Here is a 72,089-nt window from a genome sequence, read left to right on the forward strand (position 1 = left end):
TTGTGAATGGTGCCTCATTTCTCGAGTCCATTTGTGAATGGTCTTGTCTTATCCTTGAGCCCATTTGTGAATGGCGCCTCTTTTCTCGAATCCATTTGTGAATGGTATCGTCCTCCTTGAGCCCGTTTGTGAATGGTGCCTCATTTCTCGAGTCCATTTGTGAATGGTCTTGTCTTCTCCTTGAGCCCGTTTGTGAACGGTGCCTCTTTTCTTCGAGTCCATACAACTATGGTCTCTTATCCTCTTTGAACATCATACATCTATGATGTCTCATTTCCTTGGAATCCGTACAAATACGGTATTTCATTCTCTTCGAGTCCATACAACTATGGTCTCTTATCCCCTTTGAACATCATACAACTATGATGTCTCATTTCCTTGGAATCCTTACAAATACGGTATTTCATTCTCTTCGAGTCCATACAACTATGGTCTCTTATACCCTTTGAACATCATACAACTATGATGTCTCATTTCCTTGGAATCCGTACAAATACGGTATTTCATTCTCTTCGAGTCCATACAACTATGGTCTCTTATCCCCTTTGAACATCATACAACTATGATGTCTCATTTCCTTGGAATCCGTACAAATACGGTATTTCATTCTCTTCAAGTCCATACAACTATGGTCTCTTATCCTCTTTGAACATCATACAACTATGATGTCTCATTTCCTTGGAATCCGTACAAATACGGTATTTCATTCTCTTCGAGTCCATACAACTTTGATCTCTTATCCCCTTTGAACATCATACAACTATGATGTCTCATTTCCTTGGAATCCTTACAAATACGGTATTTCATTCTCTTCGAGTCCATACAACTATGGTCTCTTATACCCTTTGAACATCATACAACTATGATGTCTCATTTCCTTGGAATCCGTACAAATACGGTATTTCATTCTCTTCGAGTCCATACAACTATAGTCTCTTATACCCTTTGAACATCATACAACTATGATGTCTCATTTCCTTGGAATCCGTACAAATACGGTATTTCATTCTCTTCGAGTCCATACAACTATGGTCTCTTATCCCCTTTGAACATCATACAACTATGATGTCTCATTTCCTTGGAATCCGTACAAATACGGTATTTCATTCTCTTCAAGTCCATACAACAATGATCTCTTATACCCTTTGAACATCATACAACTATGATGTCTCATTTCCTTGGAATCCGTATAAATACGGTATTTTATCTTGCCCAAGCCCATTCAAAAATGATGCTGCATTTTCATTAAGAATCTTTCAAAAGTCATCCATTATTCTCTCTGAGACCATTTGAAAATGACGTCTCATTTCCTCTGAAGCTGTTCAAAAGCGATATTCCTTTCCCTCCGAAAATCCATTTGAAAATGGTATCCCATTTCTCTCGTTGCCAGCGGCACCGCAGCGGGTTTGTTTTATTGCATTCCAATTCTAGGATTTCATCTAAGGTCTTGCATTATATTAGGTTGCATTGTGTTTAGGGGGTTCCTTTGTCGATTAAAGTTACGCAAAATGGTTCTGTCATTTTAACTTTGGTATTCGATGACTACGTCGTCTCTACCAAAGAGGGGCATCTGTAGACACCCACATTTTGCTTTACTTTAACCAACAATAACCTAATATATGTTTTAGGTCATTAATATCTTGATCTGACTTTACGGATCATCAATCGGGACAAAATAAGATAGGGTCACTTCATAGCCCGAACCCTGATTCCATTCCGAGACCCGATTTCCGTAAATCGTTAGATCAATGGCAGATCTTGACCTGGGTCTAACCATCCAAAACCACCTAACCTCTCCTCTCATCCTAACCATCCAAACCTCACCTAACCTCACCTAACCTCTCCTCTCATCCTAACCATCCAAACCTCACCTAACCTCACCTAACCACCTAACCTCACCTAACCTTACCTAACCTCACCTAACCTCACCTAACCTCCTATCCCATTCTCCTATAAATACCCTCTCATCCCACCATCCAAGAAAAAGAAGAAAAAAGAACCCCTCTCTTAGAAAATTCATCCCTCTCCCTCATCTCTTCAAGGGTTCGGCCATCCTTGCCGGATCGGGTGATTTTATACGTTGGGTGATATATATCAAAAGCAGTCATTATCAAGCAAGGAATCATCTTCAAGGAATTAACATCAAAGAAAAATCAAACACAAAGTGGGTTTCCAAAGAGGTAGGCATTTATTTCAATTCTATGTAGGGTCTGTTTTCATGCATATCTTTTACTTTAAAAGAAAAACCATGTTAGGAAGCATGTAGGGTCCGTTTTCCCCCTGGTTAGCCTCTGGTTAGACCCTGGTTGCACCCAGGTTCGCTGCTGGTTGCACCCAGGTTCGATGCTGGTTGCACCCTGGTTCCCTACTGATTCGCACCCTGGTTCCCTGCTGGTTGCACCCTGGTTCCCTACTGGTTCGCACCCTGGTTCCCTACTGGTTCGCACCCTGGTTCCCTACTGGTTCGCACCCTGCTTCCCTGCTGGTTGCACCCTGGTTCCCTACTGGTTCGCACCCTGGTTCGATATTGGTTCGCACCCTGGTTCCCTGCTGGTTCGCACTCTGGTTAGACCCTGGTTGCACCCAGGTTCGCTGCTGGTTGCACCCAGGTTCCCTGCTGGTTGCACCCTGGTTCCCCTGCTGGTTCGCACCCTGGTTCCCTGCTGGTTCGCACCCTGGTTCCCTGCTGGTTCGCACCCTGGTGCACCCTGGTCCGCACCCTGGTTTGTACCCTGCTTCCTCCTGGTTAGACCATGGCTAGTCTCGGGTTTGCTCCTAACTTAGACCCAACTCACTAAACCCCCTACCCATAAGCCTTAAACCCTATAACCGAGTCACATCAGTCCAAGCCATACCTTTGTCCACTCACTGAGGCACACCATTTATCCATAAATCTGGTTACATTAAATCTAACCCAGCCAGGCCACCTGCAGCTTAAGTCAAATCGCCCCAATACAATCCAACCAAGTGGGATCCCAACCCAGCTCAACTGAGTCAACTCTAGCCAACCTCCCTAGTCGAGTTGACCCAACTCTCTAGTCGAGTATGCTCAACCTCTTTAACCGATTGGACTCTCCCCTTTGTTGACTCAATCCAATTCCTTAATCAACCCATCCCAATGCAACCGAGTCGCATTCGACCAAGTGGCGGCCTTCCATGTCACAACCGAGTCATTCCCCTATTCTACTAATGCCCGTTTACACCTAATAGAACTTCCTCCCTTTTGCCTAACCAAGTCATATCCCAACACAATCTGAGTCGCATGTCTGAATCCATTTGGCCGAATCTCATAAGCCCGCCCATTTTGAATTCCCAAAATTCAAACCCTTGATGATTCCTATATGCTCAATTCTTTGATGCAAATTCCCAATTCCAAAATCCCATTGATAAATCAATGTTTCTGAATCTCAAGTCCAATGCTCAAATACAAACCCGATTCCTGATCCAAATACCAATTCTGTTTTCCAAAATCCAAGTAACCTCCCCAGCGGAACTACGTGTGGCTTGATCCCCATCGCGGGGTACGTAGGCAATTTGGCACTCCCAAGTTCAGTCGCACCTTTCTCTATCTTTCTCATTCCCTCACACTATTTCATCATCTCTTCCATCCCTTTTTTCACTAACCTCAAGAACTGAAATCGATTCACCTCGTGTCTCTCGGAACCGTTGGATTACGGTTTCCGTCGTAAGGACCCTTAGAGCCCAATTTAGGAACACCGGTGTCGTGTCGTGTCCTAAGTTTTAGGGAGTCTTAGGTTTTAGGGAGTCCTAGAGTTAGGAGTCCAGCCTCATCACGGACGTTTGCTATGTATAGCAACCGTGCCATAGGTCTAGTTACACTAGTCACCCAATCTTTCCCTAGGACAAGCCTAGTAAACTAGGATGTAGGCAAACCTGCATTAGTCTAAGGGACCATTTGCATTTAGATGAGAATCATATAGCATCTTAGATGAAATCTTAAGATAATAAAATCCTCAACTTGAATTAAATAACTTCTCCTAAAACTGTTGAAACAGTCAATCCCGTCTAGGTCGGTGTCCTAGTTGAGTTAGGCATAAGTAGCTTAGCTTAGGTGCACCGAACTACGTCGACTCTGATCCCAGTGAGGCTTGGGTACGTAGGCAGCTTGGATGTCTGATGGCATACCACCCGCGAGTCGGCACCACAAACAAATTGTGGTGTTTTGTATATTAATTTTCTTGTAAATGCTTAATCAAATCACTTAGGATTTTCCATGAAATTAGAATTCTAGGAGAACTTTCACTTAGAATGAATCCAGACAAATTAATAAATCAAGATACACATCTAGGATTCACATTAAAATTAGATCATAGGATGCATGTCACTTAGTTCGCACATTAACATAGAGTTGAATGAGCCATTTAAAATAAATTTAAAAGAATTAGCTTTTGGAATCGAAGACCGATTATCGGGCAGGAATGGTGCATGTGGCGGATAACTCCCCATACCTTCCATTCTCGTAACCAGGTAGCGAGTCTAGATTTCTGGTTAATTACGGGTCCTAGATCCCACATCTAGGTGGCGACTCTGTCAGTCTCTTTCGTGTGGAATTCGGATTGCCTTAGTGATCCCAAGTTCACAGGAAAGATTAATTCAAATCAATAATTAAATGCACACGCCAATCGCGTGGATACGAGAGACCAAGAGAGAGAGCACGGCGGCTCGCGCCACGCCCCTCTCGCGGGATCGGGTACCACAGCAGGGCAGGACCCTGGAATCCGAGTAGTCTCGACAAGACTTACTTTGATATCCTTTTTAAACTAAGGGCATTAAGACTGAGCAATCCGAAGGGAGTAATAACCATGACGGAAATCCTGATGGAGGAAATTAGAGCTTCTTGACTTGGTTTTTGAGAATACTCTGAGAGTGGCTAGCCTTACCATAACAAAATAACACATTTTATCTAAGGGTGAATCAAAATTTAGTCAAGTCCCTTGAATATTGTCAGTCTTCTTCGAAAGAGTCCTCAGGAGTCTATTCCTTGTTTATCATTGTTTTCTTTTAGAATCAAAAGTGTTTGGCACTGGAGAGAATGGGTGTACACCTTCTGAAATATAAAGAAAAATCTAGAGTAGATCCTGGTTTAAGAATCAAAGAAGGGCAAGAGATTTTTTATTCAGACCTGCCTGAAACATCAAAGCCTCAAGCACTGAGCAAAATGAAGAACTCTTATGTTCAACCTTTGTGGAGATGGTTTTACCACTATACCAAAGAAAGAACCCATGTAAACTCAAATTTTTCCTACATACCTTGGTTCTGCTTTCTTAAGACCTTGTCATGGAAGCACATCATACTAGGGGCATCTTTTATGACTTGCGTCATAAAAGATATTGCACAATGATAACTGGGATATCTATTCTTAGCAAATAGAAACCAGAGAAGCTTGAGCATACTCTTTGAGTTGAATTCCTTGGTCAAGTTCTTTCTTTTGGAGTCAGTTTCAGAAACTTCAATTCCCAGCGGGGTATATAATCTACTCTTGCGTCCTTGAAACCTCATCAGAATGCTTCTCACCTGTTAAAGAGAGTCAGCACCTGAAAATCTCATCAATCTACTTGAGTTTTGCTTTCAGCAAAGATCATGCGCTCGTAGTTATTCTCGGTAAGAGATGACTGGCCCAATTATTGAAATCAATCAAAGATGGTAAATTCTTCATTCCTTTTGAAGGTTTTTAATAAGGATAGAAATTGATGGTTCCGTGTTCCACGGTTTGGTTTTTCTTCCATGGTTTTAGAAAGTTTTCAATAAAGGAAGAAATTACTATATTCTGTGTTATACGCTTTGATATTTTCTTCCATCATTAAAAAAAAAAAAGAACTCTTTGAGTGATTAGTGTGTACTTATATGATTTGGTACTCTTTGAGTGTTTGATTCTGTTTGCTTTGACAAAGTTTTAATTCAAAAAAAAAAAAAGAAAAAAAAAAGAAAAAAAAAACTCTTTGAGTGTTTTTAAGAGATGAGCATTACCGAACCTGTGTTACACGGTTTGGTCTTTTTGAAAGGTTTTAATAGGGGAAAATTTCTGATCCTGTGTTACACGGATTAGTCTTTTCTTCCTTTTCCCGGGTATTTAGTACCCAGATGATTAGTAATGTAATGTCAAGAAGTGACTTACCTAATCATCGTTCCGCAATGTGCAGCTTCCTAACGTGTTAGGAGTCATGCGTATCTGTGAAGAGGTTTGTATGGGACTGTTTAGCAAGACATACGAATTTGGGTTTACGTGGAACTGTTTAGCAGAACCGCGTGATCCGGAGTGATTCGCTACCTTGAAAGAGAGGAGTCAGAATTACTCGGATAGTTAAACAGATTTATTTTCAGCAATGATCTGTATAACTATCGCTAGGCTTGAGACTTAGTCTCGCCTTAGGTATTAGAAGTTTGAGTTTAGCTCGAATATTCGAGTACCCTAATAATTGGTCAAGTCTTAGACTGGTCGGCATGATACAAATTTTTACTCTTTGAGTGTTTGGAATTTGTACTTGTTTTAGACAAGTTTCAAAAGGTTTATAACAAAATGAAAAAAAAAAAAAAAAAAAACTCTTTGAGTGTTTAGTTTTGAACTTGTTTTGGACGAGTTTCAATACATTGGTCTTTGGCCTATTTTTGCAGGTTTCTAAAAAGGAAAAAAACACTTTGAGTGTTTAAGTTTGTGCTTGTCTTAGACAAATTGCAACGTGGTTTCTAAAAATAAAATAAAGTGAAAGCTCTTTGAGTAATTGAAGTGATTGGTTTGTTTGTTTGGTTTGTGCTCTTTGAGCAATTGTTATGTTTACTTTGGCTTAGCCTGATAAAAAAGGAAGAAGAAGTGTTTGTGTTTTTGTAATCGTTCGTTCGTTTTTTGTTAACTAGTTTAGATAGTTGAGTCATGAGTATTAGGGAGAGACTATTTCTTTGAGTTGTCTTAGTTGCCGAGTTAAGAGTCGGTGAGAGGCTATCTCCCTATTGTTGGTAGAGTTTTATCTTTGTGAATATCGTTTTAAAACTGAAATCCCAAAAATTTGCTTTGCTTTCGGGCCAGTCAAAATGTGTCGTCTGTTCAGCTTTGCCATTCGCGTGTTACACACGCTCTGCCAAAGAGGGGCATCTGTAGACACCCCATTTTGACCGGACCCATGTTCGCTGTGCTTGGGCGAAACCACATCCAATCACCAAGCTAGGATCCCAAAGTTGCATCACAAGTTAGGTTAGGGTCTCACCAGGGCCCCCGCCAAATTTCATCAAAATCCGACCTGATTTGTCAACTAAGATGAGGCAAGAGAATAAGAGCAATGCAGGCCTAAAGGGGGATATTTTATCCATATCAGGGGGTGACTCAGGGAGATTGAGTGATCAGAAGTGGGCTGTCCAGGTAGAAAAAGGGGGTTTCAATATATCGTTTCCCTTTAATATATAAAAAAAAAATCAAAAGGAAGAAGGGGATCTGTTTATTTTGGTGAAAAATCACAGAGAGAGAGCGAGAGCAGAGGAGACTTGGGCTTCTTTTTTTTTTTTTTCTCTCCTCCACCGATCGTCTTCTCCGACCATTTGCCGGAGATCCTATTTCCGATCGGAAGTTGTAGGGGAGAAAGAGAGAGGGAGGGAGACTAAGAAAGGAGAGAGGAAGAATGAATGTAAGAGAGAGAGAGAGAAGGGAGAGAAAGCTTCTTCATCTTCTCCGGCGGATTCTTGGAGTTCCGGCCACCAACTTCCGTAAGTTCATACACTCGCACATATTTTCTTCATTGCCGATCACAATACCCTTTTTTTCTCCCAATCTCTAAGCCCTAACTCCATATTTCTGCCTCAAATCCTAGATCTGAAGCTTTGTTTTTATAAAATCCTAGATCTGTGTGTTTATTTCGATCCTCTTCTCTATTTCCATTAATACTAGATCTGTGATTTCCCCCAGATTTACACCACAGATTCATCTAGATCATTTAAAATCCTTAAATTCCTTAAACCCCTTTTCTCCGATCGTTTCATGCCGGAGATCCGGTCAATTTCCGACAAGACTTTGTTCTCATTCCTTTAGTTTTTCTTCTCTCTGTTATTATCCCTAACTTTGAACCCTAACCCCTTCTCGAATCCTAGATCTCCTACCTTATTGCTTAAATCTGGTTTTTATAACTGAGATTTGCGGGAGATAGAGAGAGAGAGAGAACAAGCATTTGTCTCATCAATTAGAGTTGTGGAGATCTATGATAGAATTTTGAGATTTGAGGAGTTTTCATATCATCCGATCGGTAAGGAGCTATGTTGGTAATTTTAGTGATAGTCGCAATCAGTGTCGTTTGGGTGTCTGGAGTCACAGATCTTGATTGAATAATGAGGAGTCTGCACCACCACTCTTGTGGGTAACTGGGGGCTTTTATCTTTTAATCTGAAATAATATCCATTAGTCTTGTCATTTTCAGCTTATTGATAGGTTGCTATTCTGATGTAATTTTCCCTATGTATTCTTCATGCTTAAAGAAGCAGGGCAGTAGTAATACTCTATGAGCATGTAAAATGCTTGTTTAGGTCTCAATTTTTGCTTGTGATCTGTTATTCCTCAAACTGATTTCATTCATATAGAATTTTAAGAATATTGAGTTGAATTTGAGGCATAAAATTTCAGTTTCTTGTTGGTGATAGATGGTGTGCCATATTACAGCATGTATTGGAACCTGTTAAATTTTTGTAATGCTTATTCAGGTATTGAAATGTTAAGGGTTATTAGAGTTCTCCCTCATTACGTGGGCTATGATGGCGATAGTCGGAGCCTCCCCTTTAGAGAGACAATTTGTGTCTCTATAAAGCTAGCTTAGCCTCAGTGGACTTGCTTAGTCCAAGTAGTGTCCCCCTCTCTTTACTTAGTAGACTTACTTAGTCTTTTAGGCACCATTAGATGGTAATTCATCTCTTCCTCATTGCAAGGGCAATGATAAGGTTACTTGGAGCCCGTCTTTATGTTTTGTGGCTCACCGCTTCGCACTTGGATCTGCACAAGTTGATGTCCCATGTATGCACTGAAATTTTTAATAAATTGGAATTATCATAATCTTTTGATTTTTTTTTTTATATATTCTTCTCTTGTACTAATCTTTGAGTTAGGTTTTGAAGATGATAATAAATGGACTGCTCAGGTGAGACTCTCTTGAGGTTCATAAACTTGTCTCTTACTTAAATAAATTGTTTTAGGAAAGAAGGAGATCAGATGACTACTCTATTCGATATTATCGATATGAGTACTGTCTGATCTCAAGGCGGGCTTAGAAATATTATCCTGTGTATTTGTGATATCAGATGATTACTTTAGCATCATCTGATTTCACCCCCATATTGGGGCAGTGGTACTTGTGGTTGGGCATAGAAGTGTTTAATGTTGTTTCTTGCTTTGTTAGGCTATCCAGCGGCTGGTCTGGACTAATTAATATTGTTTATCATTGTATGATTGCTATTATTACAGATTGTGCACTCTTTAGTTGTAGATCATATTTTGCTGATATTTGATTTGTTTTTATAATAATTGATTGAAATTTGCGATTATCTGGTAGCATTTTCCTCTCTCTTTGATTAGACTAGCACAGTCTTTTAGATTTCTGTTAGATTTCTTTAGATACTATAACCTGTACTAGGAGACATACTCTGTCTCGTTAGGCAATCCTCCTTTGGAGGCAAGCCTCATTTGTAGAATCCTCTCTGAGATTACACCTCAGTTTGTTCATTTGTTAATTAGAGACCAATTTGGTCAATTAGTTGTTTTAGCCTTGCTTCCCCCTTTGCAAGGGCAATGATAAGGTTGCTTAGAGCCCATCTTTGTGTGTTTGGGAGACCCGTCCGGTCTCATTCTCTCGTTAATCCTCTTTGTGTGCTTTTTGATTTTGGAAGAACACCCTACTCGGCTTGGCTTCATACCCCTACCCTTATGGGTATTGGGTTGCACATTTGTTGCACCCTGAGGGCTAGGTAGCTGTCCGGCCCGGCTGGATGTTTTTACCTTTGCCAAATGTGCACAAGGTCTCTTTTTCCTTTTGCTTGTAAGTTTCTCCTTAGTCGATAGTCCATTCGCATAGGAGTCAGCCTTGATTAGAGAGTCTTTGACTCATTCATCCTTTAGATAGTGTTATTAGAGAGTCTTTGACTCATTCGCCTTTTAAGTGGCGTTATTAGAGAGTCTTTGATTCATTTGTCTTTTCAGTAGTGTTGTAGGAGAGTCTTGGATTCATTTGTCTTTCAAGTGTTGTTTTTAAAGAGTTCTGACTCAATCTTTCTCTTTTAGAGAGTCTTTGACTCATTTATCCTTTAGTCGGTGTTTTTGGAGTCTTTGACTCGTGATTCTATCTCTTAGAGAGTCTTTGACTCGTATATCCTTTAGTCGGTGTTTCTGGAGTCTTTGGCTCGTGTTTCCATCTTTTAGAGAGTCTTTGACTCGTATATCCTTTAGTTGTTGTCAGTGGAGTCTTTCCCTCGTGTTTTCTCTCTTAGAGCGTCTTTGAATCATGTTTCCGTTTCTTTCAGAGAGTCTTTGACTCATTCGTCCTTTGGTTGATTTTGCTGGAGAGTCTTTGACTCGCTCGTCCTTTAGATAGTGTTATTAGAGTCTTTGACCTAGTTGTCTTTATTGATCTTGTCGGGGAGTCTTTGACTCATTCGTCCTTTGGGTGATTTTTATTAGAGAGTCTTTGACTCATTTGTCCTTTTAGGAGTATTATTAGAAAATCTTTGATTCGTTTACCTTTGCTTTTGATAGTGTTATTTGTTTAGGGGTTTCCCCTATTTGCCCTAAGGTTTAGCCCTAGGGTTTTGCTTTGTGTATTTCCCTTAAATCTTTGACTAAAAGGTTGAAAACAATTAAAATCCAAAAACATATTAAAGCATTTAAAAATTCCAAAACATTAAATATTTTAAAACTCAAAAAACATTCGAAAAATCTTAAAAAAGCCTAAAGTGTTGAGTGTTTTAGAAGTATTAGTTAGGAGAGTTCATTTCGAACTACGTTGGCTTGATCCTCTTCCACGAGGTACGTAGTGCAGCTTGGGATTTACATCCCAAGTCCAGCCAAACTTTTGTAAATAAGGTTTTAAACCTTTTTGAATAAGCATTTGATTTCAAAAAGCTCTTCCTTTAGAGTTAGGACTTTGTCCTAGATAGAGAGTTTAGAGTTAGGATTTGACCTTTGTTGTGTTGTGTGTTTGTTTGTGTTTGTTTTAGAGTTAGGGGTTTGTCCTAGAGTTATAGGAGCGCCTCCGTCCGGTCAGTCGGCGATCCACATCGCCGAGTGATGACTAGAATAGGATACGCTAGTCCACCTTTGGTTTTCCTTAGGAAATACAGCCTAGTTACACATAGGTTGTAGGAACTACCTGCATTAGCCTAGGGCTAATCTGCATTTAGTTAGGGCATATAGGGTGTCTTAAAATCCGCAATTCACTGAAATTTAAATAATCGTACAATAAACTTTAATAATTGGTCCGGTCTTTTAGATCGAGTCTAGGATAGAGGTCTAGGTGTCTTAGGCATCCTAGCTTAGAATAGGCGCGAAGAACTACGTTGCCTTGATTCTCGTGGAGGCGGGGATACGTAGGCTTCTTTGGATGAATACCAGACCATCCGAGGACTCGGGCTAATAATTTAGAGTCTTAGGATTTATTATGTTGTTATTATATGTTTTGATGTGTTTTCTTACTTTCTCGTACTGATCCTATACCTTTTTGCTGTAGCTTGCATGTGTTTGCACATCAGAACTTAGACACCTATTAGGCTCGTCACTCATAACCTAGCTATGCTTAGGTGGCACTTCTTTCATCTCATTTTATGTGTGCTTATTATTTTATCCTCAAGAAATGCATGCTTAGGTAGACGATTCCTGAGGATTGTTCCCATTTCATATGATTTTTACCCAAACTTCTTTGGAGTTAATAATAAATGGCATAAGAGACCAAGTGCTTGCACTCGGACGAATCGGGGGTGCTCTCAGACCTTCCCCATTCGTAACCAGGCACGGACCTTTTGTATCTCTGGTTATCCATTGCAAACAGAGCATTTGTTTTGGTTCCATGGCGCATCCATGGATGGCGACTCTGAGTTATTTTTAGATATATCTTGGTTTCGAGCCCTGGCTCCTGATCAGGATGTATCTCTTTCTTTTATATATCGCCACTCATGCTATGCTGTGAGGGTGGCAACAGTTTCGAGAGTTCCTTGGTAGAGCTCTCCTTCACATCGTGGATGATCCAGAGATGGTGTTAGGGACCCGTTCCCTCACCGCCAATCTCGGATCGGGGTCCACAACACCCCATCCATGATGGGGCCTTCCAAATGAATGCTTAGGATCACCCCCTCACCCCCAAAATGTGGCCCACCCTTGTTTTAAAAATCCATGCTCATATAAGCTATTTGGGCAGCTGCTCACAAACCATTTCCTCATATATATATATATATATATATATATATATATATATATATATATATATATATATATGATTCATATTAAATCTGTTATATGAGGGCAACTTAGGATAAAATAAATATTTTCGAAATAAAAGATTTTTACAAAAAAAGGCTTTAATAATCATGGTCCCGAGACTTCTCAAGCTTGTTAGGTCCTATACCAAAGTTTTTCAATATGTCTTGCTCATAATGTGCACAGGGGTGCATAAGAAGCATGATAACATCTTGATTCTCACACAGGCTACACTGACATGTTACTAGCCACTAAGGGAGTTAACCCTATCACTCCCATAGGCCTGAGCTCATGTAGGATGATACCTAGTGTATCCACACTTTGCCCTAAGATCTCTATCCTAGTATGGTATGTGGTCCAAGTGTAAGCAGTACACACACCTGCTACCAACGGCTCTATTGTCATCAAGCATCTTCATGCTTGGTTAAAAGATGTTCTTTAAATGCCACAAAAAATAAATTGCCAAAAATAATATTTTATTAATAAGAGCATGTAAGGCCACCAATCTTACATAGGCTACGGCCATGTATACCCCAGTGACATGGGTCGGATAATAAATACCATAGGTATCATATATACAGTGTGGTACCAGATAACAAATATCGCTATTGAGTCAATGGCTTGGTGACAAAACTAATTTCTCATATTACAAGTTGACTAGGCCAACATCTAGTCCTCATTGGTAGGGGTCGGATCATAGTCGTACTGAGATATAACATAAAATCCAAACGGAGCAAGTTTTTCCCCAGTCATTGCCACAAAATATAATTTGGGTATTTATCATAAATAACATACTAAAGGTCTCAAAGCAAGTTTTCCCAAGTATTTGAAATTCTGATTTTACAAATAATTTGAATTAATCTTTCGAACAAAGCACGCTAGACCCCATCTCTACAAATATGAGGGAATATTGTAAATAGCTTGAAATGAATCTGAAAAAATTTATAAAATTTACATGGTAAATAGCTCAAAACAAATATCACAAATTCTATAAATTTACTAATGGGTAGTTTTAGGGCAAAAAATACTAAATAAATATTAAATTACTTACCTAACGTCAACCACAAACCCTTCATAACTCGAAAATCTAGTCACCTAATATTTAAAATTACTTAATAAAAAGAAATATACTTTAATATGCGTGCGCATGATGTCATGGATGCATGAAGCATGCCCTAGAGCCCCTACGGATCAAAATCTAGCCAATGGATCAAATCCCTGAACGGTGGACCAATTCTGACCACGGTCATGCTTAGGCAACAATCTATGGCCAGTCGGCTGATCCAATCCATGGTCAACCATGCTCAGGGGACGGTCGACAGTTCAAACTGACAGTCATCCATGTGGGCCTTTTCTTATTTTTCTCATATTCGCACGACTTACTATTTGAAAATCACGTATTAAACTTAGGGTTCCTAACTTTGAATGGTCACTTCTCCCAAACTGCTCGATTCAATTGAGAGAGAGAGGCTGGTCTCGTTGGAATCCTTGTAACGAAGAGGATTCCAAAAAGTCCAACTCGGTCATCGAAAACTCATCCGACGATGGAGACAAGTATGAAACTTCTAATTAGATCCATCCTAGCAGAGTTTGTGGAAGAGCATGGGGTCTGCTGCTCTGTTCGACGCATGCGCCCTATTCCCTGACTACACTCCACTATAAAGTAGTAGGCTGAAAAGCCGTAGTGTGCCAGTAGCAAACGTAGGCTTGAAAGCCTACGTGCGCAGGAGTGCACTTACGTTTTCGGAGCTGGTCAATTTCCATCCCCTTTATTTGAGTTTCCTCCTCATAAAAAATGACTGTTATTGGTGTCGGAAGGCGACGTGATCCCTGTGTCTCGTCACTTTGACCCCCCAAGAGAGAAGAAGAATCATATATGCATGTTGATGAAAACAAAGTAAATAATTGATGATTTACTTAGATTCTTACCCCAAATAGATTCTTTAACGTCGAAAAATCACCTGGGCCGTCATTCTCTCTTCTTCTAGGGTCTTACCTAAAGAAAATAAGGCTAAGGATGAGTATTTATAGCTTAGGTTAAATTTCTGGACTTAAATCTAAATTTACATATTTACCCCTCTTTAGAAATTAAATGATATATGGGAAAATTCTTCGTGCGCTTGAGTTCATATAGCTTATATGAGCTAGAGTGCCACAATCACATGAGTCCCACATTTTTTGGGGTTATCCAAAGCGTTCATTTGGAAGGCCTTTACATAGATAGGGTGTGTACCAAAAATCAGGTCCATAAGATCATCCTAACCCATCCAAAGGTGGAGGGGGAAATGGACAGACACTGTTTGTCGACAAATCTGCCCATTGTTGCCCTTCACTTTTGGGCGGGTAAGGATGATCCAATGGACCTGATTTTTGGTACACATCCTATCTATGATGGGGCCTTGCAAATAAATGGTTCAGATCACCACAAAAAGTGGGACCCATGTGTTTGGTACTCTAACTCATATAAGCTTATATGAGCTCATGCTCACAAACAGTTTCCCCATGATATATATATATATAAGGTTGGGGTATTTCATAAATATTTAATTACTCGTACTATGTTGCTGCATTGCTGTGTTCATTGAAATATTGGGTGGAACGGTTTGGGGGCTGCTTTTGTTATTATCCGGCAAGGCCGCATTTCTTGGGTCGGAATTTTGTAGCATTGCTTCTTTGTTGCCTTGTGCATCACACGGTGTTTCTTATTAATCTAACTACTATATATAAAGGCAAAATGATGGGTTAAGTTCTTCCACCCTTTGCCGTTATTTCCGCTTGTGTCCCACTGCCATAATTCCAATTGTATCCCACATGTAAGGGCATTTGTGTCATTTGCCATTATTTCCGCTTGTGTCCCACCTTTTGATCAACATGTCAGCATTACTCTTTTACCATTAACCGCTTTGCTGATATCTAACATCTGTCTTTATGAGAAATTATTTGAGGGTAAAATCGTAATCTACATACGAAAAGTACCGACACGGGTACCTGTCTATGACAATTACAACAAAAAACTACCAAGTAGAGGTAAAGACATGACAATGACGAAAGAACTACTTTATATTACTGTGGGACATGATCCCGCGAGAGGGGCGTGGGGCGCGAGCCGCCGCGCGCTCTCCTTTGGTCTCTCGTTCCCACGCGATTGGCGTGTGCATTTTAATATTGATTTGAATTCGTCTTTCCTGTGGACTTGGGATCACTAAGGCAATCCGAATTCCACACGAAAGAGACTGACAGAGTCGCCACCTAGATGTGGGATCTAGGACCCATAATTAACCAGAAATCTAGACTCGCTACCTGGTTACGAGAATGGAAGGTATGGGGAGTTATCCACCACATGCACCATTCTTGTCCGATAATCGGTCTTCGATTCCAAAAGCTAACTCTTTTAAATTTATTTTAAATGGCTCATTCAACTCTATGTTAATGTGCGAACTAAGTGACATGCATCCTAGAATCTAATTTCAATGTGAATCCTAGATGTGTATCTTGATTTATTAATTTGTCTGGATTCATTCTAAGTGAAAGTTCTCCTAGAATTCTAATTTCATGGAAAGCCCTAACTGATTTGATTAAGTATTTACAAGAAAATTAATATCCAAAACACCACAATTTGTTGTGGTGCCGACTCGCGGGTGGTATGCCGTCAGACATCCAAGCTGCCTACGTACCCAAGCCTCACTGGGATCAGAGTCGACGTAGTTCGGTGCACCTAAGCTAAGCTACATATGCCTAACTCAACTAGGACACCGACTTAGACGGATTTGACTGTTTCAACAGTTTTAAAAGAAGTTATTTAATTCAAGTTGAGGATTTTATTATCTTAGGATTTCATCTAAGATGCTATATGATTCTTATCTGAATGCAAGTTGTCCCTTAGACTAATGCAGGTTTGCTTACATCCTAGTTTACTAGGCTTGTCCTAGGGAAAGATCGGGTGACTAGTGTAACTAGACCTATGGCACGGTTGCTATACATAGCAAGCGTCCGTGATGAGGCTGGACTCCTAACTCTAGGACTCCCTAAAACCTAAGACTCCCTAAAACCTAGGACACGACATGACGTAAGTGTTCCTAAATTGGGATCTAAGGGTTCTTACGACGGAAACCGTGATCCAACGGTTCCGAAAGACACAAGACAAATCGATTTAAATTCTCGAGGTTAGTGAAAAAAAGGATGGAAGAGATGATGAAATAGTGTGAGGGAATGAGAAAGATAGAGAAAGGTGCGACTGAACTTGGGAGTGCCAAATTGCCTACGTACCCCGCGATGGGGATCAAGCCACACGTAGTTCCGAACAGATTTTCCTAACTACACTCTAATGACTCGAGATTTTTGAGATTTTTGATTTTTCAGATGTTTTTGATTTTTTTTCGACACAAGAGGACAAAATCCTATCATCACAAGTGGAGGACAGACTCCTGATATCCCGCAAAGGTTGGACAGCATCCTATGCTTTGCGGGGGGGGATGAACAGAATAACAACTCTGCGAGGGTTGGACAGCATCCTATACCTTGCAGGAGTGAATAAAATCACGTGATTGGATGAGAGGATGAACAGAATCCTAACCCCTATGATGATAGGACAGACCCCTGAAAGACTGAATGACTGACTCCTATGCTGAAGACTGACTCTGAAAGATGGAAGGACGGAATCCTAAACTCTCTATGACAGACTCTAGAAAAAAAGAAGAAATCCACAGAAACGGGCCTCACACAAACGGGTCCCACATCAGCGGGCCCCACATAAGCAGGTCCCACATCAGCGGGCCCCACACAACCGGGCCCCACACACACCGGGCCCCACACACAGCGGGCCCCACACACAGCGGGTCCCACACAACCGGGCCCCACACATCAGCGGGCCCCACACCAGCGGGCCCCACACCAGCGGGCCCCACACCAGCGGGCCCCACACCAGCGGGCCCCACGCCAGCGGGCCCCACGCCAGCGGGCCCCACGCCAGCGGGCCCCACGCCAGCGGGCCCCACACAAAAGCGGGCCCCACACAAAAGCGGGCCCCACACAAGCGGGTCCTACATAAACGGGCCCCACATCAGCGGGCCCCACACATCAGCGGGCCCCACACATCAGCGGGCCCCACACATCAGCGGGCCCCCCACATCAGCGGGCCCCACACCAGCGGGCCCCACACAAAAGCGGGTCCCACACAAACGGGTCCTACATAAACGGGCCCCACATCAGCGGGTCCTACACAAGCGTAAATGGGTCCCACACAAACGGGCCCCCATAACTAGAAATATCAAAATCTCAGAAAATCCAGCGAAGACTTCCTTTCACAGTAGTTTTTCTCTTATTATTATTATTATTTTTTATTTTTATTTTTTTTAACCAAATTGTTAGGAACATCCATTAAAACAACGAAACCAGATTCCTAATCAAATCTACTCAAATACAATCAACTGAAACATAAACTTTGTATATATAAAAAAAATCACACAGGAAAAGCTAACATCCAAAGAAAACATGATTTAAATTTCCAGTTCTAAGCATAAGCATGGAAAATAAAATGAGAAGAATTATGAAGGAAAATACCTTCTTTTAGTCAATTCTAGCTATGCTTTGGTCCAATCTACTCTGGTTCTTCCTCGATCAACAGTAAGAGAATAGGTTTGCAGTAAATTGAGGAGATCGCGACGGATTACAAAGATCGGAGAAGACGATCGGAGCTAAGGTTTGGATCGGAAATGAATCGGAGATGGATCGGAGAAGTATCAGAGAAGGATCTCAGATCGGAGCTTAGATCGGAAAAAATAAATCTCAGATTTGCAGAAAAGGCCGGAGGAAAATGGGGGAAGACGATCAGAGCACGGCCGGAGAAAATGGAAGCCGTAGGATTGGAGGTGTAGAGGTTGCCGGAGAAGGCGGTGGTGGCGGCCGGTGAGGGAAGAGGAGATGAAGGTTGGATCTCCGGCGGATTTGCCGGAGATGATGAGCTCTCTCCCTCTGCAATTCTCTCTTTCTCTCCCTCTTTCTTTTTTTCTTTTTTTCTCTTTTTTTTCCTTGGTCTTTCTCTCTTTGATTTTCCACTGTCGTTTTTTCTCTCCCCTCTGGTTCTCGTTCTCCTTCCCTTTTTCTTTTTCTTTTTTTTGTTTTTCTTCCTTGCAGAGAGAGAGCTTGAGTGGGGGCTTGAGTGGGGAGACCATCATGAGAGAAGAACTCATGATGAGTTTGTCCCCCTCATGTCCCCCTCCCATTTCCCATTTTTTTTGCAAAATAATAAATAAAAAAATAAAAAATAATTTTCAAATGGCATTGGATGCCATGCGAAAACCAAAACCACTCATTACGCTCACTTTAAAAACAAAGAAAATGATGACTGTCCATATTCTCTCTTTGACCACATAAGCGGGTCCCACAACAGCGGGTCCCACACCAGCGGGCCCCACACAAACGGGTCCCACATCAGCGGGTCCCACACAGGCGGGTCCCACACCAGCGGGCCCCATACCAGCGGGTCCCACACAGGCAGGTCCCACACCAGCGGGCCCCACAAAAACGGGTCCCACATCAGCGGGCCCCACAAAAGCGGGTCCCACACAGGCAGGTCCCATACCAGCGGGCCCCACACAAACGGGTCCCACACCAGCGGGCCCCACACAAACGGGTCCCACACAAACGGGTCCCACACCAGCGGGCCCCACACAAACGGGTCCCACACCAGCGGGCCCCACAAAAACGGGTCCCACATCAGCGGGCCCTACATTCTCTTTTGCTCGGATTTTTCTGAATAATCATTCTCAACATTTAGCGGGAAAATGCGAAACACGACGGAAACAACCAAAAATATTTAAAAATGTAACAAACGCGGGAAGGAAATACATTGGAAAACCGATGGAAAAACCCTAATTTATTTATCGATTAAGGCAGAGCAAAATGGGGGTGTCTACAATTACTCATGTAGGACACTCGTAAAATATTGATGGATTCCGGGCACCTGAAGAGGAACAACAATTATGGAAACCCCTATCGATTGGAGGGCTAGGATCAACCTATGGAAATGGTTTTACGGGCACAACCGATTGATGTTGTGTTCCATTACATGGACGGTTTAGATCAACCTATAACATTCTATAGATCGGACGGTTCGAATCAACCTATGAAAATTATTTTTGGGGCACAACCTATGTAGGAAGTGGCCCATCCAAAAGAAATTTCTTTTCTTTTTGTGTGGGATTTACACATCAACATTACTCTTTTACCATTAACCCCTTTGATGATATCTAACATCTATCTCTATGAGAAATTATTTCAAGGTAAATTCGTAATCTACATACGAAAAGTACCGACACAGGGTACGGGCTATATATGTTAGTGAGTAGTGCTATTATAAAATATGGTAGTGAGGACATTAGCACTATATATGATTTCAAACCGTCATTGTTACTTGGATGTTCCCACGCAAGTCGGTTCAACCCGAACCCGACGGGTTCAACCCGAATTTGGGTTGGGTCGGGTTAAATTTTTTCGTAAATCGGGTTGGGTTGGCAAAAATCAACCCCAATTGGAAATCGGGTTCGGCTGTCGGGCAACCCGACCCGACCCGAAACCCGAATTTGGGTTCCATCTGAAGAAGTTCTGTATATGTGTGTTTTTCTTTTTCAACATTGAAATAGTCTCCACAATCCACAATGGACTGTTTGGATAATCCTATGGTGCGGTGAAATTCCAAGGGTGGTCCCCAGTACGACAACTTATGAGGAGTGCGAAATTAGGTTGATAACAAGTTTTAATTCTTTTGAAAACTCAAAACCCAATTTTAGAAATTAAGAGATCAACAATTAAATTCAAGTACGCAAGTTAAATCTAAAGTGCAAAGGCAAAATAAAGAGCAAGAGTAAGAGAGATTGCACCCGAGATTTAAAGTGGTTCGGTCCTCCAAACGTGAGGCCTACTCCACTCCACCAACCAAACCCGTTGATGGCTTCACTATGTGATCTTCTTAACTTCGGCGAAGATCGGTGCCGATTACAAATTCCAACCGCCTTTAACCTTGGTGGCGATCTTCACCACGGAGAGTGGGCTACGCTTATCCGAACACTCGCCCAATACAAGTTCTTGAAAAGAAAGAAAGAACAAAAAAAACAATCCCTCACAAGGGTTTACAAGATGGTAGAAGATGTACAAATTTAGCCTATGATCCAAATCCTAATCTTTAGATGATGAGAGGCATAAACAAGTTTGATTCACTCTATGGATGTTCAAGAAGGTTTTTAGAGTGTTAGGATTGATGGTTTGTATGTTTAGAACACCCATATTTATAGGAAAACCAAAATATGACCGTTCAATGGCATTGTGGTAATTCCAGCAAAATTCACAACGGCTCAAAATATGACCGTTACAGTGTTCTCGGAGTTCCGAGAATTCTCGGAGTTCCGAGAAAAAATCTCGGAGTTCCGGGAATACAAACAGAAGATGAATAAAAGTCTACTGGACCATTTCTCGGAGTTCCGAGAATTTCTCTCGGAGTTCCGAGAAGCCTATGAAGAGCAGATTTTCACTTCATGTTTTTGGGCTTCCAACTTAACACCAAGTTGGGATTGTTATGAGGGTTCCAAAGTGTTGGAACACCACAAAGACAATCACATATAAATTTTGGGTGTGTGTTTATTTTCTTAGTTATGCCTCTTAAAATCTAAAACTAAGATTGGATTTTATACAATCTAAATTGACTTCGATCTTCAATGCGATTCTTCAAATCTTCATTTGTCTTGGATCTCCGATGTCTTTGGCCTTCATAAGCGGTCCAATGCGAGCTTCTTTGGCCTTAATCCAAGCAATGATGTCTTTAAGCAATTATGATCTACAACTTAGACAATCAAACACATTAGTGATCATAAATCACTTGTGTATTGGAATCATCAAAATAAGATGGGAATTGCCAAGGTGGGAACCATTGGGCTTACATGCGGGCCATACCGTACTTGAATAAAGTGAGGAGTGTGATCATCAAAATATAGTAATGCGGATAATATTTTCCTTTATTAATTGTTAGTCCCTGTTTGGTTTGAATTTTGAGAATCGATTGTGAGTTAAAAAACTGATTATTGGTGACTCACTATTGGTTCTCAAAATCCAAAACAACCCGGCTTGAGTTGAGGTGGTCAACAATTAGTACCATATCAAATCGGGCCAGCCCGACCCAACCCAACCCGAATTGGGTCAGATTGACACCCAAGTTGCACCCCTAACGATGATGAAAAAACTACTTTTCCTTATTCACTATGTGCAGGTCAAATTACAGAAATGTTGATATTACGAATGCAGGACACCTGTAAAAATATTGATTAATTCTAGGCACCTTAGGAGGAACAACAATCATGGAAACCTCTATAGATTGGAGTGCTAGGATCAGCCTATGGAAATGATTTTAGGGGCACAACCTATTGATGTTGTGTTCCATCACATGGACGGTTTAGATCAACCTATGATGTGGTCTGTACAATTTTAAATGGACATTTTTACTAGTATATTTAGAAATGCTAAACTTATGGTCACCCTTGCTAAAACCGGTCGAAGGGGTGCCCCGTTGGATCTACTTCACCTCATTTCATTTAGGGAAATAATAGATGCGCCCCTTTTTATCACACTAGACATTGTAGCCGGGTGTCCCAAGTGTTGAAAAGGGGCACATTTATCATTTCCCTTCATTTATTATTCTTCTAGTTATACGCATGATTTAAAATTTCAGATACCGGTGGGGACCGAAACCGAAAATTTCCGAAATTCAATTTTTCGCCATTTACGAAATTTTGGATTTCGGTAATTTCGGTCCGAAATTTCAGTTTAATTACATTATTTTATTAAAAAAATAAAGTGTTACAAATTTTTGGTCCGGAATTTGGAACCAAATTACCAAATTTTGGACCGAAATTTTGGTTTTTGGTGGGGTCCGAAACGGTTACTGAAACCGAAATTTTAAACCTTGGTTATACGTTTCTCGATGCCACAATGATGTGACATGATCCAATGGTGGGGCCCCTTAGTTTAGGCCACTTAGCCCCTCAGTTTTGCATAAAACAAGAACCACCTTAGATGAATTAAATTAATAAGACAAAATCTTTTGGAAAGTGAGCCTGTGTGACTGTAGTCTTATGCAAAAGTGAGCCGAGCCGCGAAATGCCTTTCAAATTGGCTAGCAAATTACTTAAGGGCCCGTTTGGATGCTGAGAAGATTTTGATTTGGAATTCTCACATTTGCAGCCCTTTTTGCATTGATATTTGGATTCCGATCAAATCCTTCAATTTCCAATTCAGTGACTGACAGTGAAAAAAATCAGATTTCCAAATAAGCTGTGGAAATAAGAAATTGGAAATCCACAGATCTGGCAGTTTCCTTCACCCTCTTGGCTCCTCAACCTCTCCCCTGCAGCAGGAATCACCCCCTTCCCTCTTTGTCTCCCTCAACACGAGCTGGCACATCTATTCATTTTGTACTGAAAACTCAATTCCAAATCCAAATACAAAATCTGAGGTATCCAAACGGGCCCTAAAAATAATTGGTGATTGATAATCCTCTTTAGGGAGAGAGAACAAACTACGGAAAAGATATGGGCACTCTTGTTTTGAAAATAACACTTGATCTTATTGAATTAATAATTGCACGGGAGTACAATGTCTTTTTCGCTTTTTTGAAGGACTTTGTATTAAAATTGTTGCATTAAATGAGCGGATAAGAACCCAGTCCAATCCTACCCAACCTCACACAAGAGACAATCATCATGTTTGGGAACATGTGAACATTGGTTGCTTTTTATGGTGGGTGATGATATGTTCGCACCCCAGTAGGATAATTCGCACCACTGTAAGAGTTTAAGGTGAATTGATGTGGATGTGGCAGAATTTAATTCTTGTTCACGTTATAGTGGCGCGAATTATCTTGCAGGGGTGCGAATTTATCATCTCTCTTTTTATGCTTTGAAATGATTTTTTTTTTTTTTCCAAAAGACAACCAAAGTGGGAGTCATGAAACAATGGTCCATCTCGCGAGAAAAGTGGCCGAGAAATCTCATAAACCGCATGGGACACCAAATCTGAGGACAATAACGTAATTTTGCATATTTCTTTTGGAAAAATCGAAGAGAGAAGAGAGATTGATGGGATTATGATTCTACATAGAGAAATGGTAACTACACTCCCTCGTTTTTTATGATAAGGATATCCATTCTCGTTTGGGTAATGGCACTCCATACTACATCAACAAAACTGTAACAGCCTCCAATAGCTAATTAGAAAATATTAAATAAAGAAGAGTGCCATTAACAAAACAACTGTGAAAATCATTTCTTTTTTATATATTATATAAACATAGAGAAATTATATGATGAAGGGACGTATAAATATGGTTTTAAATTTCGGCTGAAGTCTGAAATTTCGGATTTTGGTCAAGTCAGAAACCAAAACTTACTGCTAAATTTTTGGGAATTTCAGCCGAAATTTAGAAAAAAATGCCCTTTTTATTTCTTTGATTGATGGGGGTGGCTCGAAGAGTAGTGGAATATGAAGTCAAAAGAAGTCAAAAGAGAGGAGACAAGCATTTTGATTTGTCTAGAATCACCTCAGAGAATAGTGTAAGTAGTGTCTGGTTGCACGACAAATACTCAGAGTGTAGGAGAATAAGTAGGGATGTCATTACCAATATAGGGAGAGATGAGAGAGAAGGAAGGGAGAGAAAGAGAGAGCACAATTCCCAGAAAATTCAACCGAAAGTCCTCACTTTTGGAATAATTTGATTTAAAAGTCGAACGGAGGGGACAAGGAGTCCATGTCAGCAAACAAACAATTATTACATGGGAGACATCCAAGGTAGTAAAAGGGGAGTCCAATGCTATTTTAGCAACCAAAAGAGGAATTTGTCCTGCGTGGCAGCTATTCTCCAACAAATTTCCTGGAAAATAAAAACCCAATGGCAACCAAACGGAGCCTTACAGAATTTCAGCCGAAATTACCAAAATTTCAACTAAAATTTACAGGATTTTGGCCCAAAAAATCAAAATTTTGGGACTTTCTACCGAATTTCAGCCAAAATTTCAGGATTTCGGCAAGGACTGAAATTTTTCCGAAATCGAAATTTAAAACCATGCGTAGAAACACGTAAAGGTGGTACGATAAAGGTACCACCCTTGATATTGATCTAACCGCAACTCCTCAAAAAGTGAGCTGTTGTTGGATCAAATACCAAGGATGGGGTGACGAGTACGTGTACATATACTAGAGAATTTCTTTATTAATATATCGAATCACTTTTACCAATTCTCCACGCCCTTCCTTGTCGCTCTTTATATACTAGAGAAAAAAAGAGGTTTTCCCGCCATTTACAGTCGTTCTGTAAAAACCGCCCCCAAATGTAGTACTTTATCAGTTGTCTCACAAGAAAACTATGGGTTTACAGTGACGGATGTGAAACCCGCAAAAAATACCAACAAAAGTTTTTACCAACCATTGTAAACACCCTGAAATGTTTATATTTTCCAGCGATCGTAAAATAACCGCCAGTATATCTTTTTTTTAGTGACAAAGTCTTACCAATGAAAAATTAAATACTTTTTTCGACAGACATTATTACGGGTGGTCATGACTGCCGGTAATGATCCTTTTATCGATGGTGTTATAGTGACAGCCGGTGAAAGAGAATGTAAGGCATGACTGAAATCTCCTCCTTTTCCCTTTTTCGCATTTCCCACATTTATTTCCTCACAAAATTCTCTTTCCTTGTTTTCTTCTACAAAAAAATTATTTTTTTGTAGTCTAATGTAAATGGGCATTTCGCCAAAATCTCATCTATATATTATAATCCTACGTACTACAACAAAAGAAGCAAATTTTCCTCTCAAAATTTGCTTTTTTATCTCTTTATAAATTGGAAAATACTTTTTATTGATAACTCTAAATTGCCTTTTTACCTCATAAAAATAACTAATACACAATATTGCAAAAAATAGCAAATTTTCTACCCTAAATAAGCTTGTTGTGTGTTGGAAAGTGATTCAAACAGTGGAATTGATTTGTGGAGTCCACCCAAGTCACCCAAGTCATTTACGATTTTAGTATTTGTAGTTGTTAGTCGGTTGAGAGAGTCCCTGTTTTATTTAGCCTCTACAAGTCAAAGTAGAATAGGAATGCTATTTGATAGGGAGACTAAGTTATCTATTTAGACTCCATGTGTAGGTAGGATAGAAAAAGAGATGAACGTGTAGTTTATTCGTGACCTACTACAACATCTATTTAAAGATGTTTGTGTCAGTAGTTTCAAGTGTGAATGAAATACAAGAAAAAAAAGATACGTTTATTTCCCTGTGCCTCTTCTTCTTTTCTAGTTCATGTGTTTTAAAATTCTTTAGTTTATTAAAATCCAACAAAGTGGTATCAGAGCAGAAGGTCTTGGGATTTCTCAATCGAGTAGAGAGCAGAAAAGCCAGGGCGAATTCAAAAGACACCGGCAAGGGTTCGGTAAGTTCGCAACATGGCAGGTAATACTAATTTCTCAAATTTTCAACAAAGTGTTCCTTTATTTTTTCAATTTTGGTCTATTAAGATGAAGACGTTATTTATGTCTTATGAATTATGGGAATTGGTGGAGAGTGGTTATGAAAATTTTGCAGAAGTGGAAAGATTGACCACGGCACAAAAGAACGAATTGAAGGAGAGTAAAAAGAAAGATGCAATGGCTCTTTTCCTCATCCAACAAGCCATGGATGAACCAATATTTCCAAGGATCATGGCTGCAACTACATCAAAAGAAGTATGGGATTTGCTTCAAGAAGAATACCAAGGTACTACGAAAGTAATTTCTGTTAAGTTACAAACCCTTCGTCGTGATTTTGAGATTTGAATATGAAAAATCTGAATCAATTCAAGTGTTTTTTTCTAGAGCTAGTTCTATTGTAAATCAAATTAGAACTTATGGGGAAAAATTAGATGATCAAAAAATTGTTGAAAAAGGTGTTGAGGAGTCTTCCAAATAAATTTGATCATGTAGTTGTTGTCATAGAAGAGTCTAAAGATTTAACCAATTATTCTATGAATGAATTAATGGGTTCTTTGCAAGCACATGAGCAGAGATTAAATAGGACTACAGAAAATCCACTAGAGTAAGCGTTTCAATCAAAAGTGGATTTGAAGAAAAGATCAGATGATTCAAATAAAAGTTTCCGAGGAGGAAGAGGTCGTGGACGTGATGGATTCTGCGGTAGAGGAAGAGGTAGAAGCCAATTCAGTGGTTATCAAAGAAATCAAGGTGGAGGTAACCATGAATCTACTTCATTATTTTGTTCCTTTTGCAAGAAATCAAACCGTGTTGATAAGGATTGTTGGTATAAGGATAGTGGAAATCAAAATAGAAATTCACCACAATGTTTTTATTGCAAAAAGTATGGTCATATAGAAAAAAATTGTCATCAAAAGGCTAGGGAACAAGCAAACTATCATGAAGAGAAAAGTGATGAAAAAGTTGAAAAACAAGATAACGTATTTTTGTCATGTCTAACTGCCAATGTTGAATTGAATGATGAAATATGGTATTTAGATAGTAGTTGTAGTAACCACATGACCGGAAATAAAGATTATTTTCTAGAAATAGATGAAATTGTCAAACCACGAGTAAGGATGGGTGATAACAATCATGTTAATGCCCATAGTATTGGTCCTATCGTGGTTTCTATAATGGTTGGCAAGAAACAAATTCAATATGTTATGTATGTTCCTGGGTTGGCTCAAAACTTGCTAAGTTTTCAATTGATAAAAAAAGGGTACCATGCTATTTTTTATGAAGGAGAATGTAAACTCTATGATAAGAAAAGTATGAAACTAGTTTTGTCTATTAAGATGACAGAAAATAAGATGTTTCCACTGGTATTTTCAAAACTAGTATTCAATGCTTTTAGTGAGAGTAGTGATGACTCTATGTTGTGGCATAGAAGATATGGACATTTGAATTTTGGTGGATTGTCTTTATTGCAAAATTGAATATGACTGTTGGTATTCCTTCTTTGAAATATGATGGAAAAGTATATGAAGCTTGCATTTTGGGAAAACATCACCATGAGCAATTTCTGGGAGGTAAGTCTTTGAGGGCATATAAGCCTTTGATGCTTATACATGCCGATATTTGTGGCCCTATGCAAACTTTATCGTTGAGTGGGAATAAATATTTCACCTTATTTGTTGATGATTACTCAAGGATGACATGGGTATATTTTCTGAAACAAAAAGATGACGCTTTCTCTATCTTCAAACAGTTAAAGGCAATTGTGGAAAACCAAAGTGGTCATTCTATTATTACTCTTTGTACTGACCGTGGTGGTGAGTTTATTTCCAAAGAATTTTGGGATTTCTGCCATGAAAGTGGAATCAAAAGACAGTTGACAGCGAGTTACACCCACAAAAGAATGGAGTCGCATAACAAAAAAATAGAACCTTTGTTGAGGCGGCAAGGAGCATGCTAAAAGACAAAGGGTTGCCTAATGATTATTGGGCTGAAGCAGAAGCCACAGCAGTATGCCTATGCAATCGTGCTCCTACAAAAGCAGTTCGAGGAAAAACTCCATATGAGGCTTGGAGTGGAAGAAAACCCAATGTGAGTCATTTTAAAAAATTTGGTTCTATAACCTATGCTTTTGTTTCATCTGAGAAAAGACAAAAGTTAAATGATAAAAGTAGAAAGTGTATTTTTGTTGGCTATAGTGTGGAGACAAAAGGGTGCCGACTTTATGATCATATTTTCAAAAAATTGATCATAAGTCGTGATGTTATTTTTAATGAAAAAGAAGCTTGGAATTGAAAAACTGATGTGTAGGCCCCCTCATGTGTTTTAAATGAAAACACATCATGTGAAACTCCTTCTCTTGATATTTGTTTACCAAATCATGATGAGTCACCAAGTTCACCTGGTGATTCCACTCCCATGAGAATAAGAAGTCTTGTTGACATATATGATTCGTGTGAGTTTGCCTGTTTTGCAATGGAGCCTTCTAGTTTTGTTGATGCAATGAAAAAGAAAGAATGATGTGAAGCAATGAAGGAAGAGATCGATGCAATTACTAAGAACAACACTTGGATATTGGTGGATTTGCCACCAAACAAAGAAGCAATTGTACTTAAGTGGATCTACAAGTCCATGTTCAATGCTGATGGTTCTCTCCAAAGACATAAAACTCAGTTAGTTGCAAAAGGTTATCCCCAAAAGCCAGGTATTGATTACTTTGAAACATTTGCACCTGTTGCTAGAATGGATACTATTAGAACTGTTTTGGCTTTAGCAACTCAAAAGAATTGGCAAGTTTTTCAGTTTGATGTGAAATCAGCCTTTCTTAATGGAGAACTTGAGGAAGAAGTTTATGTTGATCAACCTCAAGGCTTTGAAATCAAAGGCATGGAGAATAAAGTGTACAAATTGAAGAAGGCACTCTATGGGCTTAAATAAGCGCCAAGAGCATGGTATAATAAAATTGACAGTGATTGGGTAGGTTTCATTGATAATCGAAAAAGTACAACGGGCTATTGTTTTAACCTTGGATCAAGTGTCATAGCTTGGGCATCCAAGAAGCAACTTACTACGGCACTCTCAAGCACAGAAGCCGAGTATATTGCTGCTACAACTACAGTTTGTCAAGCGATTTTGCTACGAAGGATTTTGCGTGATTTGAAGGACGAACAAAGTGGAACTACGTGGATATTTTGCGATAACAAATCCACTATTGCCTTGACAAAGAATCCAGTTCATCAAGGGAGAACGAAGCACATTGAGATTCGTCACCATTTCATTTGAGAAGTTACAGCCAAAGAAGAAGTGGAACTAAAGCATTGCAACACTGAAGATCAAGTGGCGGATATTTTCACCAAAGCTTTGCCAGAAGAGAAGTTCAAAAAATTTCGTCACATGATGGGAGTACAATCATTCACCTAATTTGAATTAAGGGGACGTGTTGGAAAGTAATTCAAACAGTGGAATTGATTTGTGGGGTCCACCCAAGTCATTTACAATTTTAGTATTTGTAGTTGTTAGTCGGCTGAGAGAGTCCCTATTTTATTTAGCCTCTACAATTCCAGGTAGAATAGGGATGCTATTTGATAGGGAGACTAAGTTATCTATTTAGACTCCATGTGTAGGTAGGATAAACAAAGAGATGAACATGTAGTTTATTCGTGACCGACTACAACATATATTTAAAGCTGTTTGTGTCAGCAGTTTCAAGTGTGAATGAAATACACGAAAAAAAAGATATGTTTACTTCCCTGTGCCTCTTCTTCTTTTCTAGTTCATGTGTTTTAATATTCTTTAGTTTATAAAAATCCAACACTGTGGCTCTAAATTGGAAAACCACTTTAAATTAGATTTTACTGCTTTAAAATAGATTTTTACCTCATAAAAACAATGAATACTCCAAAAAGCAAATTTTTTGCTCTAAATTGATTTTTTATCACTCTAAAACTTCAATTTAGAAAGAGAAATGAGAACCTACTGTTATTTGCAAAAACTGTCAAAAAGAGGAGAGAGATGACAACTTCCCTTTCTTTTAGAGAGAGAAAGAGAACGAGATGATAACTTTTTGCACTTTTTTGTGGTAATACAGTAGGTAGTCATCTCTCTATCTAAATTGGCCATTTAGAGCTGTAAAAAGCTAATTTATAGTGAAAATTTTCTTTTTTTGCGACATTCTTGTATTCATTGTTTTATGAGTTGAAGAGCTAATTTAGGGCGCCAGAAAGCCAAATTAAAATGATTTTCATATTTAGAGCCTTAAAAGTCTATTCAGAGCAGAATATTATCTCATTTTCACAACATACGTATTCATTATTTTTACAAGGTAGAAAGGCATTTTAGAGCGGTAAAAGCCAATTTAAAATAATTTTTCAATTTTAGAGTCGCAAAAGCTTATTTAGAATAACAAATTTACTTTTTTTATAAGTGTGTATTCATCTTTTTTTCGAAATAAATAGTTTTTTTAGAGCAATAAAAAAGCCAATTTACAATTTAGAGCCTATATAAGGGAATTATCGCTTTCTTTTTGCCGTTCTTCTATGTTCTTCTTATTTTGTTTAGGCTTTTAGTTTTTCTTCTTATACTATTCTCGAGTATATTTCGTACAGATTGGTTCTTAGTACTTTTATCATTTCTATCGAACACCGAAATGATATGAAGATTCATCTATTGTGCTTTAGAAAAAAAGAAGAGGAAGGAAGATGATGGAAAACGAGAAAGAAAAAAAAAAGATGAGAAAGAGGAAGAAGAGATTGAATAGAGGAATTTTAACCTTTTTTCCGAGCACTTCTACACTATTTTGTATGCACAATGAAAAACTAAAAAATAATGTGAAGAATGACGTTCCGTAATGCTGGTCCATTCTACATGTTTCTTTGAATCTCCCTTGGAAGAGTACTCGATCGTGGTACTATCTTTTGCAAAATAAAACAGGATATAAGTAGACATGATTCGGTTTGCCCGGTCTAAGGAAAGACGAATGGGAAGGCCATGGGTTGAATAACAAACAAAGGAAAGAAGAATAATAAGAGGAATGAGAAACCCAAAGAATAAAATGAGAAGTGAGAAGGAGGAGGAGGGAAAGAGAGAAAGAGATAGAACTTATTGTATGTGCGCTATCGTACTTAAAAAACTGATTGTTGTGGCAGAATAAAAAAAGAACAAGACATCACAATATTGCAAGCTCTCTCTCTCTCTCTCTCTCTCTCTCTCTCTCTCTCTCCTTGAGAGGGAACGCGTATGTACATTTACTATTTATAAAGAATGTTACATGTATCAAAAGAATATTGAGTTGCCCCCCTTTTTTTTTCTTTGAGATGGTAACATATATATATATATATATATATATATATATATATATATATATATATATATTGAAAAAAGAACCGAGATGGTCCTTAAGGAGTACAACTTAGAAATAAAGAAAGCAAAAAAATCAAGGCGGAAGGAAGTCAAAACCATTCCAAACACACTCTAGACACACCCCGCCCTAGCTAGGGAGTTTGCTTCACCATTAGCAGATCTCCTTACATTAGAGGTGGACATGGTTCGGTTCGGTTCGGTTTTGGGCTAAACCCAGAACCGAACCATATATATTCGGTTCCCTGAAATTGGAACCAGAACCGAACCATATATGTATGGAACCGAACCGAACCAGAACCATATATAATCGGTTCAGTTCGGTTCGGTTCTGGGTTTACCCAACCTTCACCAATGGCCCTTCACCAAGTGACAACCCATCTCAACTGAGTTTCTGTTGTGTTTTTAGTTTTTAGTTTTAAGTTAAAACTTATTGTGGACCCCGATCCGAGAGAGGCCGGGGGACGGGCCCCCACGCGAGTCTCAGGATCATCCACGTGAAGGAGAGCCCCACCAAGGAACTCTCGAAAGAGTGCCCCTCACAGCATGAGCGGCGATGTAAAGTGAGATACCTCTCGATTCGGGGACCAGCCCGGATTCGAGACGCACCTTGGACAAAGAAAGAGTCGCCATCCAGGGAAGTAGGCCCTGGATCCCATGCTGTGCTCTGTCGCAACAGATAACCAGAGATATAAAAGATCCGTGCCTGATGACGAATGGGGAAGGGGTTAGGCGCCCCCAATTCGCCCAAGTGCAAGCACCTGGTCTCTTATGCCATTTATTATTAACTTTGAAGAATTTTGGGCGAAAATCATGTGAAATGGGAACGAAGATCCCCGAGATAACGTCTAACTAATCATGCATGTCTCGGAGATGAATAAGAAGCACAAAAAAAAAAAGATGAATGACATGCCACCTAAGAATATCTAGGTTATGAGTGTCATGCCTGATTGGTGTCTAAGTTCTGGTGGACAAACACATGCATGCTACAGCTAAAAGTATAGGATCTGTACATGAAAGTAAGAAAACACAGCAAAACATACAACATGCCAAACCCTAGACTCTAATGCGATAATTGACTCGGACCAAGATAGCCATCCACCTTAGCTGCACTACGTATCCCGGCCTCGGGAAGAATCAGAGCCAACGTAGTTCGGCGACCTATGCTAAACTACAATGCCTAACCTTCTAGGACCGCTATCCTAGACTCGATCGACTAGACCTGACTAGTTTTTAAAGCTTTCTGCACCATTACTTAAGTTCAAGTGAATGGTAATTTTTTTTAGGACTCCCTATATGCCCTAACTAATGCAAGTGGACCCTACACCCTATGTGTGACTAGGTTGTGCGTCCTAAGGAAAACCATGGGCTCTCTAAGCGCGTTCTAGTCTAGCCATCGGCTCGACTAAGTGTCTAACCGACCACGACCTGAGGCCTCCTAACTCTAGGGACACTCACACGACCAGACATGACAAATCCACAAGATCAGGACAGACTCCTAACTCTAAGACACCCCAAAAGTCTAGGACTGACTCCTAACTCTATGGGAAGATCTTTTGAAGCCGATTTGCAAGGTCATTTTGAAGAAATTTTGTAGTTTTGGAAGGTTTTGAAGTTGTGGAAATTGTGAAAGTTGTGAGAAATATTTACAAAGATGGTGATTTTAAAAAAAGTGATAAAAATAAAGAGTGGAAAAAGATGGTGTAAAAAGATGGTGAAAATAGTGTAAAAAAGAAATGGTGATGAAAAAGTGGTGTAAAAAAGGGTGAAAGTGAAAATGGTGTGAAAATAAAACTTGTGACTGAACTCAGGATGCCAGCAGCACGCCTGAGCTGCCTACGTACCCCTCAGCTAGGGATCAAGCCATCCGTAGTTCGGACTTGACTACTCCTAATGACTCGAGATTTTGAGATTTTTGATTTTTAGATGTTTTTGAATTTTCAAGTATTTTTAAAATGTTTTTTTTGGAATTTTTGACACGAGAGGACACAACTCTATTATCATAAGGGTACGACAGACTCCTGATATCCCGCAAAGGTCGGACAGCATCCTATGCTTTGCGGGGGAAAATGACAGAAACACGACTCTGCAAGGGTTGGACAGCATCTTATACCTTGCAAGAGCGGATAAAAATCGCTTGAATTGATGAGAGGATGGACAGAATCTTAACCCCCATGATGATAGGACAGACTCCTGAAAGGCTGAAGGACTGACTTCTATGCTGAAGACTGACTCTGAAAGATGGAAGGACAGACTCCTAAACTCTCTATGACAGACTCTAAAAAGGAAGAAATCCCTTAACCTGCGAAAACTCTAAGGCAGGAAGGGAAGGGGTTGGCTCAAGAAGCATTCCGTCATTGCCGAATCGACGGAAACTTCTTGGAATCAGCTGAATTCTAAGACTCGAAGAAGGAAACGGAACACTCTGGGGGATAATGCTGGAAGCAGGGTAAATCTTAAGGAATGATTAACGCCTCGGCATAGGGCAATAGAATTAGAGTTATAGATGAAGGTCAAAGGGACCCTAAGACAAGGAGATGCCAATGCAAGGATGAAATGAAGGATATTTTACCTATCCTGACTGTTTAATTACCTGAGGGATGCTCTAATCAGTTATAATATTTCCATCACTCCACCGAGCATTTGCCAAATAATTGGAAAAGATTAATTAAATGCCAATGCAACAAGTCAGTTCATGCAAATTTCAGTATCATGGCAGTTGCTATTTTTGATACCACCGTTATCACATGCACCTTTGAATTCATATCATTAAGCGACCACAAGGCTGCGCTATGGACCTAATCAGGATACCAACCCCTTTGAAATCACTCTCTCAGGAGACAGTTACCCAAAAGCCTAGTAATTCTACAAAATCTTTCAGGTACATGAATATGCAACTTGTACACCAGACAAGACAGTGCTAACCTATAAGGGAATAAGGACTTGATAAAATAGATGAAATTGCAGGAGTAATGTTAAATCTAAATGAAGAAAACTGGCATTATAACTCCATACAAAACCTTTTTCAAAGACTGGCCTTATCACAAAATCCATTTCCAAGAATATTCACTCATCCTTATCTAATCTTTCTCATGGCATATTTATTAGAACCAAAACCAAAGCAGGCAAGCCAAACCAATCATCACAGGTGCAATGCAATATTAGAGAGACAAAAAGAATAGAATAAATAAACACAAAATAAATGAATAGATGAGATATTTGAGTTACCTAAGCGAAGATCAGATGGCGGACAACGAAATGGGGAGATGTGGCCTCGGGGTTGATCGGAGAGCGCCCGGAAAGTGGAGCTCGAGCTCCCTTTCGGAAAATGCCCTTTTTTTTATTATTATATATTTTTTTTTTATATAAAAAAAACGAGCCCCTCTTCTCTCCCTCTCCCTCTCTCTCTCTCTCTCTCTCTCTCTCTCTCTCTCTCTCTCTCTCTCTCTCTTTCTTTCTAAAAAAAATTCGAAATTTTTAGAAACTGCTGACGGAAATGGGGGAGGGAGAGTCGGATGGGGGGTTTGGGTTGGAGAAGATGGGGGAGCGGCTGGTTTGGGTTTGGAGGAAGGTTAAGGTGGAGATGGGGTTTTGGTTTTTCGAAGGGTTTGTGTAGAATGGGTGAAGGTGGAAGTGGTGGCCGACGGTGGAGGTGGGGTTTTTGTTTTTGTTTTTTTTTCGAAATGGGTTTGGATGGGGTGCGGTTGTGGCTGGCGGTGGGTGGCTGTGAAGTGGGTGGTGGTGGCTGGTGGAGGAGAATAAAAATAAATAAAAAAGAAAAAGAAAAAGAGGTGGTCGGTGATGGTGAAACGAAAATGGGTTTTGGCAGGGGGCTCTGCAGGGAGGGAAATGGAGGTGGAAATTGTGGGTGAAAGGGGAAGATGGTGGTGGAGGTTGAAAACGAGTTTGGGTGGGTGGCAGAGGGTGGCCGGTGGAGGTGTTTCTCCTTTTTTGGCCGGATTCCGGTGGCTTGGCCGGAGAAAATGGCGGGTTTGAGTGATAAGAAAAAGGGAAAATGGGGGAGGTAGGTGGAGGCGGCAGAGGATGGTGGCCGACGGTGGTGGTTGATGGAGGTGGTTTTTTTTTTTAAAAAAAAATGGGTTTTGGGTTTAATGGGTTTTTTGGAAATGGGTTTTGGGTTTGGGTGGTGCGGTTGGTGGTGGTTTGGGGTGGTGCGGTTGGTGGTGGTTTGGGTTTTTTTTTTTTGAAATGGTTTTCTTGCTGGCTGATGGTGGACTTGGGCTTTGGGGAAGAAAGGCTAGGTGGTGGCTGAGTTCTGCCGGATTTCGGCCGGAGGAAGAGGGAGGTGGTGGTGGTGGTGGTGGTTCAGTGGATGAGGAGAAGAGATGGTGGTTTTGCTTTTCTATCTTTTTTCTTCTCTGCTCTTCTCCCTCTCTGTATCTTTTTCAACGAGAATGGGCTCCCCCTCCAATTTTCTTTTTTTTAATTTTTATAACTAGGGTTGGGACCTAGCTCTAATCCTCACCATCCATTTCGTTTGATGGCCTAGATCATTTCTCTTTGTGCAAAAAAATGAAACCCTAAACATGCCTTCCATCATGGCCCTACACTTGTCCTTCCTTTGATCTTAGGGTCCTTGCTCATTGCTTGTAGGGGAAGCAATGAGCACATCCAAGAATACCCTTAAAGATGGGTTTATCTCCTTCTTGCCCCACACCTATACTTTGATTTTTCTTTTAATTAGAGAAGAAAGATATACGCAACCCCTCGTTTTTGCTCTAGACAGCCCCCTCTAGTGTATTTTAACTACTCTTATCCTTACAGGGGGGGCTCGGGTAGAAAAGGGGGCGGAATAAAATAAATTTTTTTTTTGTTTGCCTATGGTAAGCTAGTATTGACACACCCATGCCCTGCTAATTCACCCTCCCTTTTATATTTCTTTAAGCTACGCCCGGCTCGAGCTCGAGACACGGGTAGGGATGCGACCTGGGTTGATTCATGAAATTCGGGTTGAGATTTTCAACTGCCAATCGGGTTAGGCTCAGATTAATTCCATTCATTGTCCGCCTGACCTCGGGATTTCATTCGAATACACGGGTTTAGGGCCCTGTCAAAATGGGGTGTCTACACTTATAAGTTAAAAGGGGGTGAATTAAAACGCCGTGGGGTGATTTTATCAAATGAGGAGTGGGGTGATTTTATCAAATGGGCGTGGGGTGATTTTAAGGACTTAAGGTGAGGGTCGGTTCTCGGTTCGGTTTTCGGTTCCGGAATCCGAAACCCAGAACCGAACCGAATTTGCACCGGTTCCCGGATTTCGGAACCGGAACCGAACCATATACATATAGAACCGAACCGAACCGAACCATATGTGCCGGTTCGGTGCGGTTCCTCGGTTCGAACCGGAACCATGTCCACCCCTACCTTACATGCTTAAAACCAATAGAAGAACCACTAATTAGATCTAAAATCTCCTAAAAGAATGAAAGAAATCTCTGAGGAGCCACAGATCCCGAGAGACATCTAATAACATTTGAGTTGCCCTTCTTGGCAGTACATATTTAAAATTCAAAATCTAAATGCAGTAATCTAAGGAGATAATGGAGATCATGATAGCAGCAAACTAGGAAAGTGATTATACAAAACGATTCTAGGAAGATCTACCTTGCTAAATATGAGAGAACATGTTCTTTGTATCATGAGAGCTGTTGGATCATGGAGTGGATCAGATGGATCCTAGGCTGGATTCTTCAATGGATCCTCTCTATCTCTCAGCTCCGTAATTATGGTAGAACCATGCTTTGTTTCATCTGATCCCTCCATTTTTATGTTTGTACTAGGGTCTTTAATAGAATTTAGAGATGGTTCAGAAATGATAGATTGGTCTCTGTACAAAGCCGCAAAATGCCTTTTGCGGCTTGGCCGTTGCATGTGAGGGTTCCACACCTTAGAAGAATTAAATGAAAAAGACAAAATCCAAGCCTGTGTTGCTGCTCTCACATGCAAAAGCCCAACCATAAAATGCCTCCTGCTATGGTCACTAGCAAATTCCAAATTTAAGAATCTTTTTGGGGCCGTTTGGATGCGCTGATTTTAGAATTTTGAATTTCTTCAAAATTGTAGCTAAGAGACAAGAGAAGAAGCGGACCAACCGTCGTTTTTGACTTCTCGCCCTTCTTTAAGAAATATCAAGATGCGGGAGAGATTTTTAAAACCTAAATTTCTCATTTAAAATCCAAGAAACGCTGTCAAGACAGCATTCTGCAGCTTCATCATGAACCCTCTTTTATAGTGTTTTCAAACTAAAAACCTGGATTCTATAATCCTCCTAAGATCAATTTTTCATAAATTTTTTTTTTTTAAAAAATTCAAATTATCGTGAGAGAGCGAGAAAATCTAATATGGTGACTTATGACTGTCTAGTCCGACCGAACGGTCCTAAGACCAACAGACATGTGGTCGAAGATTTAGGTCGTAGGTTTTCTTTTTTGTTTTTTGCGTGAGAGAAAAAAGGAAAAGAAAAGCCCCAAAAAGGAGAGACAGAGAGAGCTAGAGAATATAAAAAGGGTAATAAGAGCATCAAAAACTAAAAACCCTCTTCTGCGTTCACTGTTATCTGTTCTGAGAAGCAAAGAAAAGATGCAACAACACCTCATGCAGATGCAGCCCATGATGGGAGGCTACCCACCCAATGCTGTCACTACTGATATTATCCAACAGGTTTAGCTTTTCACTTGTTTTTTTATTATTTTCCTTTTCATGGTTATTACTATTTTGTTTGGCAGTATTTGATGTTTGGATGTCCTTTTTTCCATTGTTTGCGAATGGGTTTTGCATATTTTCATGTTTCATTCTCTGATCTTCTTTAGGTGGGTGGGGGTTTTTTTTGGAGCGGGGTTTGGTTTTCATGCTCTTTAGAAGGGTTGGTCTTGTTTTAGAAATAGGTAGTGAAAATTTGTTTTGTGGGTTCTGATGATGGATGTTGGATTGGTATTGGGTGTTTTTGATATTTGTTGGTTTGCACAATTTTGTTTCGCAGTATTGGATGTTTGGATGTCTTTTTTTTTCTCCATTGTTTGCAAATGGGTTTTGCTTATTTTCATGTTTCATTCTCTGGTCTTCTTTAGGTGGGTGGTTTTTTTTCTAAGGGGGTTTGGTTTTCATGCTTTTTAGAAGGGTTGGTCTTGTTTTAGAAGTAGGTAGTGAAAATTTGTTTTGTGGGTTCTGATGATGGATGTTGGATTGGTATTGGGTGTTTTTGATATTTGTTGGTTTGCACAATTTTGTTTGGCAGTATTGGATGTTTGGATGTCTTTTTTTTCCATTGTTTGCAAATGGGTTTTGCTTATTTTCATGTTTCATTCTCTGGTCTTCTTTAGGTGGGTGGTTTTTTTTTTTTGAATGGGGGTTTGGTTTTCATGCTCTTTAGAAGGGTTGGTCTTGTTTTAGAAATAGGTAGTGAAAATTTGTTTTGTGGGTTCTGATGATGGATGTTGGATTGGTATTGGGTGTTTTTGATATTTGTTGGTTGTGTGCAAAAATGGGTTTTTTGTGGTTTATGATATGGTTTTGTTGGGCGTTCCTTTTTTTAAAAAAAAATTTATTGAAGGAGATTAGTGGGTTTTGATAAAAACTCTCTTTATGGTTTATGATATGTTTTTGTTGGGATTCCTGTTTGCCTTTTCTGATTTATTCTGCTTTCCACGTTTTTTTTTTCTTGAAAGAGATTAGTGCTGGGAAAGTTGCCTTATTTACCACCCACAAGTGGGTGGCTTGGGTGGGAAGGCAAGATGCAAATATGGAAACAATTGCTTTTAGGTTTTCTGGGAAGGCAAGATGCAAATATGGAAAAAATTGTTTTTACGTTTAGAAAAACCTAGTTATAAAAGGAGAATTCGTTCTCTGTGTGGCATGACAAGAGTGTGAAAAGAGGTGCGTCGGCTGCTGCCTCTTTGGCTAGAGAAAGAGAGAGAAAAGAGAGAGGAGAGAGAAAAAGAGAAAGAGAGAAAGAGAGAAGACAAAGAGAGGAAGAAGAGAATGTGGGCTTTTCTTTTTGGGTTTCCTCTTGTGGTTTTCTCGTCGGGTTTTCTCTTGGGCTACTGTCTTGTACGGTCTTCGGTTCGGAAGCAAGGAAAGGGTTCGGGTTTGTGGGTTTGGGTTAAATCCATTGTAATCCCTGTATATTGTTTTTCTCATAGTGGAAGATTGCGTTTCTTGCCTGTGGAGTAAGCTTTGCCGAACCACGTAAAATATTGGTGTTCATCTTGGGGCTTGCTAGTTTATTTCACTTTTCCGTTTAATTTGTGCACAATCGGATTGGATTTGTCCGGCGGATTGTCTCAACAATTAATGGGTTTTGTGTGTTTGGGGGATCTTCATTGTTTTTATTTTTTATTATTTTTGATAGGTAGCTGTTATTTAAATTATATTTGGTTTAGTTAGGATTTCAGGGTTGATGTCGCAGGTAATTAGCGCTTATGAGTTCTGATCACCATGCTTTTATTTCCTTTTTTTCCCCATAATAAAGTGCTTTTTAGAATGATTTATTGTCTCTTGCATGCTTACTAATTGGTTGAAATGGTTTTCTGCTTTTATTTTTAGATTTGATTGCAAGTGGAGTAATATTGATGAGCATCCTGTAAAGATATGTGGGTAGATATGGATTTCTTAAGAATGAAAATGCTCTTCACGCTTGGCTGCATGGTTTTTTTTTTTTTTTGAAGATGTGTATAAGCGGGTGTTGGAACTTGTTGTTTGGGGAAATTTATGATGCCTCTCATGGAAATCTAAGGGATCCATTTGTTACATGCCTAGATAGGTCCCACTTAGAGTGGAATAAATCAATTTGGTATTTTAGAGAATAAGATCGGATCTTACCAAATCTGATATATTTAGTAGTTAGCATGGATTATAATACTAATATAGATTAGGATTGATCATTTCTATGTTTATTTCCATCTATTTCTATGTTCATCTTTCAGTGCTTTATATAAGCACATGTTACGTTAATGAAATCAAGAAAGAAGCTATCTTAGAAATTGTGTCTTTTTGCACAAAGGAGGACTGATCCTTCCCTCGAAGTGGATCAAGCGGCTGATCTTCCCTCTAAGAAGATCAATCACGTTACGAACCATTTCAGGTCCATAACACCGTTACTCGATATGCTAAATATTGATTGTACACACATTGTAGGGTAATTCAGGTCTATAGGTTTTGGGGTTCAATTCTTCGATGCGAATTATTCTATTACGGAATGTTTTGTGGTTTAGGCCCTGTTTGTTTTGGATTTTAAGAACCGATTGTGAGTCCAAAACTGATTGTTGGATTCACAATCTGTTCTTAAAATCCAAAATGAACAGGGACCTAGCAATTCTCTTTGATGCTCTAGTTGTGGAGATAGAGGCCCTGCAGGAGGTGCTAATTAATGTTGTTTTCAATGTTTATCTATCCATTTTGAATTGATTGTGAACCTCACAATGCGGTATATCAGATTGGCTGTGAGTTCCCTTCCTTGATTAGCACTAGGTTTTCAATGTTTTTGGGTAATCCAGGTCCATCAGGTTTTCTATGTTATGTAAACAAAACCCTTTCCATTTAATTTAATACATGAACACTATAGAAATTGAATTGAGGGAAAATAAAGTACCCATATATTTAGAAATGACTAGACCATAGCTAGTAGTCACCTTTCAGGTTATCTTACCCGTTTTCTATAAAATCGTACCCTACGCTTGACCCAGCCCTTGCGAAGAAAATTAGGAAAACCAAAACCTATTTTACATATCAATATGATATTTGAAATCTAACTTTCCATTCCATAGTGCGATGTACTATCTTTATCTTTTTTCTGAACAGATCATAATAGATATTTTATTCTTTTTTTTTCTAGGTCATGCTTGTAAAAACTATAGAATTGCTAGTTTTTTCTATAAGTTCTGTTCCTGTTATAAGTCTCAAATCTTGATTTACATCATTCACATGATGAATGTGCTACATTGTGTTATCTCTGCTTTCGCTAAAATTCGAGATTGGGTTATGAATATTACGCTCTGGAGTTAGTGTTTTGATAATGTTTCTGATATTAAGAAATTGTGAGTTTGTGATCGGTAAGGCCAAGAGGCTGACATAGTAGTAGAGCCTATAATAATAAAGTACATAACTATTGTTTATTTATTTTATGACTGTATTACTCACATAATAATGTTCTTTAGTAAAAAGATCACTTCAAAAAAAAAAAAAACACGAATGCTAGCGTCACGCGGCAATTTGCCGCTTGAAATCACGCGGCTTCCTATTGGTTGTCAAAAGCCGATCTGGTGTGGTTTTGGTCGAGCCTTACTAGGCGTATTAAATGTGGAAATAACTTTCTATTAACAGCGCCAGCGTGACAGACAAAGTAATTTTCTGTGCTTTCTCGTCTCCTTTATTTGGAAGTCCCATCAACCACCGTCTTGGCCTCACGAATTCATCTTCAACCCCGTCTCCGCCCAGAAACCCTCTTGCAGCTGAAGCTCTTGGAAGCTCTCAACCTTCCATCTTCTGTCAAAGAACAGCAAGATGGTGATATGGGCGGCCTGTTTATTGGGAAGGAGAAGCAGGGTTATGTTTTAGTTTGACATGTATGGATATATTTTTAGGCATCTTCTCTGTGATTTCTCACTTCTCCACTTATTCTCGTGGGGTGCTCTCTTGTCGTTGTAAAAATGTAAAGGGGAAAGAAGACAAAAGAAAAGGTTCGAATTTTGATGATGAAGATGGTTTCTTGGCTTCTATATTTTTTTTCAGTTATTCTTTTATCGGGAAAGATGATGACAGAATCGACTTGGGTTTTGAATGGGTTTCTTTCATCCACAATGGAATTATTTTTGGCAATTCTTTGGTTGGGTTTTCTAGATAGGAGGAAAACCCTCATGTTTTTCTTTCTTCTGAATTAAAGGGCCCATGAGCTTTGTATTTTTCTTTTTCTTTTCTTGCCCCCATCTTTTGCGTGGGTTGTATTTTGAATCTTTTGTCGTTTCAATGTCCATTGAAGGCGCTTTTAATGTTTCTTTTGTGAATGTGTGATTTAATGGACTTGTTTATGGATTTTTTTAATGTCCCCTATGCTATGTCAATTGAATTTTTCTTACACTTTGCACCCCTCTCAGAAATGCACATGCAGGATTGTGTTTGATTTCGATAATGAAATTGATTGTCAGAACTCATACAATACGTGGGCAGGTTTGTGTTTGAAGGAAAGATCCAAAGCTAGATACCTTTAGGATTGTAAAGAAATCCAAAGTCTTGAGAACCATAGCCAGAAGGTCCACCCTCAACCCATGGAGGAGACCATCACTTAGACTCGTGAAGCCATGGAAAGCACGAGGATTGTCGTTTAGTGCTAGGAATTCGGGAAAAATAGAGTAAGGTGAAAACCTACTGGTTGTGATGGCTTCGGAGAACAACAACGATGAGAACAGGGATGTGAGAAACAGACAGGTTGCAGGGAAAGCTGTTTCCGCATTTAATGCAGCCTACTAAGGCAGATAAAGTAATCTAAAACCATGCCCTCTTTTAACCTCTCAAAAAAAAAAAAAAAAAAAAAAACATGCCGTCTTTTGACAACCAATAGGAAGCCGAGTGATTTCAAGCGGCAATATATTAGCAATCTACGCGCTTGCCGCTTGAAACTCTTTCCAGATTGTCCCCGTACCTGTTCCCGCTTGCTGCTTCTTATACCCATGTTTGCACTTCCTGTTTTTGGGTAAACTATGGACTAGGCTATCAATCTACCAGTGGTACTTTCATATTACGGCATATATGTTTCATGTTACAGCACATTATTATATTAGCAAGCACCAATTCAGCTATTACCATCGTAACCTTCTCTCTTCTCTTCCAGTTTATAATGGTTGCTCAAATACACCCAGCTTGCTTCTTGGTTTTTTTTTTATTGTTTCAAGTTTCATTCATCCATCCACTTCAATAACAAAAATGAGCAGTGTACACTCAACGATGAAATTTACAATGGACCTCCATTTTCATTCTAAAAATTCAAATTCAATGTTTCTCTGTTACTGGTATTTCTGGCAATTGGTTACCTATTTGGAATTAGTATGTTGCTGATGGCTATTGTTATTTGACTATTCCGTGTTAATCTGACAGCCACACTTGGAGAAATTCTATCATAAACTTGGATAGACACAACACAAACAAATCTTTTGATTTGTATGTGGTTCCTCTGGTTGGAGTTTAGAAGTATGACATGGAGGATTGAAAATATTTTTTTGTTTATGGCCTCAACCAGTTTTTAACTGTGTGGCTTTTTTGTAATTTCAGAACTCTAGAGCTGCTTTTCATTATTGTTTTAGCTTTAATATAAAATCAGTGAGTGAATATTTCACTGACCGGTTGCCTGGCATTTATGAAAAGGCGATTTGTTTTGTTGCTTGCTGATAATTGATAGATTGTGCCATTCTCTTGTCTTCTTCCATCCATTTAATAAAATGATCAATTTATCCTTTTATTATGAATTTTAGTTTTTTGATTAGTTTTTAAATCTTGCCAGTTTCAATCAAGTTGTGTGTTGCATTTTGTTGATTTCCATGTCAAATTCAAATTTTTGTGCATTAATTTGTTTATGATTCAGGTAACTAAGTTAATGAATCGAGAGCTTGTATTTGTGGTTGGTAGGTATAGACTTAGTTGCCCACTGTTGTGAGCATGGCCAACAATTTAATGAGGGAAACTGATTGCTTAGTGTATTAGCATGTTCTAGGTGATTATTAATAGAATCATTGGCCAAGTAGTAATAGGTCTTTATTAGCTGGATCCTATATTTTCTCCGTGCAGAGGAGAATATACCTTTTCTGACAATTTCCTGTTCGCCCTAAAATGTTTCTTTGTTGATAGGATAAATGTGGAAACTTTTAATTGACAACTAGTACCTTTCTTCTCAGCATCAGCCAATTAACTTCTCTGAATCAGCTCACTTGTTTTGGACTCCTTCCGGATTTTGTTTACCCTTCTACTTTTATTTATTAGAATAATGATTAATTCTAGCCGCCTTAAGTATTTTTGTTTCATGTTGAATTTACATTTGCAGTATTTGGATGAGAACAAGGATCTGATTCTCAAGATACTTGACAACCAGAATGCGGGCAGACTGTCTGAATGCGCAGAGTAAGATTTTCCATCATTTAATAATTAGGCATGGTCAAAGTAAGATCTTACCATAGTTTTTTGGCATGATTTATTAATCTAATGTTGATTCTAGAATTCTTTTGGATCTTTTTTAGAGTCAATATACGGTTCAAAATTTTTCATTGTTGACTACAAATCTGATATTTATCATAATTAAGTTTTATTTCTAATGGAAGGAAAATAGCGGTTTCACAATTCTTGAGTATTGTTATTATCTTCTGTTTGTTCAATGGCTTCTCCAGTTAATTGATAGTATGTACTAGGTCACATAAAATGTTGCAATTTTTCGGTTATCATAATCTCAAACGAACAGGGCCTTAGTGAGCTGACAAACTGAAAATAAGTTTCGAGCTGAAATTCTTGCTTTTAGTTCCCTGCAGCATCTTAATTCTAAGGAGAAATGTATGAAGTAAATACTACCACTAAATAAGCATAGATCATGATGTTTTCTAGAATATGAATTTTGGTTTGGTATTGCTTTTGAGACAGTGACAACCTCTTATTCATGCAGAAAGCATGAATGACATTTCTCTAGTTCTTGAATGATCACTAATGTTTCATGAATGCACAGTACAGTTGTCAGTTGTCGAGTTCTCATCCGAGTCAGAGTTTTTCCCTACCAAGTTAATCAAAACTATTTTGACTTGCCCTAGTTAATGAAAATTGACCATACTGATCATTGACTCACCTATGCCGACTCTCTTTTACCTTGGCCGAGCTCTCTTCTGAGTCCGAGTTTTGAAACACTGGAAAAGATAGTCATCTAATCAAGTTTAGGCCTATAAATCTTATCTTGGACAAGTTGTAAATGGATGGGCAACATGGAAGGGTTTTGGGAATGCAAAGCTATGGTTTGTGGCTAGGGGTGTCAGTTTGGGCTCGGGCTCGGGCTCGGAAGCTCGCTCGAGCTTGGCTCGATAAGGGCTCAGCTCGAGCTCGGCTCGAATCCTTAATGAGCCGAGCCCGAGCTAGGCCAGGCTCGGCTCGTGAAGGATTATATATATATATATATATATATATATATATATATACATATATATATATATATATATATATATATATAGAGAGAGAGAGAGAGAGAGAGAGAGAGAGAGAGAGAGAGAGAAAACGGTTCCTACACATATGTGTAGAGAGTACTCTACACACTAGCTTAAAATACAGTGGGGGCCGACATTGTTTGGGTGATCCAAGCCATCCATTTTAAAGGCCCTCACATAGATAGGGTGTCTACAAAAAATCAGATTCATAGGATCATCCCAACCCTACGATTTGTGGAGGTAAAATGGATGTCTTTAAACCTTCACAAATTAGTCCATTTTTTGCCTTCACAGTTCGAATGGTTAGGATGATCCTATGGATCTGATTTTTTGTGGACACCCTATCTATGTGAGGGCCTTAAAAATGAATGGTTTGGATCACCCAAATAATGTGGCCCCCACTGTATTTTAAGCTAGTGTGTAGATAACTTATCTACACATATGTGTAGGAACCGTTTTCTCATATATATATATATATATATATATATATATACACACACACACACACACACACACACACACACACACACACACATTTTGATATTGACACTGACCCTCGTGTCTTTTGATATTTTTTATCCACCCAATATTCTTACCTGGGCCACCCATTTTGCCAAAAAAGCCACAATGAATACCTTTAAGTGGGCTGTCCATGGGAGAGTTAGGGTCGAAATATCATTCCCTTTTAATAAAACCCTTCGAATTAGGGCATTAAAAGGGGTCTCTCATTTTTTAAGGGTTTTGCGTAGAGCTGCTAAGAGAAAGAGAGATTGGAGACTTTGGACTTCTTCTCCAGTAGTCCCGCCGGAGATCCGACCATCTCCCCTTTACCCCATCATCATCTCCACCCAAAGCCCTACCACTTCACCTACACATTCTCCCATCAAACTCCTTTTTTTCTACTTTTCTCTACTTGCAGCCACTCCATTTTTCCGGCAAGCCTTGCCGGAATCCGGCAAAATCACCATTCTCAGTCATCTTCAAATCTCCATAGACATCATCAACTACCCCTTTCAAGCCCTCCCTTACTCCCCACACCACCATCACTAGATCCAAACCCATTTATGTCAATCCCAAAATCCAGCCACCAAACCCATCTCCATTGATTCCGGCAATCTTGCCGCAATCCGACCAACCCCATTACGCCCATACGTCTCCACCGGTCATCTTCATCCACCACCACTACCAACTTCTTCTTCGTTTCATATCTAGGTGAGAGGCACCATTAGGGTTTCTTAAAAAGGGTTTGTGGATTTGGAGATTGACGAGCTCGCTAAGGCTCGCGAGCCTGGCGGAGCCGAGCCGAGCTCGAGCCTGTTCGAGCCCGAGCTCAGGTATTGAGCTTAACGAGCCGAGCCGAGCTCGGCCAAGCTCGGCTCGGCTCGTTTACACCCCTGTTTGTGGCTTGGTGTTAGTGGTTGTTTTTTTCCCAAATGACATGTATCAGAGAAATGGGATTAGTCTGAAAAATGGCAGGGAACTGTGTTATTGGGAATATGGTTCCCGAGTTGTATTTTGTTGGCCCTTGTAAATATTTACGTGGTAGAGAGAGAGAGAGAGAGAGAGAGAGAGAGAGAGAGAGAGAGAGAGAGAGAGAGAGTTTTTGTGACATCTACTCTCCTTTTCTTTTCATTAATGCTGGTTAATGACCAAAATACCATTACAGATTAAATATACTCCAAAGAAAACGCATTTAATAGCACTAGGATCTAACTTGTCATGACTCGGAGACAACTGATGAACAAAACACACGTAGAAGGGTTAAAGGAAAAATAGGAACGAGGGAACATATTGGAATATGGAGATTGACTCCATTATGGAGATTGACCATCGAGAAATGATTAGGGCATAAGAATTATCAAAATCAGGTTGTGAGAACAACATTACTCCAAAAGGATTTAGGAACATTCATATGAAATAAGAAGTCTCTAGTCACTTCAAGGAGACGGCGTTTTTTATGTTCCGCCACCCCATTTTGTTGAGATGTATAAGCACGTGATGTCTGGTGAACCATACCAAGCTGCTATAAAAAAGCCTTAAGGGTGCCGATAAATATTCTCTGGTATTATTTGATCTCAAGATGAGTATATAAGTAACTCAAAATCAAATTGAGTTTTAGTTTCAGCATAAAACGATTTAAAAATGGTAAATCATAAAAAAAAACTCAGAACGATATTTTATTAGATAGAGTCAAGTCTTCTTGGAATAATCATCTCTACAAAAGTAACGAAACATTTGAAGTTCCAGTAAGGCGAAACATGAATTGGACCCCCCACATCTAAATGGGCTAATGTAAAAGGACCAGACACATGACTGTCCACCCTAGACTGAAATGATACCATTTGATACATCCTAAATTGACATAACTCAAACTCAATAGATGGTACTTGATTTAACTTAGGAACTAATTTCTTCAACATTTCCAGCGATAGATGACCATGCCGACTATGCCAATGAATCAGAGACAAAGAACTTTGAACTGCACTAGTAGCAGTTCCTCCATCTATGTGATATAACCCACCAGACTCGTGCGCTCCACAAATCTTCTTCGTCTTTAGATCCTAAAAAACACAATGAGAAAAAAAAAAATGTAACTGAGCAATTAAAAGCTTTTGTTAATTTGCTAACAGGCAACAAATTAAAGGAAAATTGCGTAAAAAGTAAAAAGTAAAACCGATGATAATGTAAGATTAGAGGTGGGATGAACGACACCTGTGCCAAATTCTCTGGATGATGTACCATCAACAAGGGTAACATTTTGAGAAGAAGAAGAGGACTGTAATGACAAAAAATACTTGAAGTGCCTATCATGTGGTTGGGAGCCCCCGAGTCAATAACTCAAGGCCTCGATATAGAAGAAAGACACAGAAGTACTACATGTCTGGACAAGAGTACAGTGGATTGATGTTGCATAGTGTCCTGAAGAGGAGTTAACTTAGCACTCTTAAACAAAGTAATAATGTGTCTACTACCTCGGCCAGTGCTTCCGCCTCCCCCATTTTCATAGCTTGCATCATGACTGTTATGCAAATGTCTTGCATTCTGGCATTGTACATGACCCTGATGGACCAGTATGCGCTACGCACATGCGGGTGGTGCAAGGGGCAACACGCCCCTGCCATGGTTTACAAGGCAGTGCCCCGGAAGGAAAGTTTAATTTTTAGATTTTCACTAGAGGGTATTTCAGTAAATTTCTTCATGTAGTAGCATTGATATATAAGCCACATGTTAGGGTTACGGGATTAGGTTTTTCTTCGTGCTTTCTTGGCCAAGAAGAAGAGAAATTGTAACCCTAGACCAAACTAGTGCAAAATCTTCCGCTGTGGATGTAGGCAGACTGTTGAACCACGTGAATCTTGTGTTTCTTATGTGATTATGTTCTTTGCTTCGTGTCTTGACAATTTTTAATGCACATCTTGTTTGATCCTTATTCGAGAAGGTATTTCTCGGTTTTTCTACAATGACCAAACTGATCATCTCAACTACCCCCACCACGATTGAACTGACCACCACCACCACCACCACCACCACCACGACCAGGTCCCGTTGCACCGCAAGGGAAGATTCATAGTAGTCAATCCAACGCTTGGATCAGAAGATGTAGACCGCTGAATTCGAGAGAAGGCTTCTGTTATGAAAGTTCACTACCTACAAGAATCTGTGAGCAAACAGGTCCATATTCTGGTTGAAGGCCTGGAAGGATTTGAACAACACATGTAACTTCACATATTTTTCTCATAACATTAATGTTAGTGGACGAGGGGCTAATAGATTTCTAACTCACACGAGTCCATCAATGCCGAGTAAAAACCAGTTAAATTACTTTTCCTGTTGCAGATGAAAATAATCTGTAAAGATGTCATTTCCGAGTCATATTATTAGATCCAGAGAATTAAACACTCTAGTATGAGCTCAAATATGCTTGCAGTGTAAAAAATCAAAGATCTACTGATCTTTGGTTCCATGTTGTTCCATAACAAAGTCATGGTTTGTGCATTCTCTTGTATCCTCGTTTCATAGTTCTTTTCGTCCGAGATAGGTTTATTAACTGTTCAGTACTTCAACTTACCTTTTCCAATAAGAAAAAACGGCCACTGATTTGGCCCACTGGACCTAGTTGCTTTCATTAAGTTTAATTGGCATCATTTGAATGACTAATTCATTCGTATTTACCTTAGTTTTCATACAACAGAAAAGTATAGAGATCACTAACCAACTAAGGAGAATAGGATGGCACATTTTCACATGGCCAAGGAGGTAGCCCTTCACCTTCACAGGACTGCGCGCGGACACACGCACAGAGAGAGAGAGAGAGAGAGAGAGAGAGAGAGAGAGAGAGAGAGAGAGAGAGAGAGCAGTCTACACATGGAAATGTTTTGGAGTAAATTTGTCGAACAGCTGGTGGCAAGAAACAACTTCCAATTCCATACACTTGCACACAACATTAACACATAATATAAATCTGCACCACAAAGGGCTCTCCATACACAGTAATATGGATATCAAAGCAGCAACGCTTAAGATCATGATCCACCAAAGGAAAAAAAATAGCGAACTGCAGACTGCAGGCACGTTCATATATAATCAGACCAAGCCTAGATCTGAAATCATGACCAGATCTAACCAAACTATGTCTAGATCTGAAATAACGAGCACATCTAACCACTTAACATCCAGATCTGACCCATGCACATCCAGATCTGTAATTTTCAGTAGCTACAACCAAGAAAAAATAGTGTGCTATCATGATCTAGCTTTAAACATAAAAATTGTTACACTTCTCTTGAAATCACGATCTGAATCACAAGATTGAAAAAGCTGTGAAATCCTTTACACCTTGTTTACCTTTTTCTCCCTGAAGTTTTGTGGTTGGTGGTTTTATGTTGATCCTTGTGGAGGTTGTATGTATTTCAAGCATACATTCATACATACATACGTACAGGGTAGTTGGCTTTAGAAGTTGTGTGACTCAGAGTGTTCTAGTTTTGCTTCTCTGTTGGGGCTTGTTCGTGTCTAAATAAATGTCATTCAACAGATATATGACCACTTGATAGGCATATTAAACCTAGGAAAGTAGTCAAATGGACCACTCAACATTTGGGGTACCACCGTCAAATCAGATGGATCTAACTATCATGAGTGGTTTAATTCTCCAAATTGTTTACTAGAAGAAGTTCAAAGGTGGGATTCATAAATGGGAGAATCAAGAAGCCTAAAGAGAGCAATCCAAACCGTGAGAGATGGGAAATTAGAAAACCTTATTATTATGTTATACTTGCTACATTCTATTCAACCAAGCATAATTAGGGTAATCTTATTCCCTTATATATATATATATATATATATATATATATATAGAGGAAAAGGATTGTACACTCGAGTGTACCTAACCTTAGGTACGCTCGAGTGCCAAATCACATGGGTCCCACATTTTTTTTGGTCATCTAAACCATTCATTTGCAAGGCCCCATCATAGATAGGGTGTGTACCAAAAATCAGCACCATTGAATCATCCTAACCCCTCCAAAACTGGAGGGCAAAATGGGCAGATTTGTGGACAAACAGTGTCTGCCCATTTTGACCTCCACAAATGGATAGGTTAGGATGATCCTATGGAGCTGATTTTTGGTATGCACCCTATCTATGATGGGGCCTTGCAAATGAATGGTTTAGATGACCAAAAAAAATGTGGGACCCATGTGATTTGGCACTCGAGCGTACCTAAGGTTAGGTACACTCGAGCGTACAATCATTTTCCTCATATATATATATAGGGTAAATCTTATTCCGAAGGAGTAAAATATGTTTGGACACTAAGAAAATCATATGTAGACATGATATCACTAGCCGATGCTTGTGGCATAAGGCATTTCAAAAAAAAAAAAAAGGTTTGTGGCATGAGGCTATGATGCTTGCTCTATGGATCAAATTGTGTAGAACTTGCCAACTTGAATAACTATCAACCAATCGCTCCTACAATTGGAGACGTTAAAAGGAAAATAGATCAGAGACGAATCTTTTAGTTCTGAATGGGGCTGAATTGAGATTTTGTGTTGCATAATGCTTCATTAGTTTATTATCCTTGAGTTGGTGACAGTGGTAATGAGTGATAGTGCTAACATGGAAGTAATTGAGGGTATCATGTTTCCTACTAGGAAGGACGAGTTGAAATCTAGTCCTTAAAAGAAAAGGGCATACTAAAAATGTTTTGGAAACTTTATTCCCGTAACAGATGAGACCAATTACTTATAGTTCTCATGCTCCTACTCTTGAGGGATAGTTGTCTACACAAATTAGTATCTGTATGGGTACCCATGCCAGCTATGTTGCATGGATTTGGATTCACATGTCGGGGTCCGACACGGATTCGAGGTGTCAGATTTGGCAAACCCCAAAAAGTAGGATTCGTGGATTCGTTAAATTAAATAAAATAAATTTTAAAAATAATATATATATATATATATATATATATATAGAGAGAGAGAGAGAGAGAGAGACGTATAGAGAGAGAGAGAGAGGAAAAGAATTGTACGCTCGAGCGTACCAAGCTTATGGTACGCTCGAGTGCCGAATCACATGGGTCCCACATTTTTTGTGGTGATCCAAAGCATTCATTTGCAAGGCCCTATCATAGATAGGGTGTGTACCAAAAATCAGCACCATTGAATCATCCTAACCCCTCCAAAAGTGGAGGGCAAAAATGGGCAGATTTGTGGACAAACAGAGTCTATCTGTTTTGACCTCCACAAATGGATGGGTTAGGATGATCCTATGGAGCTGATTTTTGGTACACACCCCATCTATGTAAGGGCCTTTCAAATGAATGCTTTGGATCATCCTAACAAAGTGGGCCCACATGTGATTGGGCACTCGAGCGTACCATAAGCTTGGTACACTCGAGCGTATGGGCCCACTTTGTTAGGATGATATATATATATATATATATATATATATATATATATATATATATATATATATCTATGCATGAAAATTTTGAGGGTGGAGGGTCGAGGTTTTATTAAGAGAGTTGAGGAAGTGGCAGGGGGTCTAGGATCAAGGCACTAGGGTTTTTATTAAAAGACTATGGGTTATTCTTTCATATACAAAAAAGTTAAGAAGAAAACATGTTTATAGGAAAAATATACATGATTCACATTTTAAAAGAGACCGCTGAATCGGATTCACCCGAGAAAACAAAATTCATGCGGGATACGGCTACGACAAGAATCTGGGTGTGTCCCACGCAAATCCATGTCTAATTCGCATATGGAGACGGGTTGACACGGATTCGGCACAGGAGGCAAAGAATCCATGCAACACAGCATGCCACATATTTTTTGTTTACCTTCACAAGATTTTGGGTTCCAGAGATTCTTGAGTACTTCTTTTACAAGATGGTGGTATTCTTGCATCTTCTAAGGTTGCTGTCAAGCCTTCTCCACCTCAGCCATCTTCTCAGGATAATTTTGAGGGGCTACCCTTTGTTGGATGTTATTCCTCTCGTGGCTTGTGGGATATGCCATGAGTGTGGTCGCGGTTTATATCACTGTTTCGGAGAACCATTTTATCAAACACACGCCTTTCCACACCCTGGAGTCGGTAATTGTGTTTCTAACCTTGGCGTGCTAGACCCATAACACCTAACCCAACACATTCTCCCAGCCTCAGTAGTCAGTATTATCATCGTGGTTCACATTCCTTGCCTCTTACCATGCCGGAAAACTTACACATACTTTTGATTGCCCCCACTGCTACAACTCTCAATACCAGGTGTTCTTTCCTAGTGCTTTAGAACTGACGGGGCATCTTTAGCCTATGTTACATCAAAGGCTTCGTGATGGACTTCACAGTCGGGCACCATATAATTTCTCAATAATACAACCACATTTAATATGCAGTTCATATAGATATAATTATGTAATGCATTATATATAGTATACCACTAATGCAATTACTATTTTGGTTTCGGTGTGCATTTCAATATCATTTAAGTGGGATGGAAACATTTCAGTCGTTCCGTGTCGGTTTCGGTGGAAATTTAAAACCATGCATTTGGGTTCTACCATAGTTTTAAATTTCAACCGAAATCCGAAATTTCGGGTTTCGGTCGAGACCGAAACCGAAATCGGGTATACCCGAAACGTTTCAAAATTTCGATCGAAATTTAAGGAGTTTCAGCCAAAAATCTCTATTTTGTGCATGTTTTAATATTTTCCAAATTTCGGCCGAAATTTTGTATGCGATAAAATATTATTTAAACTGATTTCGTAGTAATTTCGTTTTGGCTGAAATTTGGGTTTTGGTGAGGACCGAAACGCATCCGAAAACCGAAATTTGAAACCATGGGTTCTACGCATGTTTCCTCTTTGGTTCTTTCATGTTTCGGATGTCTATCTTGTAAGAGTATTCAACGTAATTTACTTTACAGATTTTCTAGCGTCCATGGCAGAAGGTATTTCGCAGATGGTCTGTTGCATCTGACAGCAGCCACCTCGTGAATGAAGACAAAATCTGCTGAAAAGTGAACCTCTGTGGCTGCTGTCAGATGCAACAGACCATCTGCGAAATGCCTTCTGCGATGGATGCTAGCAAATCCCTTTACTTTATATTTCCTACCATACTTCATAGTTTCCCAACTTTTATCGGAAATGCATATATGAGATCAGACTCAATCACGCCAAGAAAAAACATACCAATATTAACTTCTATGTTGTTAGTGAAATGATCAATATGTAAAATTTTACCCCATATACTACTAGCTAAAATTGCAAATGCTTTTACTAATTGCTTCACTACAAATCATCACATACATTTGATCAACAAGCTGAGTATGTTCCAAGAAACATATCAGTATGAGGGAGCGTCTTAGAAGGTAGTCGAATACCCCTAATTAAGGACATTTCAGTCATAAGTTCCATTTTGTATAGAAGTAGTTGCAATCATCATTTAGATATAGCCATTTAAAAAAAAATCGTCATTTAGATATAATGAGAAGTTATTGTAATCTTCATTTAGATATAATGAAAAATCATATTTACTCCCTCATCTACATGAATTCTCTTCTCCTGTGTTTCATAACACGGATGCGGGCCAAAATACGGCCAAAGCAAATTCTAGACGACTCGGTGTTGTGCGATCAAGTACTAGATTGATGCAGAAAGTCGGAGTATTTTTATTTACATTGTAACAGTTTTTAAAAACTCATTGACACGACAAGGAACTTGCCCGAGTCGACAAGGATTTTTCTTGGCTGCGTTCCGCGTTGCTACATATCTGCACTAGTACAGTTTAATAAGATTGTTTTGGTAGGATTTGTTCATCATGGCCGAGTATGAGTTTTTTTCTTTTCTTTCTGTGTATGCACCTGTTTAACTAGTGTTGTGAGACATTTGTAGTGATGGAGATCATCAATTTGTGGGCGTATAGAAACTTGGAGATGTATGAAGACATGTGAAAACTTAATTCTTTTCTTTTCTAGTATCTTTTTTATTTGATGTTGTGCTAGAACTAGTTTTATTATCTTGTTGCTGGGATTGGTAGTCATCATGGTTCAGATTCTTTGTAATAATGATTATTACTTCATAGAGAACTGTCTCTGGAACAACCCCCCCATGCAGTTCCTTAATCAAACAAATTGACAGAATTAAGTAAAGAAGAAAATGTGTAAAAAGGTTAAAAAAGATGCTCAGCTCAAATCTCCAAGGATGAGGAACCGACCCGTTGAGCCACCGAATAACGTTGATGGAATCCCCATCAACCACCATGTTAGTTACCCGATCGTTGGCAAGTAACTTGATGCCTTGGTGGACAGCTCCCACTTTAGCCTTCGAAGAATCCGTTACCTCGATATGCCCCGCATAGGCCCACATGACCTCACCATTGTCTTTCCTCAAAACTCCCCCATGCTAGCAGGACCCGGGTTCCCCAAACTAGACCCATCAAAATTAAGCTTCGGAAAACCCAGCTCGGGATGAGCCTAAACTTGAACAACAGTCTGCTTATTCTCCTCACTGTGACACACAACTCTCCACCTTTCCCATAAATCATAAGCGGATACAAATTTGAAGCAAGGGATAGCTTTAACCAAAGCAATCGTTAAAGCGATCACTTTGATGAACAAGTAAAAAGTACCTATTGTGATCCCGTCAAAGACCCTAGCGTTTCTCTCCTTCCAAATAACCCAACTAGTAGCAAGAAAGGCTACTTTCTACAAAATTCTACCCTTTCTCTTTCAAGGAGCATCCACCCACGACTCTAGAAGATCAATAAGTTTCTCAGGAAACACCCAAGAAATACCAAACCTGCATAATAGTTTACTCCAAATCTCCCTCGCTACTCTGCAATGGATAAACAAATGATCCACAGATTCTCCCGCCTCAATACACATGGAACAATGGTCGATGATGATCTTCTTTCTTTTTTCGAAGGAAGTTGACAGTCTGGATCCTATCTTGAATTGCCACCCAGCCTAAAGTGCAGACTCTAGGGGGAGCCTTGATTGACCACACTCTTGCTACATTGGGAGACAGAGGGCTAACCATGAGCTGTTGACCATGAAAATCCCGGATGAGTTCCAGATACATACCCGTTTATCCATTCCATCTTGCTTGATGTACCCCTCCAACATTTCCATCAACCGGCCAATAGATGCAAGTTCCCGATTGAAGAAATTTCTACGAAATTGAGGAGACGATACCACAGAACCGTGAATCCATGAGAAATTATCTTTCACAAAACCATCTCTGTCAACAATAATGAGGATTAAGTCAGGAAAAATCTCTTTCAGCGTCCGATCCGAATACTACCCCCAAAATTTAATCCTCTCCCCAGAGTAAATTCTAAATCTGATCCCCGGAGAAAATAACTGAGAGACACTTAATATGTCACGCCAAACAGTCATCCCGGGATGTCTAAACTTGTCTTCGGATTCCCAAAGCCCGGAAGCACCTCCATATTTGCCAACTATGACTTTGGCCCAAAGATGTGACCCTTCCTCACCAAACCTCCAAAGCCATTTGCCAAGGAGAGCAATGTTCATATGCTTGATTCTTCTGATTCCGAGACCCCCACACTTTATGGGTTTACAAACCTTCTTCCAATTTACAAGGGAAAAGCCTCTTTTTTCATCGCTCCCTCCCCAAAGGAATCACCTTTGTATTTGCTCGATTCGGTTTACAACCATGAGATGCACGAGAACCTGCTGATATCAGCTTGATGTCAAAGATGACTTTATGAGGCCTGCATTGTTCTCACCCTGGGTTCTCGAGGTGTCCTCTTTAGGCTTCAATGGGCTCACTTCATGTTGCATTTTGCCCAAATATTTCCATTCACCCTGCACACATACACACAAAAATTAAAGATCTCAGACATCATTATTATTATTATTATTATTATTATTGGGAAATGATTTTACCACTACACTCTTTTGATATGTGGCGAAAGCTTCTTGTCTTTGAGTGTTTAAAGGGCTGTCAAAAGGATATTTACAGTTTCCAAAAAGCTCTGACAAGGCCATTTAAAAACAAAACAATATGTAACTGTCCCGACCTATCAAAAGAGTGGAGTGCAAAAATCATTTCCCTTATTATTATTATTATTATATTTTTTATTGACATAGGGTTTATTATTATTATTATTTGAATGGCAAGTAGTTACCAATCAAAAAAAAAAGAAAAAAGAAAAAAAATTGAATGGCAAGAACTTGAAATTATGAGTGCAGGTGGTTCAAAGAAGTTTATCTGTTATTTCAGGAATCAGGCAAAGCTTCAGCGGAACCTTATGTATCTGGCTGCCATTGCAGATTCTCAACCCCAACCAGCCGCCGCCGCCGCCATGCATCCCCAGGTACCCATATAGCCCAATATCTTTTACTTAATTTCGGCATTCTCTAACTTGAAATCCATCTTTCTACAGTATCCTCCCAATGCCGTCGTGTCGCAAGGTGGCCGTTACTTGCAACAGCAGCAAGCACAACAGATGACCCCACAATCGCTCATGGCTGCCCGCTCTTCAATGATGTATGCTCAGCAGCAGCAGCAGCAGCAGCAGCAAGCCCTTCATAGCCAATTGACCATGAACTCTGGAGGGAACAATGGGCTCCACATGATGCACAATGAGACTAGTGTTGGTGGAAATGGGGGACTTTCGGCCGGAGGCTTTCCTGATTTCAGTCGCAATGCTGGAGTGACGGGTGCGAGCAAACAGGATTTGGCCATTTCAGGAGCTGCCGAAGGGCGAGGTGGCAGTGCGAGAGGCCATAATGGAGATGGGACTGAGCCCATGTACTTGAAAGGGTCTGAAGAAGAGGGGAACTGAGTTGGTGGGGGTGTCAAAGATGCTGCGAAGGTAATAAAACTCTGCTGGTTATTGATGTTTACGTTGTAGGTTCTTAGGGGTAAAGACAGATTATATTTCCGTACTTGAGCTTGTGGGTATCAACTTTTATTAGAATGAACTCGATAATGAGTGTCTGAAACCTTGTTTTGTGTGGCTTGCATTGTGGATTAGTTTCTTGTAAATTGGTAGCTTGTTGTAGGAATGGATGATGCTTTGACCTTGTTCACTTGTTTGTCTTTCTAAACCCATTTCTCCATGCTTGCTGTATTTGATTCTCTCTAGCCCATTTCTCTTAATTGCATTAGAAGTAAATTGATTTTGATATTTTTCTAGGTTTGTTTGGTTCCCACCAAAATAGTATTTCCCTGAGAAATGAAAGTAAAATGATGTCTTTTGTCTCTTCTTCGAGGACGTTTGATTGCCATGCACTGTTCATTCTACTTTCATATTCTAAACTAACATGCTTTTTAGTTTCCTCCCAACTCAATATGAAAGGCAAAGTAAACAGGATTTTTACTTCTTTGTTTCCACTTGGAAAATGAAATCATTTAACTTCTACTCAGCGCGACTTTGAGTGATTTAAAAGGAGGGTGCTTATAGAAATGGAAGCTTTTGATTAGTAGTGTAGTATGTCCTTACATCAACCTTTGGGATATGCACTGTTCTTGTTTTAGAGGCCTAATTTCATAGCTTGTTGAATCTCTACAAATGGCTTGTATCGTTTGGTGCAATAATGGCGCCATTAGAAAATCCAACAATCTGATCATCGTCTGCCTGTAAATAGATGGACAGTTCAGATCAATTAAAGGTGAAACCCACTATTTTCCAGTGCATTCTCTCTAATATATGCCAATATACTAGTGAGATAATATGCCATTAATTTTCAAGAACTCACTGAACTCATCAGAGAGGCATTCTCCTCTTGTATCTGACCAAAAAAATTTAGGTCTTTTTACCAGTCACCTAAAATTCTTTGCTCATATACAAGAGGAGCCTCTTTACCAGTCAAGTTCTCTATTCACAGGGACTGAGCCTCTAGTTCAATGGTAAAGGCTTTGGCCTTCCACCTCGACATCAGAGGTTCGATCCCAGCCTACCTACCCCAAAACAAAGTTCTCTATTCATTATTGAGTTATTTGTACTTTTCAAAGAATTTCTACTCATGTCCAATTAGGTATAAGTATTCATACCTAGAATTATCATCAACAAGCAGGGCATCTTTCCTTGTAGACAAAGGTTCATACATTGGGAAGGGCATCGATGGTAGATTCGTAGTGTCTCTAAACCCTTTTGAGAGGTATGGCACTACTTCATGTGTTTCTATATCAGCGTTATTGATGTTATAGTATGTTCAATCAAATAAAGACCATTTACTAATGTTCCACATGCAACCGATTTATTATCATAACAAATCATTGATTTGTTGGGAAAATTAGCTAAATAACAATTAGGAATTAATTTTGACATGAATTTTTTTTTTCTATGTATCAAGGATATTTGTCACGCCCCCGACCCCATTGTGAAAATATTGACCGGTTCCGGGTTTTCTACGCCTCCCCGGTTTTGTTTTCCATCAGCACTAATTGTGCGTCTACAAGCAGAGTGAGAGTTCACATATATAGCTTCCGGTTTTGTTTGCCATAATCATGCGTCTACAAGGATAATGAGAGTTCACATATATAGCCTAGGAGAAACCCTCGCTGGCACACCGTATTACAGGATGTACGGCTGATAGTTTTGTTACCATTTTGTCACGCCCGACCTCACTGTGTAAATATTGTTCTGTTCTGAGTCTTTTACACTCCTCATTTTTGTTTTCCATCAGCACTAACCGTGCCAAACCCACTCCGCGGCGCCCACCCCTTGGTGATGCTGAAAATACGTTTGAACAGTGAGAATGGGAGTTCACATTTATAGCCTAGGCATTTTCTATGTGGGATCTTACAGTATTAATATACTGTCTTCCAAAATGTCTTATGCAATGAAAATTCTGAATGAAAAGATCCCACAAATATGCATGGCATCATTCTTTTCATTTGTTACCATTTGCAAGTAGAGTTCCCATTCTTCACCTAGGCTCTGTTTGGTTGCAAAAAGTAGGGAAGACGGCTGAGCATTTCTAGGAATATGAAATAACAAATGTTGTTTGGTTGTCATTTTTTAGCTCAAATCCCATTGGACTATTAGACATAGAAGAGACATCATTATTAGCTTTTTGCTTAGGTGGCGCCTATGTGGCGGGATTGTCCCTCCCCTACTTTTCCAATGCCAAACCTTGTTTTTGGTAAATTTTAGAGGGGAGAAGAGTAGAATATGAAATGCCATGTGTAATCATTACTTTTCTCTATCTTTCTCTCTCCTCTTTCTCTCTCTTCTACTATTTATTTTGTTAATGACACCCCTCCATTCTCCCACATGCTTTGACATCTAACCAAACACACTACCAAAATTCCCTCTAATCTTCTCAGACAAGTCTACACATAGCCCACCCTTGTCACCTCCATGTTGACTACTACTTCCACTAAAATCTCATCTAACCAAATCTGCTTTCCTAGAACCGATGAAAAAACTCCTTCGTTTTTGCAATAAGAGCACAAGATAGACCTTTTGATGGTTCTCTCCAATCTTTTCAAGTACATTCGACAGTTACACTTCGGGTGGCCTGGTTTACAGTAATGGAAACGATTTCCATGCCTTTTTGCTTTCTTCTTCCTTTTCGTGAGTTTGTTATCTCTATATGAAGAGTTGTAAATTTTTTTATCGTTGGCCCTGCTTTCTCATAACTACATTTTTTTTTAGGGTAGCAATTTGGGTCGGGTAAAACCCGACACACATCGACCAGACCCGTCGGGTTTAGAAATCATGGGTTTTGAGTAGGGTAGGGTTTCAGGTTAAAAAAACCCGACCCAATCTCAAGTCTGAGGAGGGCTAGATGTACGCAGCCTTACCGATGCTTTGCAGAGAGGCTGTTTCCGTATCTCAAACCCGTGACCACCAGGTCACAATGGAGCAACCTTATGGTTGCCACAAGGCTCGCCCTCTAAACAATATACTTTAAAATTTTCTAAAAAGTTTACCCTATTGTTTCTTTCCCACAAGACAAATGCGAACTTTGTAATTAGTTGATCTAGACCGTTGATCTTATATGCCCTATTTTGGATCTTCTTTAGCCTACAGATGTACCAATTGGTAACATCCAACTAAGAGCGATGGTATTTTAACCCCTCTGCATTACACATGCGCTCCCCTTACGATGTGATTTGACGTAAAAAAGCGTTAAAGTTGAACACTGTTCACATCAAATCACCTTACAAGGGGAGCGCATGCGTAATGCCGGGGGGGGGGGGGGGGGGGGTGTGGGGATTTAGTCTTTGAAGGTAGACAAACCAAAAGTAGATTCAATGTAGAGCCTATCAAGCCGACAGTCTAGATCCAAAGGTCAGCCCCATCCTTACAATGAGATCAAACCCAACTGCAACATTCCTTGTAAAAATAAGGTAGAGTACCTAGGAAAACGGGAATCTGTTTTTCGGGAAAAAAAGAGGGAAGGGAGCTCAAATCCCCATAAAGTAATAAAAACAACTTGCAAACGGTCAAATCAACAGTGATATCTCTCCCATTTTTATTTTTTCACACATAATCCCATTTTCGAAGTATTTTCCAATATGAAACTTCAATTAATGAGATATGACAAAGGTTTTAAATTTCGGACCAAAATTTCAGATTTCGGTGAATACCGAAACCGAAACGTTCCGAAATCGAAATTGCCGAAACCTACCACATATTGGAAATATAGGCAAAATTCTAAATAAAATATTAATTTTTTATTCTATTCCGAAATTTCGGCCAAAGAAAACAGCATTTTGAGCATCTGTACTGAATTTCAACCGAAATTTAGGGATATCGGCTAAAATTTCGGTTCCGGTGAAGCGTGAAATTACCCCGAAACCGAAATTTTAAACCTTGGATATGACATAGTGTAATCAGTTATATACTCAAACTTTGGTGTATGAGAAATTAAGAGCACCATCCAACACCAGCCCCATGTGTTAATCTAATTTGATTCCATCAAAAATTAGGTGTTTAAAATAAAAAATAAAATCATGTGGTAATCCATACCTAAATCATACTTTCATGGGTCCATTTGTTGGATCTGAACCAAATGGTATTAAAAGCATATGGTAAGGGCTAAGGAACATGTTTCTAGAGTAGACGATGTTATGACTTATGATGTCATTCCATGGGAAAGAAACAAGTTAATTCAAGGGAAATGATTTCAGCGCTCCAATGTTTTGATAAACATGTGCTCTACATGTTTGTCGTGTAGTATTTAAAGGGTTTAAGAGCTTTTTGAGAACCGTAATATTCCTCAAACAGCCCTTTAAAGACTTCACGACAAAAGTTGGAGCGCATGTTTATCAAAACATTGGAGCGCAGAAATCATTTCCCTAATTCAAAGGTATCCTTTGTTGGGCACTCTTCAAGAATCTCCCTTCACTTGTCATGACAATAAAGTGAAAGATCTTACACAAATAACTGGATGGTCCCAAGCCCGACTTACAAAATGTCGATAATAAGGGCTGATCCCATCGGGAGTTGGCTTGGTGATCTGATTTGTATCAAGTTTGGGACGAGGTTGAAGTTCTCATGAAGTGTCATGGTGATGAAATTGTGTGGACAGCAAGCGAAGGTAACTGCTTGGTCGTCCGACGACAAGAGAAGGAGCTACTAAGCGAGGAAGGAGGGCAGCCCTTCGGGGAAGGGGCCGGGAAGGAAGCGGACCTTAACATCATCGGGCATGAGAAGTAGGTGCATGGGAAGCAGGGCAGGCCCCTCTCACGCCCTTCTGAGCTTCGCGGAAAGCAATTCTTTCGAGGAAGTACGTTGCTCTAACCGACCTCTCCATTATTGGAAGCGGAGCAGGTTGTGTCTTGTGCCAAGTGAAAGGAAAGCTCAGCTTGCTCCAAACCATGAGATCCAAGAGAGTCTTCTCCCCGGGCATCAGGGGACCGAAGGGACGAACTGCCCCCAGAACAAAGCCCCACCCCTCTTTCCCCCCCTTAATGAAAGACCCTCGCCCCGAGCGAGACTCTATCCAGATCTAAATAATCCGCCAAAGAGCCCCTTCTTCTAACTAGGAGAGTCAGCAAGCTACCGGAAGCGAAGCTTCTGGCTCCCCCCTTTGAATTTCCAATTCGTCCTTTTCGTTCTACTTAGGTGGAGCAATCCGAACTCTCGACAGAATATAAAAGAGGACCTCGAAAGCGCCTTATGGGGCCCCGGTCCTATTTCAAAAGAAGAGGGAGCTTGCGGTTGTGTGTAGACTATATTCTTTGACACTACCAACAAGCAAACCCTTTTTGCTAAAACCAAGTCCAAGTCCAACATGTGTATATTCTGTCACTTGTATGTGGGAATAATCAATTTGTTGGGTCCCTTCTTGGGTGGTACTCTCGGTTTCTCTAGCATTACTCAAATAAACAAATCGAAAGAAGGAATGATAAACCAACTTTTACAGTCTAATGTTCACACTAAAACTTCTTTTTGTCAACCCATTTGGTAAAAAACAAAGAGATTACCCCATGTAAGTCACCTTTCGGGCCTATAGATCTCGTTTGTTTTCTCATTATTCCTTTTTGGGGAAAGAAATGAGAGATTAATTTTACACCCACCAAGAAATCATAAGATGATCAAATGTGAAGGAACTTAAGAGATTTTACACTCACCTGTTGCACAAATCAAGCTAGATTTGAACCCTCGATGATACAGAATCCAACGGTCGAGGAAGCAGCCCAAATTTTTTATGTTGAGGGGAATGAAGCCTGGTCCGAAATCCTTCACATGATAGTTTGCTTCCCATGAAGGGTTTCGAACCAGACAAAATTCCCCTCAACAGTTTATGGGGTGAGAGAGAGAGAGAGAGAGAGAGAGAGAGAGAGAGAGAGAGAGAGAGAGAGAGAGAGAGAGAGAGAGTTTACCTGTTTCATGCATTATCTTTTGTTGGGCTCTTCTTATATACGTGAGAAAGGGAGATTCTTTCGCGGGTCAGATATCAAAGATATCCACTTTCTATACCCCTCTTCAGATTCATTTCACACTCATTACTATTTAAGTTTATATCCATGGGCTTAGTTTAGAAAGAGAGTTGTAGAAAAATTCACCCAAAGAGAAATATATTCGGCTAGCTGCCAAGATTTGCTAAATCTTGCCAAGATTTACCAATTTTCTTTCGACTTATTGTACCAATAATTTTCCTTTTATTTTCATGTTTCCTTTTATTCTTTTCTATAAGGATTTTGAGATATCTCCTTGCATTTATCTCTCCATTTTGTATATTCTAGAGATTGAGAGAGATCCTTGTAACTTTCTTTATCCTCCTTTACTATACTAATTAATGATCATCGAACAATTTTACTGCAATCTCGTTATTACTGAGAGAGAGAGAGAGAGAGAGAGAGAGAGAGAGAGAGAGAGAGAGAGAGAGAGAGAGAGAGAGAGTGAGTGAGTTACTCCTCTACCAAAAATAGAGAAGATTCCATATGGTGGAGAGAGAGAGAGAGAGTTACTCCTCTACCAAAAATAGAGAAGATTCCATATGGTGGAGAGAGAGAGAGAGAGTTACTCCTCTACCAAAAATAGAGAAGACTCCATTTGGAGAGAGAGAGAGAGAGTTACTCCTCTACCAAAAATAGAGAAGATTCCATATGGTGGAGATATTTCAAGGATTAGTGTTTTTAATACGATCAACGGAGGGAGAGATTCCTGAGATTTGTTTATTGTTTTCTTTAATCTTCTAATCAAAATTAAACTTTATCTATAATTATAAGGGATTTAAATTGATCATGACTGAGACACACGTGGATCCGATCCGAATTTGGTTCGTCTGATTCTGGGTCTATAAGGGATCCAAACGGATCATGGTCATTCATATTTTGATCCCATCCTAATTGGATCCATTGACACTATCCGGATAACCCCATTGTCTTTTCCTTTTTAATTGGCTTCTAATAGCATTTTGGGAACTGTAATAACCCCTTACAACTCTTTAAATCGTAAACAACAAGATGGGCTATTGCAATTATAAAAGGAAGTCTTCTTCTTTGCTTTATTTGCAAAAAGAGTCTTCTTGTTTGACATTTTGCAAATATAGTCATCACATTTGAGTGAATTTTGCAAATAAGGTCATGCCATCAATTTGTTACCAAAATAGCCACAGGGATGGTTTTTTGCTCATAAAATACCAAAATGTCCTTATATGTGAAAAAAATAAAAAATAGCTTGAGAAAAAGACCAAAAAATAAAAAATAACTCTTCAAAACCTGAGGTGTAAAATGGTGGGGCCCACAGTAGTCGATGGGCTCAGGTGGAAATCGTGGGACCTACCCATAAATCATGAGGCAAAATGGTGGGCCCCCAATGTAGATGCATGGTTTGGGTTGAGTTGGTGGGAGTCGTGGGACCCATCACATCAAAACATATTATTGAACATCACAAGCATTTGTCTTTTACAGGGTCATTTTTGTCTTTTCACATATAAGAACATTTTTGGTCTTTGTGAGCTGAAAAATCCACCATGAGTATTTTGATCACAAATTGATGGCATGAACTTGATCACAACTGTTTTTTTTTTTTACCCATAAAAAAAAAATGAACTTCATTGCAAAATTTACTCGGTGACTCTATTTGCAAATTGTCAAACTAGAAGACTCTTCTTGCAAATGAAGCAGAGTTTATTTGAAAAAAAAAGACCCTCATAAAAATAGGTAATTGATATTGACACTAACATGTTTTGATAATTATACTAAGATATCTTGTCTTTTCTTCTTTAATGGGCTCTAATATCTTTTTGGAAACTGTGTAGCTGTTTAAATAGTCAGAAACAAGATGAGTTAGTGTAGTTATCAAATCTTGGTGGTGCCAACATCAGAAGCGTAAAAATATGTCTGTGCTGATATCCCAAAATGTAATCCGCCGAAAGTATGGGTGCAACTCGGGTCGGGTTCGGGTTGACTTTTCCCAACCCAGGTTGAGTTCGGGTTCTGGTTGAACGCTTGGCCAACCCGATCTGAGTGAAACCTGCGATTTTTAATCATTTTTATTTTTACTAAGCATAAAAACTTGGGGTTGGTTTAGGCATATCTAGTGGTAAGAAGTGACTCGTGCCAAGTTGATGGAGTAAAAAGAGGTAGGGGCAGACCGGAAACAACATAGGTAGAAAAAGTGAGGAAAGAGGGCTAGGAACATAGCAGAGAACGTGACCTTGGATAGGAGAGAACGGAAGAAAATGATCCATGTACACGAACCCAACTAGTGTAAGGGTTAGACTTAGTCAATTTGAGCCGGGTAGATCCTTTCACCTTCTTCATGAAAATTTTCTAAAGGATTCATTAGCCGACCCCAACTAGATTGGGACAAAGGTTTAGTTGAATTGAGTTTAAAAACTCAGCGTTCGGTTGGGTATGTCGGGTTGAGTTTGGGTTGGGAAAAGGGGTTCCTCATGTCGGTCAGGTTGAACCTTGTCGGGTTGGATCTCGGGTCGGATCAGGTTGGGTTCGGGTTGATTAAATTGCAACTCGGGTCTGGTTGAGACCCAACCCAACCCGACCCGAGTGGCATCCCTAGCCAAAAGTTTTACTCAACTTAATAGAGGCAGGGAAAATAAAAAGAGAAGCCAGGCTGCCTGAGAGCCACAAACGCCCGAGGATTTGGCGGGAGCAGAACGCGCCACCAGAGAAAGAGAGCAAGAGATGGAACCTTACTTTGAGAAATTTCATGGCCACAACACAAACCCAAAGATAATTCGCGCTTTTCTCCCACTTCCATATTTTGGAAATTTTGGCCAAAACACCCTCTTCTCGGATTTTTTTTTTCTCAAGTATGATCGTTTGAAGGGCTTAAGATTGAGAAAGCGCAAAGATTAATAGAGAATAATGTTCAGATTATTTGAACTTGAGATAAATTTGAACGAAATTGCCTCTTTGTCCTCCCAAATTTCTATGTAGATAGAGGCATCTTTTTTTCTTTTTTGAAAATTAACAGTGAATTTTATTATAATGAATCTGGGGACAAGATGTCCCTACAGAGAAATACAACTTGTAGTTCACTAGACATCAGCCTATTGAGAAGGTAGAGATTCTATACTAGTTACATTTGTTCTCGGTAGGAAAGCCCCTGCTTTTGCCAGCTCATCCGCAGAGAAATTTGCCGTTCTCCTGCGATGAACTAAGCGGGGATGAATACTCCTAACAAGGTCTCAAATCTCATCGAGGATAAACGGCAATCTCCACAGCCCACCACCAAGATTGGAGGCCCAGGCTATCACATTTGATGAGTCTCCCTCCGCGATTAGCAGGCCTAAATTATGATTGGCATACCACCAGAGTCCAAATAACAACCCTCTAGCCTCTGCTTCGTTTGCGTCGCAAGTTCCCGCTGATCCAGAGTAGGATACTAAAGTTCTACTGGAGGAATCTCGAATCAATCCCCCAAAACCAGCCGGTCCGGGATTGCCTAAAGAACTGCCATCGAAATTGAGTTTTAACCACCCTTCTCCCGGGGCTTCCCATCGCGGATTGGTAGTGACCCAAGACTTTCTTTCATGTAATACCTCCTTCCAGTTTCTTAGAGCCATCCCTGTAGAGTACGGGATTTTACCTTTGCCCAGAATATGATTGATAATTTGATTTCCAGCGTCAAGTGCTTCCAATGACGAACTTTATCCATGAATATTCTATTGTTCCGTTCATTCCAGATAACCCATATAATGGCATATGGTAGGGAACTCCATAATGCTTCGCCTAGACACTCGTGAAATGGCTGACGCCAATGTAGGATAACATCAGATATTTGTTCCTGCATTACCCATTGAATCCTGAATGATCTAAACATGCTATTCCATATTCTGTTAGTGAACGTGCAATGAATAAAGAGGTGATTGATTGTCTCCTCAGCAGCACCGCATAATACGCATTTGCTTGCTAGATTGAAGCATCGCTGCTTTAGCCTTTCGTCACTATTTATGCATCTGTGCGACAGTGTCCAAGCAAACGCCGAGATTCTTGGCGGGATTGATTGGCCCCATATGTGTTTCCGACTGGCATCAACCCCTTCCTCGTTGCACAGGTAATGGAAGAATGATCGGACGGTGAATCCTCCCTCCGACTCAGGTTGCCATAGGAGACCATCTTCCATGTTATACGAAAGGTAGCAACCCTCCAGCATGTGGAGAAGTGATGTGTAGTTAATGATTTCATCGTCTTTGAGGTTTCTCCTCAATTGTACCTCCCACACCACTTTTCCAGGCCCCACCCTTTTATTTATGTTATCAGCCACAGAAGCTTGTTGATTGCTTGCCAATGTAAATAAATCCGGGAACCGATCTTTGAGTGTTTGCTGCCCTATCCGTAGATCAATCCAAAACTGCACATTGGATCCTTGACCCACTTTAAATCGAATAAGTGGCAAAAACAGGTCCCGAACTGAATTAATGGATTTCCAGGCCCTCGACCCTTCACCACGAGGCAGCTCTCGAGAAATCCAATCACCCCAGCAGGTGCCATATTTTCTACCAATGATGTCTTGCCAGAAAGCATCTTTGTCAGTGCCGAACCGCCAAAGCCATTTTCCCAAAAGGGACTTGTTCCTTAATCGCAGTTTCCCTATCCCAATCCCGCCATTCTTTTCTGGTTTACACACTGTTTCCCACTTAAGTAAATGCTTTAGTTTTTTACCTGTTTCCAACGCTTTCCATAGGAAATCTCTTTGCAGCTTCTCTAATCTTTTCGCCACCGATGCCAGAATCTTGAAAAGAGACATGTAATAGACTGGCATATTTGCCAAAGCCGCCTTGATTAGAGTAATTCTCCCTCCTAGCGATAGGTATTTTTTCTTCCACGATGCCAATTTCCTTTCCACCCTTTCAACGACCGGATCCCACTGAGTTTTTGAAGGTACCCCGATTCCCAGCGGTAGCCCAAGGTGGATCATGGGTAAGGAAATTGCCGAGCACCCCATTACATCAGCGTACCTCAAGAGACTTCTATTATCGACATTAATTCTCGCTATTGCACTCTTGTACATATTTATTTTCAACCCCGTACAGATCTCAAACCATTTGAAGAGGAGTTTGAGATTGGCTACCTGCTTTGTATTGTTCTGTAGAAAAATGAGTGTATCATCAGCGAATTGTAAGTGAGTTACAGCCATGGAGTTCTCACATCCTTTGAGCCCCTTGATATAGCCAAGCTCTACCGCTTTGAAAATAGGCTGCTCAGCGACTCAGCCACCATTATAAACAGATAAGGTGATAATGGATCCCCTTGCCGGATGCCCCTCGAAGAGTTAAAAAAGCCTTCCGGTGAACCGTTAATAAGTATGGAAAAAGAAGCTGATGATACGCAAGCCTTCATCCATCCCCTCCATTTAGTTGCAAAACCCATGCGGTCCATTATGTGATCAAGAACAGCCCAATCTACATGGTCATATATGCCTTCTCTATGTCTACTTTGAAAATCAGGCCACTTCTCCCTTCCCTCTTCGTTGAATCCAGAATTTCATTGGCGATGAGTACCCCATCAAGAATCTGTCTTTTATTCACAAAAGCTACTTGAAATTTTGAAATCACCTCACCCATCACCGAATTTAGCCTCCCAGCTAGGACTTTTGCTAAGATTTTATAAACCCCATGCACCAAGCTAATGGGTCTATAGTCTTTGATTTCCACAGCGCCTTCGATTTTAGGGATTAAGGATATATATGTGGTATTGATTGCTCAGTTGAATTCCTCTCATGAAATTCCTGGAAGAAACCTAAAATTTCAGCTTTGAAGGTGTCCCAAAAGATGGAGGCATCTTTTGGTAGCTAAAAATGGTAAATTTGTCTTATGTGTTTGATTTTGGTTCCTATTTTATCTGTAATGTGATGGTAATAAACATAGAATTTGATGGTGGGTTTCTTAATTTTCTTTCTGCACAATGTAGATTGTAAGTCTGTTCCTTTTTCAGGACAAATGTATGAGTTCTTGCAATGATTTCTTTCTTTTAGATTTTATTACTTGATGTTACACTCCTTTATCAGACACTCCCAACAAATATAAGAAATCATATTGAAAAGGCCTAACTTTTAAAATGTTCTTCCATTATGCAAGAAAATATATCTATATAAATCTAGAGAATATCATACCACATTATGAGTGATGGTGCTCAAAATCCGACTGCACGTACTAGCTTGGTCGAGCCTGTGATCCTGCGCTCACAGAGAAAGCGTCAGTGGGCCCAGAGTTGTGGCTCCGGGCGGCCACTTCGACACTCAAGTCGGAGATGGGCAACACAGATAATGGACGATGAGAAGGAGAGGAGGCCAAGACAAGCTATCAGCGAGATGGAGAAAGATTGGATTCAATCCTTTTTCTTCAGTGCGTAGATGCCCTTTTATAGGGGAGGAGACCCACGATGTCCACGACGCCAGTCATGCCCTTGATTTTGTTCACGTGGGGCGCAATGGGCGGCGGCTACAATCATGGGGGCGTGATTCCCTGGAATTCTAGGCGGAGATGGTGGATGGTAACCTTGGCATGAATATTTGAATTCGTACAAGGCGCGTTTAATGTAACAGTCACCCGGGTTGGTCGCTTGGTTGTGGGATTTCCGCGGTTATGTCCGATATTCTTGAGAGTCGGTACCGATTGTGGGAGAGGCGGTCTTAGTAAGAGGTGTAGTACAGATCTGGTGGGAGAGTTAGGTCGGCGCTGATGGTTCCTTTACATGAGTTTATGTAGAGCGGGTTTTGCCCTTGTTGGACGAGGTAAAGGTCAGTACCGGGTATACCAATTTTACCCCTAACAATGAGAAAAGAATTTCAATCTAAGTATAATGACTATTACACAAATTACACGTATCTGAATGAAGATTTTATGCTTTCTACGGTAATTATGGTTACGTAGAACTGAAATCAGATCTCACCGAGACTCAAAACTTCATATTATTCACTCTATAACAGATTGGGTTCACACACCTTTTGTTTTATCTTTTTACTTATAGATTAGAGGAACAAGGAATCCCAAAATCAATCCAGCACCTTGTTGCATAAAAAATGAGCTACCATTGCGTTCATCTGAGTGATTGACCCGTCCATCTTGAAATACTTATGTCCTAGCTTTCAACAAGTATGCTTTGGATTTTTGTGGGAGGGCAACCATGTCATCTCCTTGTTTGGTAATGGCTAATTACTAGGAACTATACTTGCCAAAGTGGGAACCAAATGCGAGAAGAGATGCGGGAAGCAAAAGAGGGAAGCGAGGGGTTTAGAAAAGAGAAAATATGGGAAGCGAAAAGCTCTAAAGAAAGTAAAGAGAAAATGTGTGGGAAGCATAATTAAAAGTCAACATGAAGCACGTAATAAGCCTCATTGGAAGCGAACAAGAAGGACATAGAAAGAGTAGGATTGTACTAGGTTAGGGAGGAAGTGTTAATATAATTCAGGATTACAAGTAGAAAAAAAGACTTCACGACTAAAGTTAAGTTTCTCATGTTTTAGAAATTTATAACTTTACATGTTTTATTCATGTATATTTAAAATTAAGTTTTTGAGAAAAGATCCACTTAATTTTATTTGAAACTTAAGATGAGTTTTCAAGTTTTAAATGCTCTTTTTTTAAATATGCTCCTTCAGCATTATCAAAAGGAGAGAATATTCTTTTAGGAAGACAATCACCTAAATAGGAAGCTACTTTTAATTAAGAGGAAATGATAGGAAGCGTGCATGCTTCCCTAAATTTGGGAAGCGAGAAGAACTTAGCTTCCGAGAGTTTCGGGGGAACCGAGCTTCCCATCCAACTAGGAAATTTCCAATAACTATGCTAGGAACTGCCTCTAAAGATCTATGAATTGACTATTGACACCAGGAGTCCATGTTAAAAATATATGACATTATATTGAAATAGAATTTGTGAGTTTGAATATCTTTCACTCAGAGGCATTGAGATATTGTGATGTGCAGTGTGTATTATTCAAGGAGCCAAGTAGTGAAGATTCATATGTACTTGATATTTCCATGATATTGTAATCGAGCATACCAAAAAATTATTTCTACACTTATAAGGTACAACTAAAGCATTTGTGTGCACATATGTACACTTGCAAGTATCTATAAATGTAGACTCACTCCTGCCATGTTGATTTTAGAAAATATGCTACCAATGTTCTGATCTTTTGCTAAAAACTCACTGTTGCAGGCCACTCCAATGAGCATCATTGTAGGTTCTCAT

At 39.7% G+C, this 72,089-nt stretch overlaps 1 protein-coding gene across 1 annotated transcript; it reads left to right on the forward strand.

Annotated features, from left to right (window-relative positions):
- The first annotated feature begins 37,774 nt into the window (after positions 1–37,774).
- Positions 37,775–58,052, forward strand: AN3 (SSXT family protein). The gene is made up of 4 exons (XM_077391998.1): positions 37,775–37,991; positions 44,356–44,432; positions 57,241–57,334; positions 57,404–58,052. The coding sequence occupies exons 1-4, from the start codon at positions 37,911–37,913 to the stop codon at positions 57,803–57,805; spliced, it is 654 nt and encodes a 217-aa protein (XP_077248113.1). The 5' UTR covers positions 37,775–37,910; the 3' UTR covers positions 57,806–58,052.
- The last annotated feature ends 14,037 nt before the right edge of the window (positions 58,053–72,089 follow it).

The sequence above is a fragment of the Tasmannia lanceolata genome, unplaced genomic scaffold (assembly GCF_043159265.1).
Source record: "Tasmannia lanceolata isolate RefF3 unplaced genomic scaffold, GAP_Taslan_0.1 ptg000012l, whole genome shotgun sequence".
Classification (NCBI taxonomy): Eukaryota; Viridiplantae; Streptophyta; class Magnoliopsida; order Canellales; family Winteraceae; genus Tasmannia; species Tasmannia lanceolata.

What these genes read in the sequence shown, in the direction of transcription:
- AN3 (XM_077391998.1), top strand. Translation starts at nt 37,911, where the DNA reads ATGCAACAACACCTCATGCAGATGCAGCCCATGATGGGAGGCTACCCA. An exon ending in CTACTGATATTATCCAACAG is followed by an intron (nt 37,992 to 44,355) that starts GTTTAGCTTTTC and finishes TTACATTTGCAG; the next exon opens with TATTTGGATGAGAACAAGGA. An exon ending in CCGCCGCCATGCATCCCCAG is followed by an intron (nt 57,335 to 57,403) that starts GTACCCATATAG and finishes ATCTTTCTACAG; the next exon opens with TATCCTCCCAATGCCGTCGT.